A 72,089-nucleotide genomic window follows, 5' to 3' on the forward strand; every position below is an offset into this window, starting at 1 on the left:
ACCGGGAGAGTCTCCCACAGTCACCAAATCACCGGGAGAGTCTCCCACAGTCACCGAATCACCGGGAGAGTCTCCCACAGTCACCGAATCACCGGGAGAGTCTCCCACAGTCACGAAATACCGGGGGAATCTCCCACAGTCACCGAATCACCGGGAGAGTCTCACAATCACTGAATTACCGAGAGAGTCTCACAGTCACCGAATCACCGGGAGAGTCTCACCGTCACCGAATCACCGGGAGAGTCTCCCACAGTCACCGAATCACCGGGAGAGTCTCCCACAGTCACGAAATACCGGGGGAATCTCCCACAGTCACCGAATCACTGGGAGAGTCTCCCACAGTCACCGAATCACCGGGAGAGTCCCCCACAGTCACCAAATCACCGGGAGAGTCTCCCACAGCCACCGAATCACCGGGAGAGTCTCCCACAGTCACCGAATCACTGGGAGAGTCTCCCACAGTCACCAAATCACCGGGAGAGTCTCCCATGGTCACTGAATCACCAGGAGAGTCTCCCAGAGTCACCGAATCACTGGGAGAGTCTCCCAGAGTCACCAAATCACCGGGAGAGTGCCCCACAGTCACCGAATCACTGGGAGAGTCTCCCAGAGTCACCGAGTCACTAGGAGAGTCACTGAATCACCGGGAGAGTCTCCCACAGTCACGGAATCACCGGGAGAGTCTCCCACAGTCATCGAATCACCGGGAGATTCACCGAATCACCGGGATAGTCTCCCACAGTCACCGAATCGCCGCTAGAGTCTCCCAGAGTCACCGAGTCACCGAGAGAGTCTCCCACAGTCACCGAATCACCGGGAGAGTCTCACCGTCACCGAAACACCGGGAGAGTCTCCCATAGTCACCGAATCACCGGGAGAGTCTCACAATCACCAAATTACCGAGAGAGTCTCACAGTCACCGAATCACTGGGAGAGTCTCACAGTCGCCGAATCACCGGGAGAGTCTTCCACAGTCACCAAATCACTGGGAGAGTCTCCCAGAGTCATCAAATCACCGGGAGAGTGCCCCACAGTCACCGAATCACTGGGAGAGTCTCTCAGAGTCACCGAGTCACTGGGAGAGTCGCTGAATCACCGGGAGAGTCTCCCACAATCACGGAATCACCGAGAGAGTCTCACAGTTACCGAAACACCGAGAGAGTCTCACCGTCACCGAATCACCGGGAGAGTCTTCCACAGTCACCAAATCACTGGGAGAGTCTCCCAGAGTCATCAAATCACCGGGAGAGTGCCCCACAGTCACCGAATCACTGGGAGAGTCTCTCAGAGTCACCGAGTCACTGGGAGAGTCACTGAATCACCGGGAGAGTCTCCCACAGTCATCAAATCACCGGGAGAGTCACCGAATCACAGGGAGAGTCTCCCAGAGTCACCAAGTCACCGGGAGAGTCTCCCACAGTCACCAAATCACCGGGAGAGTCTCCCACAGTCACCGAATCACCGGGAGAGTCTCCCACAGTCACCGAATCACCGGGAGAGTCTCCCACAGTCACGAAATACCGGGGGAATCTCCCACAGTCATGGAATCACCAGGAGAGTCTCCCAGAGTCACCAAATCACCGAGTCTCCCACAGTCACGGAATCACCAGAAGAGTCTCCCACAGTCACCGAATCACCGGGAGAGTCTCCCACAGTCACGAATCACCGGGAGAGTCTCCCAGAGTAACCGGGAGAGTGCCCCACAGTCACCGAGTCACCGGGAGAGTCTCCCACAGTCACCAAATCACCAGGAGAGTCTCCCACAGTCACCGAATCACCGGGAGAGTCTCTCACAGTCACAGAATCACCGGGAGAGTCTCCCATAGTCACTGAATCACCAGGAGAGTCTTTCACCATCACCGAATCACCAGGAGAGTCTCCCACAGTCACCGAATCACCGGGAGACTCTCCCAGAGTCACAGAATCACCGGGAGAGTCTCCCACAGTCATTGAATCACCAGGAGAGTCTCCCACAGTCATTGAATCACCAGGAGAGTCTCTCACAGTCACTGAATCACCGGGAAAGTCTCCCACAGTCATTGAATCACCAGGAGAGTCTCTCACAGTCACTGAATCACCGGGAGAGTCTCTCACAGTCACTGAATCACCGGGAGAGTCTCCCACAGTCACTGAATCACCGGGAGAGTCTCCCACAGTCACTGAATCACCAGGAGAGTCTCTCACAGTCACTGAATCACCGGGAGAGTCTCCCACAGTCACCAAAGCACCAGGAGAGTCTCCCACAGTCACCTAATCACCGGGACAGTCTCCCACATTCACCGAATTTCCAGGTTTTGGAGCTGTTTCGGGGGTCGTGGGGCTGTTTCGGGGGGTTATTATGGGCTGTCGCTGGGATTGAAGTTTGATCTTTCCAGTTGGTTTCTGCCCATTAAAATAGCTACTGATTCCTTCCAGCTGTTCAACATTAAACCGGCTCCTGCCAATTATTTCCAACTATTTTTACAGTCTGACCTTAACTGTAAATAGTTTTGCTGCCAGTGAATCTCCATCGTGCACATGGTTTAAATTTAGTCAAAACCTGAGAACAAATAAGAGCCTGCAGCATTGCGAGTCTTCTAACGATCGTCCCGTCTCACTAACGAGGGGACGGCTCACTAACAGAATCAGATCTTCACAGCACAGAAGGAGGAAATCCATCCATCGTCTCGGAGCAGACTTTTTACTGGAACGAGCTGGTGGAACTGACCCCCCGACCCCAGGCTTGGTGAATTACACTGACTCCCCCCCGACCCCGCCCCACGGTGCTCACACTGGCCCCCGAACCCAGACCGGGCAATCACACCAACCTCGGTTTGGGGAAATCTTGCGTGGCAACATATATATATAATGCACGGGCACAGAGTAAAAGGGGGCAGCAACAATGACGAGGGTCCCATCTCACTAACGAGGTTCCAAGCTCACCAACGAGGTTCCAGTCTCACTAACAAGGGTCCCGTCTCACTAATGAGGTTCCAGTCTCACTAACGAGTGTCCAGTCTCACTAACGAGTGTCCAGTCTCACTAACGAGGGTCCCGTCTCACTAACGAGGGTCCCGTCTCACTAACGAGGGTCCAGTCTCACTAACAAGGGTCCCGTCTCACTAATGAGGTTCCAGTCTCACTAACGAGTGTCCAGTCTCACTAACGAGTGTCCAGTCTCACTAACGAGGGTCCCATCTCACTAACGAGGGTCCCATCTCACTAACGAGGTTCCAAGCTCACCAACGAGGTTCCAGTCTCACTAACAAGGGTCCCGTCTCACTAACGAGGTTCCAGTCTCACTAACAAGGGTCCCGTCTCACTAACGAGTGTCCAGTCTCACTAACGAGTGTCCAGTCTCACTAACGAGGGTCCCATCTCACTAACGAGGGTCCCATCTCACTAACGAGGGTCCCGTCTCACTAACGAGGGTCCCGTCTCACTAACGAGGGTCCCGTCTCACTAACGAGGGTCCAGTCTCGCTAATGATGACCCCCTGGCTCAGCGCCAACACTGAAAGGGTGAAAGGCTCCTGGTTAAGATCAGTATTGGAGTCGCAATGCGCTGGTTCAGTGAGCTCAGTCTCACAACATCTGCCATTAAAAACAAACCGCTCGTCACCAAAGGGTTAACTCCGTCCGCAGCTCCCCAATGGACGGATCAGGTGAGACCAGCAATTTTGGTTGCCAAAAGGTTAATCTTTTCCCGTTGCATATTCGCATAGTGGGACGAAGGTGTGTTTGAGGAGACGGGACTGCAACTCTTGTCTGGTGAGGGGTTAATGGGAGCCTCACCTCGGGCAGTGCGCAGAGTGACAAGGGGTTAACAGGCAGTGCGCGGAGTGACGCAGGGTTAACGGGAGTTGTACGGAGTGACACGAGGTTAACGGGCTGTGCGCAGAGTGACGCAGGGTTAACGGGCAGTGCGTGGAGTGACGCAGGGTTAACGGGAGTTGTACGGAGTGACACGAGGTTAACGGGCAGAGCGCGGAATGACGCGAGGTTAACGGGCAGAGCGCGGAATAACGCAGGGTTAACGGGAAGTGCGCAGAGTGACGCAGGGTTAACGGGAAGTGCGCGGAATGACGCGGGGTTAACGGGCAGAGCGCGGAGTGACGCGAGGTTAACGGGCAGAGCGCGGAATAACGCAGGGTTAACGGGAAGTGCGCAGAGTGACGCAGGGTTAACGGGAAGTGCGCGGAGTGACGCGAGGTTAACGGGCAGTGCGCGGAGTGACGCGAGGTTAACGGGCAGTGCGCGGAGTGACGCGAGGTTAACGGGCAGTGCGCGGAGTGACGCGAGGTTAACGGGCAGTGCGCGGAGTGACGCGAGGTTAACGGGCAGTGCGCGGAGTGACGCGGGGTTAACGGGCAGTGCGCGGAGTGACACGAGGTTAACGGGCAGTGCGCAGAGTGACTCGAGGTTAATGGGCTGTGCGCGGAGTGACGCGAGGTTAACGGGCAGTGCGCGGAGTGACTCGAGGTTAACGGGCAGTGCGCGGAGTGACGCGAGGTTAACGGGCAGTGCGCGGAGTGACGCGAGGTTAACGGGCAGTGCGCGGAGTGACGCGAGGTTAACGAGAAGTGCGCCAAGTGACGCGGGGTTAACGGGCAGTGACGGAGTGACGCGGGGTTAACGGGAGTTGTACGGAGTGACGTGGGGTTAATGGGCAGTGCGCAGAGTGACGCAAGGTTAACGGGCAGTGCGCGGAGTGACTCGAAGTTAACGGGCAGTGCGCGGAGTGACGCGGGGTTAACGGGCAGTGCGCGGAGTGACTCGAGGTTAACGGGCAGTGACGGAGTGACGCGGGGTTAACGGGCAGTGCGCGGAGTGACTCGAGGTTAACGGGCAGTGTGCGGAGTGACGCGGGGTTAACGGGCAGTGCGCGGAGTGACTCGAAGTTAACGGGCAGTGCGCGGAGTGACTCGAGGTTAACGGGCAGTGACGGAGTGACGCGGGGTTAACGGGCAGTGCGCGGAGTGACTCGAGGTTAACGGGCAGTGTGCGGAGTGACGCGGGGTTAACGGGAGTTGTACGGAGTGACGCGGGGTTAATGGGCAGTGCGCAGAGTGACGCGGGGTTAACGGGCAGTGCGCGGAGTGACTCGAAGTTAACGGGCAGTGCGCGGAGTGACTCGAAGTTAACGGGCAGTGCGCGGAGTGACTCGAAGTTAACGGGAGTTGTACGGAGTGACGCGGGGTTAATGGGCAGTGCGCAGAGTGACTCGGGGTTAACGGGCAGTGCGCGGAGTGACGCGGGGTTAACGGGCAGTGCGCAGAGTGACTCGAGGTTAACGGGCTGTGCGCGGAGTGACGCGAGGTTAACGGGCAGTGCGCAGAGTGACGCAGGGTTAACGGGCAGTGCGCGGAGTGACACGAGGTTAACGGGAAGTGCGCAGAGTGACGCAGGGTTAACGGGCAGTGCGCAGAGTGACTCGAGGTTAACGGGCAGTGCGCGGAGTGACACGAGGTTAACGGGCAGTGCGTGGAGTGACGCGGGGTTAACGGGCAGTGCGCAGAGTGACGCAGGGTTAACGGGCAGTGCGCAGAGTGACTCGAGGTCAACGGGCTGTGCGCGGAGTGACGCGAGGTTAACGGGCAATGCGCGGAGTGACGCGAGGTTAACGGGCAGTGCGCGGAGTGACGCGAGGTTAACGGGCTGTGCGCGGAGTGACGCGAGGTTAACGGGCTGTGCGCGGAGTGACGCAGGGTTAACGGGCAGTGCGCGGAGTGACGCGAGGTTAACGGGCAGTGCGCGGAGTGACGCGAGGTTAACGGGCAGAGCGCGGAATGACGCGGGGTTAACGAGAAGTGCGCAGAGTGACGCGAGGTTAACGGGCTGTGTGCGGAGTGACTCGAGGTTAACAGGCAGAGCGCGGAATGACGCGAGGTTAACAGGCAGTGCGCGGAGTGACGCGAGGTTAACGGGCAGTGCGCGGAGTGACGCGAGGTTAACGGGCAGTGCGCGGAGTGACGCGAGGTTAACGGGCAGTGCGCGGAGTGACGCGAGGTTAACGAGAAGTGCGCCAAGTGACGCGGGGTTAACGGGCTGTGTGCGGAGTGACGCAAGGTTAACGGGCAGTGACGGAGTGACGCGGGGTTAACGGGAGTTGTACGGAGTGACGTGGGGTTAACGGGCAGTGCGCGGAGTGACTCGAAGTTAACGGGCAGTGCGCGGAGTGACGCGGGGTTAACGGGAGTTGTACGGAGTGACGTGGGGTTAATGGGCAGTGCGCAGAGTGACTCGAAGTTAACGGGCAGTGCGCAGAGTGACGCAAGGTTAACGGGCAGTGCGCGGAGTGACTCGAAGTTAACGGGCAGTGCGCGGAGTGACGCGGGGTTAACGGGCAGTGCGCGGAGTGACTCGAGGTTAACGGGCAGTGACGGAGTGACGCGGGGTTAACGGGCAGTGCGCGGAGTGACTCGAGGTTAACGGGAGTTGTACGGAGTGACGCGGGGTTAACGGGCAGTGCGCGGAGTGACGCAGGGTTAACGGGAGTTGTACGGAGTGACGCGGGGTTAACGGGCAGTGCGCGGAGTGACTCGAGGTTAACGGGCAGTGCGCGGAGTGACTCGAAGTTAACGGGCAGTGCGCGGAGTGACTCGAAGTTAACGGGCAGTGCGCGGAGTGACGCGGGGTTAACGGGAGTTGTACGGAGTGACGCGGGGTTAATGGGCAGTGCGCAGAGTGACGCGGGGTTAACGGGCTGTGTGCGGAGTGACTCGAGGTTAACGGGCAGTGACGGAGTGACTCGAAGTTAACGGGCAGTGCGCGGAGTGACGCAGGGTTAACGGGAGTTGTACGGAGTGACGCGGGGTTAACGGGCTGTGTGCGGAGTGACTCGAGGTTAACGGGCAGTGACGGAGTGACTCGAAGTTAACGGGCAGTGCGCAGAGTGACGCGGGGTTAACGGGCAGTGCGCGGAGTGACGCGGGGTTAACGGGCAGTGCGCAGAGTGACGCGGGGTTAACGGGCAGTGCGCGGAGTGACGCAGGGTTAACGGGAGTTGTACGGAGTGACGCGGGGTTAACGGGCTGTGTGCGGAGTGACTCGAGGTTAACGGGCAGTGACGGAGTGACTCGAAGTTAACGGGCAGTGCGCAGAGTGACGCGGGGTTAACGGGCAGTGCGCGGAGTGACGCAGGGTTAATGGGCAGTGCGCGGAGTGACGCGGGGTTAACGGGCAGTGCGCGGAGTGACGCGGGGTTAACGGGCAGTGCGCGGAGTGACGCGGGGTTAACGGGCAGTGCGCGGAGTGACGCGGGGTTAACGGGAGTTGTACGGAGTGACGCGAGGTTAACGGGCAGTGCGCGGAGTGACGCGGGGTTAACGGGCAGTGCGCGGAGTGACGCGGGGTTAACGGGCAGTGCGCGGAGTGACGCGGGGTTAACGGGCAGTGCGCGGAGTGACGCGGGGTTAACGGGCAGTGCGCGGAGTGACGCGGGGTTAACGGGAGTTGTACGGAGTGACGCGGGGTTAACGGGAGTTGTACGGAGTGACTCGAAGTTAACGGGCAGTGCGCGGAGTGACGCGGGGTTAACGGGCTGTGTGCGGAGTGACACGGGGTTAATGGGCAATGCGCGGGGTTAACAGGAGCCTCGCCCCGGGCAGTGAGGGAGTGAGGCGGTGACGGAGATCGATAATACCCACCCACACAACACATTTGCTTCAACAGGTACTGGTTAATGTCGCGCTCCCGGCTGTAGCTGAACCAAACCGACTTCTCGACCACCTCTTCACCCCACATGGTCAAGGAGGCTGGTCTACCCGCCGGACCAGTGCCAACCCGGTCTCGGTCTCGGTCCCGGTCTCTGCCTCGGTCCGAAGCTCGGGGTGACTAAAGCAGCTCTCCTGTTTACAGTTCTTTCCTCTCCCAGTCCAGACTCAAGTTGCAGTTTTATTTCCTTTACCAGTTAATTTGCATCACTAAAACACGGGCCCCCTCACCACACCCAGATCCCGGCCACAACGACACACTGGCCGCAGGTACACTGGCCGCAGGGAACCCATTCCCACCCCAGTCCCCTCGTCAAACTCGACATCCGACACATTAAACTGCAGCAAGGTGGGCCCCACACTCATTGCCTCAGAGCTGCACTTCCTCACTTAAAAGGGCAATGTCACATCTTCAATGAAATTTGACAAAATCCCAACATTTCTTAACCCATTCAGCACTAAACACTTTCTCTGCAGAAAACAGTGACTGAGCGTGTTTGGGAACCGCGGCAACATGGGGCCTGGACACGAGGTCTGGACACGGGGCCTGGACACGGGGCCTGGACACGGGGCCTGGACACTGGGCCTGGACACGGGGCCTGGACACTGGGCCTGGACACGGGGCCTGGACACGGGGCCTGGACACGGGGCCTGGCACAGGGCCTGGACACGAGGCCTGGCACAGGGCCTGGACACTGGGCCTGGCACAGGGCCTGGACACTGGGCCTGGCACAGGGCCTGGACACTGGGCCTGACACGAGGCCTGACACGGGGCCTGACACGGGGCCTGGACACGGGGCCTGGACACGGGGCCTGACACGGGGCCTGGACACTGGGCCTGGACACTGGGCCTGGACACTGGGCCTGGACACTGGGCCTGGACACTGGGCCTGGACACTGGGCCTGGACACTGGGCCTGACACAGGGCCTGGACACTGGGCCTGGACACTGGGCCTGGACACTGGGCCTGACACGAGGCCTGGACACGAGGCCTGACACGGGGCCTGACACGAGGCCTGGACACGAGGCCTGACACGGGGCCTGGACACTGGGCCTGACACGAGGCCTGGACACGAGGCCTGACACTGGGCCTGGACACGGGGCTGGACACGAGGCCTGGACACGAGGCCTGGACACGGGGCCTGGACACGAGGCCTGGACACTGGGCCTGACACGAGGCCTGGACATGAGGCCTGACACGAGGCCTGGACACTGGGCCTGACACGGGGCTGGACACGGGGCCTGGACACGAGGCCTGGACACGGGGCCTGGACACGAGGCCTGGACACGAGGCCTGGACACGAGGCCTGGACACGGGCTCTGTCCTCTGCTGTTACGAAGCGGGATTCTATTTTACTCTGGAGGTCATCTCGTGACCCGGTGGCTCTGCCTCCATTTAAAGCAGGGAGGGAGGGAGGGAGAGGGGACAAAAGCCCAGTGATCATTGATGGCAGCAGAGGACACAATACTGGGCACAAGACCAGATATAAATTCATAGTAACAGTCTCCTCACCCCCACCAGTACCCCCTGCCCCCCGCCATTGCCCCTCCACCCCCAGCCACCCCACTAGCCCTCCCCCCCTCTCCCCCCTCGGCCTCCCCTTCCCCATCCCCCTTACCCCACTTCTGCTCTCCTCCCTAACGCTCCCCTCGCTAACGCTCCTCGCTAACGCTCCCCTCGCGGACGCTCCCCTCGCTGACGCTGTCCTCGCTGACGCTCTCCTCACTAACGCTCTCCTCGCAAACGCTCTCCTCACTAACGCTCTCCTCGCTAACGCTCCCCTCGCTAACGCTCCCCTCACTAACGCTCTCTCGCTAACGCTCCCTTCACTAACGCCCTCCTCACTAACGCTCTCCTCACTAACGCTCCCCTCGCTAACGGTGTCCTCACTAATGCTCTCTCGCTAACACTCCCCTCGCTAACGCTCTCCTCACAAACGCTCTCCTCAATAATGCTCTCCTCGCTAACGCTCCCCTCGCTAACGCTCCTCACTAACGTTCTCCTCACTAACGCTCCCTTCACTAACGCCCTTCTCACTAACGCTCCTCACTAACGCTCTCCTCACTAACGCTCTCCTCGCAAACGCTCTCCTCACTAACGCTCCTCACTAACGCTCCCCTCACTAACGCTCCCCTCACTAACGCCCTCCTCACTAACGCTCCCTTCACGAACGCTCCTCACTAACGCTCTCCTCACTAACGCTCTCCTCACTAACGCTCCCTTCACTAACGCTCCTCACTAACGCTCTCCTCACTAACGCTCTCCTCACTAACGCTCCCTTCACTAACGCTCCCCTCACTAACGCTCCCCTCACTAACGCTCTCCTCACTAATGCTCTCCTCACTAACGCTCCTCACTAACGCTCCTCACTAACGCTCCCCTCACTAACGCTCCCCTCACTAACGCTCCCCTCACTAACGCTCCTCACTAACGCTCCCCTCACTAACGCTCCCCTCACTAACGCTCTCCTCACTAACGCTCTCCTCACTAACGCTCCTCACTAACGCTCCCCTCACTAACGCTCTCCTCACTAACGCTCTCCTCACTAACGCTCCCCTCACTAACGCTCTCCTCCCTAACGCTCTCCTCACTAACGCTCCCCTCACTAACGCTCCCCTCACTAACGCTCTCCTCACTAACGCTCTCCTCACTAACGCTCCCCTCACTAACGCTCCCCTCACTAACGCTCCCCTCACTAACGCTCCCCTCACTAACGCTCCCCTCACTAACGCTCCTCACTAACGCTCTCCTCACTAACGCTCCCCTCACTAACGCTCCCCTCACTAACGCTCCCCTCACTAACGCTCCCCTCACTAACGCTCTCCTCACTAACGCTCCCCTCAATAACGCTCCCCTCACAAACGCAGCCCTCACTAACGCTCTCCTCACTAACGCTCCCCTCACTAAAGCTCTCCTCACTAACGCTCCCCTCACTAACACTCCCTTCACTAACGCTCTCCTCACTAACGCTCTCCTCACTAACGCTCCCCTCACTAACGCTCTCCTCACTAACGCTCTCCTCGCTAACGCTGCCCTCGCTAACGCTGCCCTCGCTCACGCTCTCCTCGCTCACGCTCTCCTCGCTAACGCTCCTCTCGCTAACGCCCTCCTCGCTAACGCTCCCCTCGCTAATGCCCTCCTCACGAACGCTCCCCTCACTAACGCTCCCCTCGCTAACGATCCCCTCGCTAACGCTCCTCACTAATGCTCCTCTCGCTAACGCTCCTCACTAACGCTCTCCTCACGAACGCCCTCCTCACTAACGCTCTCCTCACTAACGCTCCCTTCACTAACGCTCTCCTCACTAACGCCCTCCTCACTAACGCTCTCCTCACTAACGCTCCCTTCACTAACGCTCTCCTCACTAACGCTCCTCACTAACGCTCCCCTCACTAACGCCCTCCTCACTAACGCTCTCCTCACTAACGATCCCCTCGCTAACGCTCCTCTCGCTAACGCCCTCCTCACTAACGCTCCCCTCACTAACGCTCCTCTCGCTAACGCCCTCCTCGCTAACGCTCCCCTCGCTAACGATCCCCTCGCTAACGCTCCTCTCGCTAACGCTCCCCTCGCTAAAGCTCTCCTCGCTAACGCTCTCCTCGCTAACGCTCCCCTCGCTAACGCTCCTCTCGCTAACGCTCCCCTCGCTAACGCTCCCCTCGCTAACGCTCCTCACTAACGCTCCCCTCACTAACGCTCCCCTCACTAACGCTCTCCTCACTAACGCTCCCTTCACTAACGCTCTCCTCACTAACGCTCCTCACTAACGCTCCTCACTAACGCTCCCCTCACTAACGCTCTCCTCACTAACGCTCTCCTCCCTAACGCTCCTCACTAACGCTCTCCTCACTAACGCTCCTCACTAACGCTCCCTTCACTAACGCTCCTCACTAACGCTCTCCTCGCTAACGCTCCCCTCGCTAACGCTGCCCTCGCTAACGCTGCCCTCGCTAACGCTCCCCTCGCTAACGCTCGCCTCGCTAACGCTCCCCTCGCTAACGATCCCCTCGCTAACGCTCCTCTCGCTAACGCTCCCCTCGCTAACGCTCCTCTCGCTAACGCTCCCCTCGCTAACGCTCCCCTCGCTAACGCGCCTCACTAACGCTCCCCTCGCTAACGCTCCCCTCGCTAACGCTCCCCTCGCGAACGCTCCCCTCGCTAACGCCCCCCTCGCTAACGCTCCCCTCGCTAACGCTCCCCTCGCTAACGCTCCCCTCGCTAACGCTCTCCTCACTAACGCTCCCCTCACTAACGCTCTCCTCACTAAGGCTCCCCTCACTAACGCTCTCCTCACTAACGCTCCTCACTAACGCTCCCCTCATTAACGCTCCCCTCACTAACGCTCCTCACTAACGCTCTCCTCACTAACGCTCCCCTCACTAACGCTCTCCTCACTAACGCTCCCCTCACTAACGCTCCTCACTAACGATCCTCACTAACGCTCCCCTCGCTAACGCTCCCCTCACTAACGCTCCTCACTAACGCTCCTCACTAAGGCTCCTCACAAACGCTCCTCACTAACGCTCTCCTCACTAACGCTCCCCTCACTAACGCTCCCCTCACTAACGCTCCTCACAAACGCTCCTCACTAACGCTCCCCTCACTAACGCTCTCCTCACTAACGCTCTCCTCACTAACGCCCCTCACTAACGCTCTCCTCACTAACGCTCCCCTCACTAACGCTCCCCTCACTAACGCTCCTCACTAACGCTCCTCACTAACGCTCCCCTCGCTAACGCTCTCCTCGCTAACGCTCTCCTCGCTAACGCTCTCCTCGCTAACGCTCCCCTCGCTAACGCTCCCCTCGCTAACGCTCTCCTCGCTAACGCACCTCACTAACGCTCCCCTCACTAACGCTCTCCTCACTGACGCTCTCCTCACTGACGCTCTCCTCACTAACGCTCCCCTCACTAACGCTCTCCTCAGTAACGCTCTCCTCACTAACGCTCTCCTCACTAACGCTCCCCTCACTAACGCTCCCCTCACTAACGCTCTCCTCACTAACGCTCCTCACTAACGCTCTCCTCACTAACGCTCCTCACTAACGCACTCCTCACTAACGCTCTCCTCACTAACGCTCCTCTCACTAACGCTCCTCACTAACGCTCCACTCACTAACGCTCCTCACTAACGCTCCCCTCACTAACGCGCCCCTCACTAACGCTCTCCTCACTAACGCTCCCCTCACTAACGCTCCTCACTAACGCTCTCCTCACTAACGCTCCCCTCACTAACGCTCTCCTCTCTAACGCTCCCCTCATTAACGCTCTCCTCACTAACGCTCCCCTCACTAACGCTCCCCTCACGAACGCTCCTCACTAACGCTCCCCTCACTAACGCTCTCCTCACTAACGCTCCCCTCACTAACGCTCCTCACTAACGCTCCCCTCACGAACGCTCCCCTCACTAACGCTCCCCTCACTAACGCTCCCCTCACTAACGCTCCTCACTAACGCTCCCCTCACTAACGCTCTCCTCACTAACGCTCCCCTCACGAACGCTCTCCTCACAAACGCTCCCCTCACTAACGCTCTCCTCACTAACGCTCCCCTCACTAACGCTCTCCTCACAAACGCTCCCCTCACTAACGCTCCCCTCACTAACGCTCCCCTCACTAACGCTCCCCTCACTAACGCTCCCCTCACTAACGCTCCCCTCACTAACGCTCCCCTCACTAACGCTCCTCACTAAGGCTCCTCACTAACGCTCCCCCCACTAACGCTCCCCTCACTAACGCTCCCCTCACTAACGCTCCCCTCACTAACGCTCTCCTCACTAACGCTCCCCTCACTAACGCTCCCCTCACTAACGCTCCCCTCACTAACGCTCCTCACTAACGCTCCCCTCACGAACGCTCCCCTCACTAACGCTCCTCACTAACGCTCCCCTCACTAACGCTCCCCTCACTAACGCTCCCCTCACTAACGCTCCCCTCACTAACGCTCCCCTCACTAACGCTCCCCTCACTAACGCTCCCCTCACTAACGCTCCCCTCACTAACGCTCCTCACTAACGCTCCCCTCACTAACGCTCCCCTCACTAACGCTCTCCTCACTAACGCTCCCCTCACTAACGCTCCCCTCACTAACGCTCCTCACTAACGCTCTCCTCACTAACGCTCCCCTCACTAACGCTCTCCTCACTAACGCTCCCCTCACTAACGCTCTCCTCACAAACGCTCCCCTCACTAACGCTCCCCTCACTAACGCTCCCCTCACTAACGCTCCCCTCACTAACGCTCCCCTCACTAACGCTCCCCTCACTAACGCTCCCCTCACTAACGCTCTCCTCACTAACGCTCCCCTCACTAACGCTCCTCACTAACGCTCCTCACTAACGCTCCCCTCACTAACGCTCCCCTCACTAACGCTCCCCTCACAAACGCTCCCCTCACTAACGCTCCCCTCACTAACGCTCACCTCACTAACGCTCCCCTCACTAACGCTCCCCTCACTAACGCTCTCCTCACTAACGCTCTCCTCACTAACGCTCCTCACTAACGCTCCCCTCACTAACGCTCCCCTCACTAACGCTCCCCTCACTAACGCTCCTCTCACTAACGCTCTCCTCACTAACGCTCCTCTCACTAACGCTCCCCTCACTAACGCTCCACACTAACGCTCTCCTCACTAACGCTCCTCACTAACGCTCTCCTCACTAACGCTCCTCACTAACGCTCCTCTCACTAACGCTCCTCACTAACGCTCCTCTCACTAACGCTCCTCACTAACGCTCTCCTCACTAACGCTCCCCTCACTAACGCTCCTCACTAACGCTCCCCTCACTAACGCTCCCCTCACTAACGCTCCCCTCACTAACGCTCCTCACTAACGCTCCCCTCACTAACGCTCTCCTCGCTAACGCTCCCCTCGCTAACGCGCCCCTCGCTAACGCCCCCCTCGCTAAGGCCCACCTCGCTAACGCCCCCCTCGCTAACGCTCCCCTCGCTAACGCTCCCCTCGCTAACGCTCCTCACTAACGCTCCTCACTAACGCTCCCCTCACTAACGCTCCCCTCACTAACGCTCCTCACTAGCGCTCTCCTCACTAACGCTCTCCTCACTAACGCTCCCCTCACTAACGCTCCCCTCACTAACGCTCCCCTCACTAACGCTCCTCACTAACGCTCCTCACTAACGCTCCCCTCGCTAACGCTTCCCTCGCTAACGCTCCCCTCACTAACGCTCCTCACTAACGCTCTCCTCACTAACGCTCCCCTCACTAACGCTCCCCTCACTAACGCTCCTCACTAACGCTCCCCTCGCTAACGCTCCTCACTAACGCTCTCCTCACTAACGCTCTCCTCACTAACGCTCCCCTCACTAACGGTGTCCTCACTAACGCTCTCCTCACTAACGCTCCCCTCACTAACGCTCCCCTCACTAACGCTCCTCACTAACGCTCCACTCACTAACGCTCCCCTCACAAACGCTCCCCTCACTAACGCTCCTTACTAACGCTCTCCTCACTAACGCTCCCCTCACTAACGCTCCTCACAAACGCTCCTCACTAACGCTCCCCTCACTAACGCTCTCCTCACTAACGCTCTCCTCACTAACGCCCCTCACTAACGCTCTCCTCACTAACGCTCCCCTCACTAACGCTCCCCTCACTAACGCTCCTCACTAACGCTCCTCACTAACGCTCCCCTCGCTAACGCTCTCCTCGCTAACGCTCTCCTCGCTAACGCTCTCCTCGCTAACGCTCCCCTCGCTAACGCTCCCCTCGCTAACGCTCTCCTCGCTAACGCTCCTCACTAACGCTCCCCTCACTAACGCTCTCCTCACTGACGCTCTCCTCACTGACGCTCTCCTCACTAACGCTCCCCTCACTAACGCTCTCCTCAGTAACGCTCTCCTCACTAACGCTCTCCTCACTAACGCTCCCCTCACTAACGCTCCCCTCACTAACGCTCTCCTCACTAACGCTCCTCACTAACGCTCTCCTCACTAACGCTCCTCACTAACGCACTCCTCACTAACGCTCTCCTCACTAACGCTCCTCTCACTAACGCTCCTCACTAACGCTCCACTCACTAACGCTCCTCACTAACGCTCCCCTCACTAACGCGCCCCTCACTAACGCTCTCCTCACTAACGCTCCCCTCACTAACGCTCCTCACTAACGCTCTCCTCACTAACGCTCCCCTCACTAACGCTCTCCTCTCTAACGCTCCCCTCATTAACGCTCTCCTCACTAACGCTCCCCTCACTAACGCTCCCCTCACGAACGCTCCTCACTAACGCTCCCCTCACTAACGCTCTCCTCACTAACGCTCCCCTCACTAACGCTCCTCACTAACGCTCCCCTCACGAACGCTCCCCTCACTAACGCTCCCCTCACTAACGCTCCCCTCACTAACGCTCCTCACTAACGCTCCCCTCACTAACGCTCTCCTCACTAACGCTCCCCTCACGAACGCTCTCCTCACAAACGCTCCCCTCACTAACGCTCTCCTCACTAACGCTCCCCTCACTAACGCTCTCCTCACAAACGCTCCCCTCACTAACGCTCCCCTCACTAACGCTCCCCTCACTAACGCTCCCCTCACTAACGCTCCCCTCACTAACGCTCCCCTCACTAACGCTCCCCTCACTAACGCTCCTCACTAAGGCTCCTCACTAACGCCCCCCCACTAACGCTCCCCTCACTAACGCTCCCCTCACTAACGCTCCCCTCACTAACGCTCCCCTCACTAACGCTCTCCTCACTAACGCTCCCCTCACTAACGCTCCCCTCACTAACGCTCCCCTCACTAACGCTCCTCACTAACGCTCCCCTCACGAACGCTCCCCTCACTAACGCTCCTCACTAACGCTCCCCTCACTAACGCTCCCCTCACTAACGCTCCCCTCACTAACGCTCCCCTCACTAACGCTCCCCTCACTAACGCTCCCCTCACTAACGCTCCCCTCACTAACGCTCCCCTCACTAACGCTCCCCTCACTAACGCTCCCCTCACTAACGCTCCTCACTAACGCTCCCCTCACTAACGCTCCCCTCACTAACGCTCTCCTCACTAACGCTCCCCTCACTAACGCTCCCCTCACTAACGCTCCCTCACTAACGCTCTCCTCACTAACGCTCCCCTCACTAACGCTCTCCTCACTAACGCTCCCCTCACTAACGCTCTCCTCACAAACGCTCCCCTCACTAACGCTCCCCTCACTAACGCTCCCCTCACTAACGCTCCCCTCACTAACGCTCCCCTCACTAACGCTCCCCTCACTAACGCTCCCCTCACTAACGCTCTCCTCACTAACGCTCCCCTCACTAACGCTCCTCACTAACGCTCCTCACTAACGCTCCCCTCACTAACGCTCCCCTCACTAACGCTCCCCTCACAAACGCTCCCCTCACTAACGCTCCCCTCACTAACGCTCACCTCACTAACGCTCCCCTCACTAACGCTCCCCTCACTAACGCTCCCCTCACTAACGCTCTCCTCACTAACGCTCTCCTCACTAACGCTCCTCACTAACGCTCCCCTCACTAACGCTCCCCTCACTAACGCTCCCCTCACTAACGCTCCTCTCACTAACGCTCTCCTCACTAACGCTCCTCTCACTAACGCTCCCCTCACTAACGCTCCACACTAACGCTCTCCTCACTAACGCTCCTCACTAACGCTCTCCTCACTAACGCTCCTCACTAACGCTCCTCTCACTAACGCTCCTCACTAACGCTCCTCTCACTAACGCTCCTCACTAACGCTCTCCTCACTAACGCTCCCCTCACTAACGCTCCTCACTAACGCTCCCCTCACTAACGCTCCCCTCACTAACGCTCCCCTCACTAACGCTCCTCACTAACGCTCCCCTCACTAACGCTCTCCTCGCTAACGCTCCCCTCGCTAACGCGCCCCTCGCTAACGCCCCCCTCGCTAAGGCCCACCTCGCTAACGCCCCCCTCGCTAACGCTCCCCTCGCTAACGCTCCCCTCGCTAACGCTCCTCACTAACGCTCCTCACTAACGCTCCCCTCACTAACGCTCCCCTCACTAACGCTCCTCACTAGCGCTCTCCTCACTAACGCTCTCCTCACTAACGCTCCCCTCACTAACGCTCCCCTCACTAACGCTCCCCTCACTAACGCTCCTCACTAACGCTCCTCACTAACGCTCCCCTCGCTAACGCTTCCCTCGCTAACGCTCCCCTCACTAACGCTCCTCACTAACGCTCTCCTCACTAACGCTCCCCTCACTAACGCTCCCCTCACTAACGCTCCTCACTAACGCTCCCCTCGCTAACGCTCCTCACTAACGCTCTCCTCACTAACGCTCTCCTCACTAACGCTCCCCTCACTAACGGTGTCCTCACTAACGCTCTCCTCACTAACGCTCCCCTCACTAACGCTCCCCTCACTAACGCTCCTCACTAACGCTCCACTCACTAACGCTCCCCTCACAAACGCTCCCCTCACTAACGCTCCTTACTAACGCTCTCCTCACTAACGCTCCCCTCACTAACGCTCCCCTCACTAACGCTCCCCTCACTAACGCTCTCCTCACTAACGCTCCCCTCACTAACGCTCTCCTCACTAACGCTCCCCTCACTAACGCTCCCCTCACTAACGCTCTCCTCACTAACGCTCCCCTCACTAACGCTCCCCTCACTAACGCTCCCCTCACTAACGCTCTCCTCACTAACGCTCCTCACTAACGCTCCTCACGAACGGTGTCCTCACTAACGCTCCCCTCACTAACGCTCCCCTCACTAACGCTCTCCTCACTAATGCTCCCCTCACTAACGCTCCTCACTAACGGTGTCCTCACTAACGCTCCTCACTAACGCTCCCCTCACTAACGCTCCTCACTAACGCTCCTCACTAACGCTCTCCTCACTAACGCTCCCCTCACTAACGCTCCTCACTAACGGTGTCCTCACTAACGCTCCTCACTAACGCTCCCCTCACTAACGCTCCCCTCACTAACGCTCCTCACTAACGCTCCCCTCACTAACGGTGTCCTCACTAACGCTCCTCACTAACGCTCTCCTCACTAACGCTCCCCTCACTAACGCTCCTCAATAACGCTTCCCTCACTAACGCTCCTCACTAACGCTCTCCTCACTAACGCTCCTCACTAACGCTCCCCTCACTAACGCTCCCCTCATTAACGCTCCCCACTAACGCTCCCCTCACTAACGCTCCTCACTAACGCTCCCCTCACTAACGCTCCCCTCACTAACGCTCCCCTCACTAACGCTCTCCTCACTAACGCTCCCCTCACTAACGCTCCCCTCACTAACGCTCCCCTCACTAACGCTCTCCTCACTAACGCTCTCCTCACTAACGCTCCCCTCACTAACGCTCCTCACTAACGCTCCTCACTAACGCTCCCCTCACTAACGCTCCCCTCACTAACGCTTCCCTCACTGACGCTCTCCTCACTAACGCTCTCCTCACTAACGCTCTCCTCACTAACGCTCCCCTCACTAACGCTCTCCTCACTAACGCTCTCCTCACTAACGCTCCTCACTAACGCTCTCCTCACTAACGCTCTCCTCACTAACGCTCCCCTCACTAACGCTCCCCTCGCTAACGCTCTCCTCGCTAACGCTCCCCTCGCTAACGCTCCTCACTAACGCTCTCCTCACTAACGCTCCCCTCACAAACGCTCCCCTCGCTAACGCTCCCCTCGCTAACGCTCCTCACTAACGCTCCCCTCACTAACGCTCCTCACTAACGGTGTCCTCACTAACGCTCTCCTCACTAACGCTCCCCTCACTAACGCTCTCCTCACTAACGCTCCTCAATAACGCTCCCCTCACTAACGCTCCTCACTAACGCTCTCCTCACTAACGCTCCTCACTAACGCTCTCCTCACTAACGCTCCCCTCACTAACGCTCTCCTCACTCACGCTCTCCTCACTAACGCTCCCCTCACTAACGCTCCCCTCACTAACGCTCCCCTCACTAACGCTCCTCACTAACGCTCCCCTCATTAACGCTCCTCACTAACGCTCCTCACTAACGCTCCCCTCACTAACGCTCCTCACTAACGCTCCTCACTAACGCTCTCCTCACTAACGCTCCTCACTAACGCTCTCCTCACTAACGCTCCCCTCACTAACGCTCCCCTCACTAACGCTCTCCTCACGAACGCTCCTCACGAACGCTCCTCACTAACGCTCCTCACTAACGCTCCTCACTAACGCTCCTCACTAACGCTCCTCACTAACGCTCTCCTCACTAACGCTCTCCTCACTAACGCTCTCCTCACAAACGCTCTCCTCACTAACGCTCCCCTCACTAACGCTCCCCTCACTAACGCTCCCCTCACTAACGCTCCCCTCACTAACGCTCCCCTCACAAACGCTCTCCTCACTAACGCTCTCCTCACTAACGCTCTCCTCACTAACGCTCCCCTCACTAACGCTCCCCTCACTAACGCTCCCCTCACTAACGCTCCCCTCACAAACGCTCTCCTCACTAACGCTCTCCTCACTAACGCTCTCCTCACTAACGCTCCTCACTAACGCTCTCCTCACTAACGCTCTCCTCACTGACGCTCTCCTCACTGACGCTCCCCTCACTAACGCTCCCCTCACTAACGCTCCTCACTAACGCTCTCCTCACTAACGCTCCCCTCACTAACGCTCCTCACTAACGCTCTCCTCACTAACGCTCCCCTCGCTAACGCTCCTCACTAACGCTCCTCACTAACGCTCCCCTCACTAACGCTCCCCTCACTAACGCTCCTCACTAACGGTGTCCTCACTTACGCTCCTCACTAACGCTCCCCTCACTAACGCTCTCCTCACTAACGCTCCTCAATAACGCTCCCCTCACTAACGCTCCTCACTAACGCTCTCCTCACTAACGCTCCCCTCACTAACGCTCCCCTCACTAACGCTCCTCACTAACGCTCCCCTCGCTAACGCTCCCCTCGCTAACGCTCCCCTCGCTAACGCTCCCCTCGCTAACGCTCCTCACTAACGCTCCCCTCACTAACTCTCCTCACTAACGGTGTCCTCACTAACGCTCTCCTCACCAACGCTCCCCTCACTAACGCTCTCCTCACTAACGCTCCTCAATAACGCTCCCCTCACTAACGCTCCTCACTAACGCTCTCCTCACTAACGCTCCTCACTAACGCTCTCCTCACAAACGCTCCCCTCACTAACGCTCCCCTCACTAACGCTCCTCACTAACGCTCCCCTCACTAACGCTCCTCACTAACGCTCCCCTCACTAACGCTCCTCACTAACGCTCCCCTCACTAACGCTCCCCTCACTAACGCTCTCCTCACTAACGCTCCCCTCACTAACGCTCCCCTCACTAACGCTCCCCTCACTAACGCTCCCCTCACTAACGCTCTCCTCACTAACGCTCCCCTCACTAACGCTCCCCTCACTAACGCTCCCCTCACTAACGCTCTCCTCACTAACGCTCCTCACTAACGCTCCCCTTACTAACGCTCCCCTCACTAACGCTCCCCTCACTAACGCTCTCCTCACTAACGCTCTCCTCACTAACGGTCCCCTCACTAACGCTCCTCAATAACGCTCCCCTCACTAACGCTCCTCACTAACGCTCTCCTCACTAACGCTCTCCTCACTAACGCTCCCCTCACTAACGCTCCCCTCACTAACGCTCCCCTCACTAACGCTCCTCACTAACGCTCCCCTCACTAACGCTCCCCTCACTAACGCTCCCCTCACTAACGCTCATCACTAACGCTCTCCTCACTAACGCTCCCCTCGCTAACGCTCCCCTCGCTAACGCTCCTCACTAACGCTCCCCTCACTAACGCTCCCCTCACTAACGGTCCTCACTAACGGTGTCCTCACTAACGCTCCTCACTAACGCTCTCCTCACTAACGCTCCCCTCACTAACGCTCCTCAATAACGCTTCCCTCACTAACGCTCCTCACTAACGCTCTCCTCACTAACGCTCCCCTCACTAACGCTCTCCTCACTAACGCTCCCCTCACTAACGCTCCTCACTAACGCTCCCCTCACTAACGCTCTCCTCACTAACGCTCCCCTCACTAACGCTCCCCTCACTAACGCTCCTCACTAACGCTCCTCACTAACGCTCCCCTCACTAACGCTCCCCTCACTAACGCTCTCCTCACTAACGCTGCCCTCACTAACGCTCCCCTCACTAACGCTCTCCTCACTAACGCTCCCCTCACTAACGCTCCCCTCACTAACGCTCTCCTCACTAACGCTCTCCTCACTAACGCTCTCCTCACTAACGCTCCTCGCTAACGCTCTCCTCGCTAACGCTCCCCTCGCTAACGCTCCCCTCGCTAACGCTCCCCTCGCTAACGCTCCCCTCGCTAACGCTCCCCTCGCTAACGCTCCTCACTAACGCTCTCCTCGCTAACGCTCCCCTCGCTAACGCTCCCCTCGCTAACGCTCCCCTCGCTAACGCTCCTCACTAACGCTCCCCTCACTAACGCTCCCCTCACTAACGCTCCTCACTAACGGTGTCCTCACTAACGCTCTCCTCACTAACGCTCCCCTCACTAACGCTCTCCTCACTAACGCTCCTCAATAACGCTCCCCTCACTAACGCTCCTCACTAACGCTCTCCTCACTAACGCTCCTCACTAACGCTCTCCTCACTAACGCTCCCCTCACTAACGCTCTCCTCACTAACGCTCTCCTCACTAACGCTCCCCTCACTAACGCTCCCCTCACTAACGCTCCCCTCACTAACGCTCCCCTCACTAACGCTCCTCACTAACGCTCCTCACTAACGCTCCCCTCACTAACGCTCCTCACTAACGCTCCTCACTAACGCTCTCCTCACTAACGCTCCTCACTAACGCTCTCCTCACTAACGCTCCCCTCACTAACGCTCTCCTCACTAACGCTCTCCTCAGTAACGCTCCCCTCACTAACGCTCTCCTCACTAACGCTCCTCACAAACGCTCCTCACTAACGCTCCCCTCACTAACGCTCTCCTCACTAACGCTCCCCTCACTAACGCTCCTCACTAACGCTCCCCTCACTAACGCTCTCCTCACTAACGCTCCCCTCACTAACGCTCCCCTCACTAACGCTCCTCACTAACGCTCCTCACTAACGCTCTCCTCACTAACGCTCCTCACTAACGCTCCCCTCACTAACGCTCCCCTCACTAACGCTCCTCACTAACGCTCTCCTCACTAACGCTCCCCTCACTAACGCTCTCCTCACTAACGCTCCTCACTAACGGTGTCCTCACTAATGCTCCCCTCACTAACGCTCTCCTCACTAACGCTCGCCTCACTAACGCTCCTCACTAACGCTCTCCTCACTAACGCTCTCCTCACTAACGCTCCCCTCACTAACGCTCCCCTCACTAACGTTCTCCTCACTGACGCTCTCCTCACTGACGCTCCTCACTGACGCTCCTCACTAACGCTCCCCTCACTAACGCTCCCCTCACTAACGCTCCCCTCACTAACGCTCTCCTCACTAACGCTCCTCACTAACGGTGTCCTCACTAACGCTCCCCTCACTAACGCTCTCCTCACTAACGCTCTCCTCACTAACGCTCCTCACTAACGCTCTCCTCACTTACGCTCTCCTCACTAACGCTCCCCTCACTAACGCTCCCCTCACTAACGCTCCTCACTAACGCTCTCCTCACTAATGCTCCCCTCACTAACGCTCCTCACTAACGCTCTCCTCACTAACGCTCCCCTCACTAACGCTCCCCTCGCTAACGCTCCTCACTAACGCTCCCCTCACTAACGCTCCCCTCACTAACGCTCCTCACTAACGGTGTCCTCACTTACGCTCCTCACTAACGCTCCCCTCACTAACGCTCTCCTCACTAACGCTCCTCAATAACGCTCCCCTCACTAACGCTCCTCACTAACGCTCTCCTCACTAACGCTCCCCTCACTAACGCTCCCCTCACTAACGCTCCTCACTAACGCTCCCCTCGCTAACGCTCCCCTCGCTAACGCTCCCCTCGCTAACGCTCCCCTCGCTAACGCTCCTCACTAACGCTCCCCTCACTAACTCTCCTCACTAACGGTGTCCTCACTAACGCTCTCCTCACCAACGCTCCCCTCACTAACGCTCTCCTCACTAACGCTCCTCAATAACGCTCCCCTCACTAACGCTCCTCACTAACGCTCTCCTCACTAACGCTCCTCACTAACGCTCTCCTCACAAACGCTCCCCTCACTAACGCTCCCCTCACTAACGCTCCTCACTAACGCTCCCCTCACTAACGCTCCTCACTAACGCTCCCCTCACTAACGCTCCTCACTAACGCTCCCCTCACTAACGCTCCTCACTAACGCTCCCCTCACTAACGCTCTCCTCACTAACGCTCCCCTCACTAACGCTCCCCTCACTAACGCTCCCCTCACTAACGCTCCCCTCACTAACGCTCTCCTCACTAACGCTCCCCTCACTAACGCTCCCCTCACTAACGCTCCCCTCACTAACGCTCTCCTCACTAACGCTCCTCACTAACGCTCCCCTCACTAACGCTCCCCTCACTAACGCTCCCCTCACTAACGCTCTCCTCACTAACGCTCTCCTCACTAACGGTCCCCTCACTAACGCTCCTCAATAACGCTCCCCTCACTAACGCTCCTCACTAACGCTCTCCTCACTAACGCTCTCCTCACTAACGCTCCCCTCACTAACGCTCCCCTCACTAACGCTCCCCTCACTAACGCTCCTCACTAACGCTCCCCTCACTAACGCTCCCCTCACTAACGCTCCCCTCACTAACGCTCATCACTAACGCTCTCCTCACTAACGCTCCCCTCGCTAACGCTCCCCTCGCTAACGCTCCTCACTAACGCTCCCCTCACTAACGCTCCCCTCACTAACGGTCCTCACTAACGGTGTCCTCACTAACGCTCCTCACTAACGCTCTCCTCACTAACGCTCCCCTCACTAACGCTCCTCAATAACGCTTCCCTCACTAACGCTCCTCACTAACGCTCTCCTCACTAACGCTCCCCTCACTAACGCTCTCCTCACTAACGCTCCCCTCACTAACGCTCCTCACTAACGCTCCCCTCACTAACGCTCCCCTCACTAACGCTCTCCTCACTAACGCTCCCCTCACTAACGCTCCCCTCACTAACGCTCCTCACTAACGCTCCTCACTAACGCTCCCCTCACTAACGCTCCCCTCACTAACGCTCTCCTCACTAACGCTCCCCTCACTAACGCTCCCCTCACTAACGCTCTCCTCACTAACGCTCCCCTCACTAACGCTCCCCTCACTAACGCTCTCCTCACTAACGCTCTCCTCACTAACGCTCTCCTCACTAACGCTCCTCGCTAACGCTCTCCTCGCTAACGCTCCCCTCGCTAACGCTCCCCTCGCTAACGCTCTCCTCGCTAACGCTCCCCTCGCTAACGCTCCCCTCGCTAACGCTCCTCACTAACGCTCTCCTCGCTAACGCTCCCCTCGCTAACGCTCCCCTCGCTAACGCTCCCCTCGCTAACGCTCCTCACTAACGCTCCCCTCACTAACGCTCCCCTCACTAACGCTCCTCACTAACGGTGTCCTCACTAACGCTCTCCTCACTAACGCTCCCCTCACTAACGCTCTCCTCACTAACGCTCCTCAATAACGCTCCCCTCACTAACGCTCCTCACTAACGGTCTCCTCACTAACGCTCCTCACTAACGCTCTCCTCACTAACGCTCCCCTCACTAACGCTCTCCTCACTAACGCTCTCCTCACTAACGCTCCCCTCACTAACGCTCCCCTCACTAACGCTCCCCTCACTAACGCTCCCCTCACTAACGCTCCTCACTAACGCTCCTCACTAACGCTCCCCTCACTAACGCTCCTCACTAACGCTCCTCACTAACGCTCTCCTCACTAACGCTCCTCACTAACGCTCTCCTCACTAACGCTCCCCTCACTAACGCTCTCCTCACTAACGCTCTCCTCAGTAACGCTCCCCTCACTAACGCTCTCCTCACTAACGCTCCTCACAAACGCTCCTCACTAACGCTCCCCTCACTAACGCTCTCCTCACTAACGCTCCCCTCACTAACGCTCCTCACTAACGCTCCCCTCACTAACGCTCTCCTCACTAACGCTCCCCTCACTAACGCTCCCCTCACTAACGCTCCTCACTAACGCTCCTCACTAACGCTCTCCTCACTAACGCTCCTCACTAACGCTCCCCTCACTAACGCTCCCCTCACTAACGCTCCTCACTAACGCTCTCCTCACTAACGCTCCCCTCACTAACGCTCTCCTCACTAACGCTCCTCACTAACGGTGTCCTCACTAATGCTCCCCTCACTAACGCTCTCCTCACTAACGCTCGCCTCACTAACGCTCCTCACTAACGCTCTCCTCACTAACGCTCTCCTCACTAACGCTCCCCTCACTAACGCTCCCCTCACTAACGTTCTCCTCACTGACGCTCTCCTCACTGACGCTCCTCACTGACGCTCCTCACTAACGCTCCCCTCACTAACGCTCCCCTCACTAACGCTCCCCTCACTAACGCTCTCCTCACTAACGCTCCTCACTAACGGTGTCCTCACTAACGCTCCCCTCACTAACGCTCTCCTCACTAACGCTCTCCTCACTAACGCTCCTCACTAACGCTCTCCTCACTTACGCTCTCCTCACTAACGCTCCCCTCACTAACGCTCCCCTCACTAACGCTCCTCACTAACGCTCCCCTCACTAACGCTCCCCTCACTAACGCTCCCCTCACTAACGCTCCCCTCACTAACGCTCCCCTCACTAACGCTCCCCTCACTAACGCTCTCCTCACTAACGCTCCTCACTAACGCTCCTCACTAACGCTCCCCTCACTAACGCTCCCCACTAACGCTCCCCTCACTAATGCTCTCCTCACTAACGCTCCTCACTAACGCTCCCCTCACTAATGCTCTCCTCACTAACGCTCCTCACTAACGCTCCCCTCACTAACGCTCCTCACTAACGCTCCCCTCACTAACGCTCCCCTCACTAACGCTCTCCTCACTAACGGTGTCCTCACTAATGCTCCCCTCACTAACGCTCTCCTCACTAACGCTCTCCTCACTAACGCTCCTCACTAACGCTCTCCTCACTAACGCTCCCCTCACTAACGCTCTCCTCACTAACGCTCTCCTCACTAACGCTCCCCTCACTAACGCTCTCCTCACGAACGCTCCCCTCACTAACGCTCTCCTCACTGACGCTCCTCACTAACGCTCTCCTCACTAACGCTCCTCACTAACGCTCCCCTCACTAACGCTCCCCTCACTAACGCTCTCCTCACTAACGCTCCTCACTAACGCTCCCCTCACTAACGCTCTCCTCACTAACGCTCCCCTCACTAACGCCCTCCTCACTAACGCTCCCCTCACTAACGCCCTCCTCACTAACGCTCCCCTCACTAACGCTCCCCTCACTAACGCTCTCCTCACTAACGCTCTCCTCACTAACGCTCCTCACTAACGCTCCCCTCACTAACGCTCCTCACTAACGCTCCTCACTAACGCTCTGCTCACTAACGCTCCTCACTAACGCTCTCCTCACTAACGCTCCCCTCACTAACGCTCCCCTCACTAACGCTCCCCACTAACGCTCTCCTCACTAACGCTCCCCTCACTAACGCTCTCCTCACTAACGCTCTCCTCACTAACGCTCCTCACTAACGCTCCCCTCACTAACGCTCTCCTCGCTAACGCTCCCCTCGCTAACGCTCCTCACTAACGCTCCTCACTAACGCTCCCCTCGCTAACGCTCTCCTCGCTAACGCTCCCCTCGCTAACGCTCCCCACACTAACGCTCCTCACTAACGCTCTCCTCACTAACGCTCCTCACTAACGCTCCCCTCACTAACGCTCCCCTCACTAACGCTCCCCTCACTAACGCTCTCCTCACTAACGCTCTCCTCACTTACGCTCCCCTCACTAACGCTCTCCTCACTAACGCTCCTCACTAACGCTCTCCTCACTAACGCTCCCCTCACTAACGCTCTCCTCACTAACGCTCTCCTCACTAACGCTCCTCACTAACACTCCTCACTAACGCTCCCCTCACTAACGCTCCCCTCACTAACGCTCCCCTCACTAACGCTCCCCTCACTAACGCTCCCCTCACTAACGCTCTCCTCACTAACGCTCCTCACTAACGCTCCTCACTAACGCTCCCCTCACTAACACTCCTCACTAACGCTCCCCTCACTAACGCTCTCCTCACTAACGCTCCTCACTAACGCTCCCCTCACTAACGCTCTCCTCACTAACGCTCCCCTCACTAACGCTCTCCTCACTAACACTCCCCTCACTAACGCTCTCCTCACTAACGGTGTCCTCACTAACGCTCCCCTCACTAACGCTCTCCTCACTAACGCTCTCCTCACTAACGCTCCTCACTAACGCTCTCCTCACTAACGCTCTCCTCACTAACGCTCTCCTCACTAACGCTCCTCACTAACGCTCTCCTCACTAACGCTCCCCTCACTAACGCTCTCCTCACTAACGCTCCTCACTAACGCTCTCCTCACTAAAGCTCCCCTCACTAACGCTCCCCTCACTAACGCTCCCCTCACTAACGCTCTCCTCACTAACGCTCCCCTCACTAACACTCTCCTCACTAACGCTCCCCTCACTAACGCCCTCCTAACGCTCCCCTCACTAACGCTCCCCTCACTAACGCTCTCCTCACTAACGCTCCTCACTAACGCTCCTCACTAACGCTCCCCTCACTAACGCTCCTCACTAACGCTCCCCTCACTAACGCTCCCCTCACTAACGCTCCTCACTAACGATCCCCTCGCTAACGCTCCTCTCGCTAACGCTCCTCACTAACGCTCCCCTCACTAACGCTCCCCTCACTAACGCTCTCCTCACTAACGCTCCACTCACTAACGCTCCCCTCACTAACGCTCCCCTCACTAACGCTCCCCTCACTAACGCTCCCCTCACTAACGCTCCCCTCACTAACGCTCCCCTCACTAACGCTCCCCTCACTAACGCTCTCCTCACTAACGCTCCCCTCACTAACGCTCCTCACTAACGCTCCCCTCACTGACGCTCCTCACTAACGCTCCTCTCGCTAACGCTCCCCTCGCTAACGCTCCCCTCGCTAACGCTCCCCTCGCTAACGCTCCCCTCGCTAACGCTCTCCTCGCTAACGCTCCCCTCGCTAACGCTCCCCTCGCTAACGCTCTCCTCGCTAACGCTCCCCTCGCTAACGCTCCTCGCTAACGCTCTCCTCGCTAACGCTCCCCTCGCTAACGCTCCCCTCGCTAACGCTCCTCGCTAACGCTCCCCTCGCTAACGCTCCCCTCGCTAACGCTCCCCTCGCTAACCCTCTCCTCGCTAACGCTCCCCTCGCTAACGCTCCTCACTAACGCTCTCCTCACTAACGCTCCCCTCACTAACGCTCCCCTCACTAACGCTCCCCTCACTAACGCTCTCCTCACTAACGCTCCTCACTAACGCTCTCCTCACTAACGCTCCCCTCACTAACGCTCTCCTCACTAACGCTCTCCTCACTAACGCTCCTCACTAACGCTCCTCACTAACGCTCTCCTCACTAACGCTCTCCTCACTAACGCTCTCCTCACTAACGCTCCCCTCACTAACGCTCCTCACTAACGCTCCCCTCACTAACGCTCCCCTCACTAACGCTCCTCTCACTAACGCTCCCCTCACTAACGCTCCCCTCACTAACGCTCCTCGCTAACGCTCTCCTCACTAACGCTCTCCTCACTAACGCTCCTCACTAACGCTCCCCTCACTAACGCTCCTCACTAACGCTCCCCTCACTAACGCTCCCCTCACTAACGCTCCCCTCACTAACGCTCCCCTCACTAACGCTCCCCTCACTAACGCTCTCCTCACTAACGCTCCCCTCATTAACGCTCCTCACTAACGCTCCCCTCACTAACGCTCCCCTCACTAACGCTCTCCTCACTAACGCTCCCCTCACTAACGCTCTCCTCACTAACGCTCCTCACTAACGCTCCCCTCACTAACGCTCCTCACTAACGCTCTCCTCACTAACCCTCCTCACTAACGCTCTCCTCGCTAACGCTCTCCTCGCTAACGCTCCCCTCGCTAACGATCCCCTCGCTAACGCTCCCCTCGCTAACGCTCCTCACTAACGCTCTCCTCACTAACGCTCCCCTCACTAACGCTCTCCTCACTAACGCTCCCCTCACTAACGGTGTCCTCACTAACGGTGTCCTCACTAACGCTCCTCACTAACGCTCTCCTCACTAACGCTCTCCTCACTAACGCTCTCCTCACTAACGCTCCCCTCACTAACGCTCTCCTCACTAACGGTGTCCTCACTAACGGTGTCCTCACTAACGCTCTCCTCGCTAACGTTCCCCTCGCTAACGCTCCTCACTAACGCTCCCCTCACTAACGCTCCCCTCACTAATGCTCTCCTCACTAACGCTCCTCACTAACGCTCTCCTCACTAACGCTCTCCTCACTAACGCTCCCCTCACTAACACTCCTCACTAACGCTCCCCTCACTAACGCTCTCCTCACTAACGCTCCCCTCACTAACGCTCCCCTCACTAACGCTCCCCTCACTAACGCTCCCCTCACTAACGCTCTCCTCACTAACGCTCCCCTCACTAACGGTGTCCTCACTAACGGTGTCCTCACTAACGCTCTCCTCACCCTGAGAGGGCTCCTGATTTTGCAATTCTCTAATTGACAGTGTTCCAGAGGATGGCACTGCCCCTTTAAGAGAAAACTGCTTCTCCTGAAAGGCACAGACAGCAACTGCTCTGTGGCCAATCATTGCTTCCTGTGGAGCCAGTGAGTCAGAGTCGAGTCTCTGCCCAAAACTTATCAGCAAGTCCCAGAAACAAACCGCGACCCACCCCATAGAACCACCCACCCCATCATAGAATCACAGAAAGATACAGCACAGAAGGAGGTCATTCGGCCCATCCTGTCTATGCTGGCTCTTTGAACGAGCTCTCCAATTAGTTCCACTCCCTGCTCTTTCCCCGTAGCCCTGCAAATGGGTCCTGTTAAGTTTTTATCCAATTCTCTTTTGAAAGTTATTATTGAATCTGCTTCCACCGCCCTTTCAGGCAGCGCATTCCAGATCACAACAACTCGCTGCGTAAAATATGTTTCCTCATCTCCCCTCTGGTTCTTTTGCCAAACACCTTCACTCTGTGCCCTCTGGTTACCGACCCTCCTGCCACTGGAAACAGTTTCTCAATATTTTGACCTCTATTAAATCTCCCCTTAACCTTCTCTGCTCCAAGGAGAACAACCCCAGCTTCTCCAGTCTCTCCACGTAACTGAAGTCCCTCATCCCTGGTTCCATTCTGGTAAATCTCCTCCGCACCCTCTCCAAGGCCTTGACATCCTTCCTAAAGTGCGGGGCCCAGAATTGGACACAATACTCCAGTAGAGGCTGAACCAGTGTTTTATAAAGGTTCATCATATCTTCTTTGTTTTTGTCCTCTATGCCTCTATTTATGAAACCCAGGATCCCGTAAGCTTTTTTGAACCGCTTTCTCAACCTGCCCTGCCACCTTCAGCGATTTGTGCACACATACCCCCAGGTCTCTCTGTTCCTGCACATTTTTAAAAATTGTACCCTTTAGTTTCTATTGCTTCTCATTCTTTCTACCAAAATGTATCACTTCGCCCTTCTCTGTGTTAAATTTCATCTGCCCCATGTCCGCCCATTTCACCAGCCTGTCTATGTCCTTCTGAAGTTTATTACAGTACAATCCTCCTCCTCAAGTTTTTGACTTTTGTATCATCTGCAAACTTTGAAATGATGCCCTGTATACCCAAGTCCAGGTCAGTAATATATATCAAAAAGAGCAGTGGTCCCAACACCGACCCCTGGGGGACACCACTGTGTACCTCCCTCCTGTCTGAAACAACCATTCACCACTACTCTCTGCTTTCTGTCCCTTAGCCCATTTTGTATCCATGTGGCCACTGTCCCTTTAATCCCATGGGCTTTAATCTTGCTAACAAGTCTATTATGTGGCACTTTATCAAATGCCTTTTGAAAGTCCATATACACCACGTCAACCGCACTGCCCTCATCAATCCTCTCCTTTACTTCATCAAAGAACTCAATCAATTGAGTCAAACATGATTTGCCTTAAACAAACCCATGTTGAACTTCATTTATTAGCCCATACCTTTCCAAATGCCAATTAATTTTGACCCGGATTATCGTCTCTAAAAGTTTCCCCACCACTGACATTAGGCAGTCTGGCCTGTAGTTGCCAGGTTTATCCCTCAACCCCCTCTTTTAAACAGGAGTGTGACATAGAAACATATAGAAACATAGAAGATAGGAGCAGGAGTAGGCCATTCGGCCCCTCGAGCCTGCTCCGCCATTCAATGAGATCATGGCTGATCATCCAAATTCAGTGCCCAGTCCCTGCCTTCTCCCCATACCCCTTGATCCCTTTAGCCTTAAGAAATATATCTAACTCCTTCTTGAATATATCCAACTCCTTCTTGAAGGCCTCTACTGCCTTCTGTGGTAGAGGATTCCACAGGTTCACCACTCTCTGGGTGAAGAAATTCCTCCTCATTTCGGTCCTAAATGGCCTACCCCTTGTCCTTAGACTGTGACCCCTGGTTCTGGACTCCCCGACCATCAGGAACATCCTTCCTGCATCTAGTCTGTCCAGTCCTGGCAGAATTTTATGTTTCAATGAGATCCCCTTATATTCTTCTAAACTCCAGCGAGTACAAGCCCAATCGACCCAATCTCTCCTCATACGTCATTCCTGCCATCCCAGGTATCAGCCTGGTGAATCTTTGCTGCACTCCCTCCGGGGCAAGAACATCCTTCCTCAGATAAGGCGACCAAAACTGCACACAATACTCAAGATGTGGTCTCACCAAGGCCCTGTATAACTGCAGCAAGACATCCTTGTTCTTGTACTCGAACCCTCTCGCTACGAAGGCCAACATGCCATTTGCCTTCTTAACCGCCTGCTGCACCTGCATGCTTACCTTCAGCGACTGGTACACAAGGACACCCAGGTCTCGTTGCACTTCCCCTTCTCCCAATCTATTGCCATTCAGATAATAATCTGCCTTCTTGTTTTTGCCACCAAAGTGGATAACCTCACATTTATCCACATTATATTGCATCTGCCATGCTTCTGCCCAATCACCCAACCTGTCCAAATCGTACTGGAGTTTCACGACATCCTCCTCACAGCACACACGCCCACCCAGCTTTGTGTCGTCTGCAAACTTGGAGATATTACATCTAGTTCCCTTGTCTAGATCATTAATATATATTGTGAATAGCTGGGGTCCAAGGACCGATCCCTGTGGTACCCCACTAGTCACTGCCTGCCACTCGGAAAAAGAGCCGTTTATTCCAACTCTTTGCTTTCTGTCCGCCAACCAGTTCTCTATCCAAGTCAATACCTTGCCCCCAATCCCATGTGCCTTAACTTTACACGCTAATCTCTTATGCCGGACCTTATCGAAAGCCTTCTGAAAGTCCAAATACACCACATCCACTGGTTCTCCCTTATCTATTTTACCAGTTACATCCTCAAAAAATTCCAGTAGATTAGTCAAGCACAATTTACCTTTTGTAAATCCATGTGACATTTGCAATCCTCCAATCAATGTTCCCTCTGATTTGTTTTGCCTCCGTGCGGCCCCTTTGAGGGGCATCGCGTGCCATTTAAATACCGCGCCTGCGTGGGTTTTACATTGAAAAGCCAGCAAGCTGTCTGCGCGGGATCCCTGGAGCGCTGTGCGGCCGCTTAAAGGGAGCATTGCCTCCAATCCTCTGGCACCATTCCCATATCCAAGGAGGATTGGAAGATTGTGGCCAGAGCCTCTGCAATTTCCACCCTTACTTCCCTCAGTAAACGAGGATGCATCTCTTTGAGCGCTGCCAACCTTTTAGTTCCTCCTCGTTATCTATTTTTATCCTGTCCAATATCGTTACCACCTCCTCCCTTACTGCTACATTGGCAGCATCCTCTTCTCTAGTGACGACAGATGCAAAGTCCTCAGTTAGTGCCTCAGCCCTGCCCTCTGCCTCCTCAAGAAGATGTCCTTTTCGGTCCCTAATCGGCCCTACCCTTCCTTTGACTATTCCCGCCCTGATATTGGCATTTAGCAGCGACCAATCCCGCTGCACTCTGCATAAAAACGTCTCATACCCCAGTGAGTGAAACAAAGTCTCGCATTTCTACAGCGCTTGTCACAGCCTCAGGACATCCCAAAGCGCCTCACAGCCAATGAGGTACTTTTTGAAGTGTGGTCACTGTTGTAATGTAGGAAACGCGGCAGCCAATTTGTGCACAGCAAGCTCCTACAAACAGCAATGTGACCAAATAATCAGTTTTAGTGATGTTGGTTGAGGGATAAATATTGGCCTTCGGACAATATTTCCCAGAGTGGAAGAGTGTTGCCCACTGATCCACGGCTGACACCTCGAGGGGGAATCACATAACATAAGAACATAAGAAGTAGGAGCAGGAGTAGGCCATACGGCCCCTCGGGCCTGCTCCGCCATTCAATAGGATCATGGCTGATCCGAACCTAGACTCACGTCCACTTCCCTGCCCGCTCCCCGTAACCCCCAATTCCCTTGTCTGCTAGGAAACTGTATCTCCGTATTAAATTTATTTAATGTTGCAGCTTCCACAGCTCTCTGAGGTAGCAAATTCCACAGATTTACTACCCTCTGAGTGAAGAAGTTTCTCCTCATCTCAGTTTTGAAAGGGCAGCCCCTTATTCTAAGATTATGCCCCCTAGTTCTAGTCTCACCCATCAGTGGAAACATCCTCACCGCATCCACCCGATCAAGACCCCTCACAATCTTATATGTTTCGATAAGATCGCCTCTCATTCTTCTGAACTCCAATCAGTAGAAGCCCAACCTACTCAACCTTTCCTCATATGTCAACCCCTCATCTCCGGAATCAACCGAGTGAACCTTCTCTGAACCGCCTCGAGAGCAAGTATATCTTTTCTTAAATATGGAAACCAAAACTGCACGCAGTATTCCAGGTGGGGCCTCACCAATACCCTGAACAACTGCAGCAAGACTTCCCTGTTTTTATACTCCATCCCCCTTGCAATAAAAGCCAAGATTCCATTGGCCTTCCTGATCACCTGCTGCACCTGCATACTAACTTTTTGTGTTTCATGCACCAGGACCCCCAGATCCCTTTGTACTGTAGCACTTTGCAGTTTCTCTCCATTTAGATAATAACTTGCTCTTTGATTTTTTCTGCCAAAGTGCATAACCTCACACTTTCCAATATTATATTCCATCTGCCAAATCTCTGCCCACTCACTTAGCCTGTCTATGTCCTTTTGCAGGTTTTTGATGTCCTCCTCACTCACTGCTTTCCCTCCCATCTTTGTATCGTCGGCAAACTTGGATATGTTGCACTCGGTCCCTTCCTCCAAATCGTTAATATAGATTGTAAAGAGTTGGGGTCCCAGCACTGACCCCTGTGGAACACCACTAGTTACTGATTGCCATCCTGAGAATGAACCATTTATCCCAACTCTTTGTTTTCTGTTAGATAGCCAGTCTTCCACCCATGCCAGTATATGACCCCCAATCCCGTGATTTTTTATCTTGATCAGTAATCTTTTGTGTGGAACCTTGTCAAATGCCTTTTGGAAGTCCAAATACACTACATCCACTGGTTCCCCTTTATCCACCCTGTATGTTACATCCTCAAAGAATTCGAGCAAATTTGTCAAACATGACTTCCCCTTCTTAAAACCATGCTGACTCTGTCCTGTTAAATTATGTTTATCCAAATGCTCTGTTACTGTTTCCTTAATAATGGACTCCAACATTTTGCCAACCACAGATGTTAGGCTAACTGGTCCATAGTTTCCAGTTTTTTGTCTACTTCCCTTCTTAAATAAGGGAGTTACATTAGCAGTTTTCCAATCTGCCGGGACCTTTCCTGAGTCCAGGGAGTTTTGGAAAATAATCACCAATGCATCCACAATCCCTACCGCCACTTCTCTCAAGACCCTAGGATGAAGGCCATCAGGTCCGGGGGATTTATCCGCCTTAAGTCCCATTATTTTACCGAGTACCATCTCCTTAGTGATTTTAATCGTGTTTAGCTCCTCCCCACCCCCCCCCCCATTGCCCCCTGTTTGTCCAGTGTTGGGATATTTTTACTGTCCTCTACTGTAAAGACTGATACAAAATATTTGTTCAGCATCTTTGCCATCTCCATGTTCCCCACCACTAGTTTCCCGGTCCCATCCTCTAAGGGACCAACGTTCACCTTAGCCACCCTTTTTCTTTTTATATAACTGTAGAAACTCTTGCTATCTGTTTTTATATTTTTTGCTAGTTTACTTTCATAATCTATCTTCCCTTTCTTAATTAATCTTTTAGTTATTGTCTGCTGGCTTTTAAATGCTTCCCAATCTTCTATCCTCCCACTAGATTTGGCTAATTTATATGCCCTTGTTTTCAATCGGATACTATCCTTTATTACTTTACTAAGCCACAGATGGCTGTCTTTTCTTTTACTCCCCTTTTTCCTCAGTGGAATATATTTATCTTGAAAGATGTGAAATATCTCCTTGAATGTGGACCACTGCTCTTGTACCGTCTTACACTTTAATCTGTTTTCCCAGTCCACTTTAGTCAATTCTACACTCATACCTTCATAGTCTCCTTTATTTAAGCTCAATACGCTGGTTTGAGATCCAACTCTCTCACCCTCAAACTGAATTTGGAATTCAACCATATTATGGTCACTCATTCCAAGGGGATCCTTTACTAGGACATTTTTTATTAATCCTGTCTCATTACACAGGACCAGATCTAAGATTGCCTGCCCCCTGGTTGGTTCAGTACATACTGCTCAAGGAACCCGTCCCTAATACACTCTATGAACTCTTCCTCAAGGCTGCCATGCCCAATTTGATTAGTCCAGTCAATATGAAAGTTAAAATCCCCCATGATTATAGCTGTTCCCTTATTACAAGCCCCAACTATTTCCTGATTTATACTCCGACCAACAGAGTTGCAACTGTTAGGAGGCCTATAGACCAGGCCCACTAGTGACTTTTTCCCCTTATTATTCTTTATCTCCACCCAAACTGTTTCACGATCCTGATCCTTCGACCCAATATCATTTCTGACTATTGCAGTGATTCCATCCTTGACTAACATAGCAACCCCACCTCCCTTTCCTTCCTGTCTGTCCTTCCTAATTGTCAAACACCCTTGTATGTTTAGTTCCCAGTCATGATTATCTTGCAGCCATGTTTCCGAAATGGCCACCAGATCATACCCATGTGTAGTTATTTGTACCGTCAACTCGTCTATTTTGTTACGAATGCTGCGTGCATTCAGATAAAGAACTTTCAAATATGTTTTCTGACAATTTATTCCTGCTTTTACCCCTTTTACTACTTTACCTTTATCATTATACATTCTGTCCCTTCCTGACACGCTCTGGTTTTTAATTCCCCCACTGCTACCTTGCTCTATTGCCTTCTCCGCTGTCATTTTTATTTTTCGCTCTCTTGAAACCTCCCCCCCACTAATTAGTTTAAAGCCCTCTCTACAGCCCTAGTTATTCGATTCGCCAGGACTCTAGTCCCAGCACTGGCCAAGTGAAGTCCGTCCCAACGGAACAGCTCTCTCCTGTCCCAGTACTGATGCCAGTGTCCCAAGAAGCAAAACCCATTTCTCCCACACCAGTCTTTGAGCCACGCATTTAACTCTCTAATTTTATTTACCCCAGCCAAATTTGCACATGGCTCAGGTAGTAATCCAGAGATTATTACCCTTGTGGTTCTGCTTTTTAATTTGGCCCCTAGCTGCTCAAACTCCCTCAGCAGAACCTCTTTCCTTGTCCTATCTATGTCGTTGGTACCAACATGGACCACGACAACTGGATCCTCCCCCTCCCACTCCAAGTTTCTCTCCAGCCCAGAGGAGCAGGCTCGAAGGGCCGAATGGCCTACTGCTGCTCCTATCTTCTATGTTTAACCCTGGCACCGGGTAGGCAACACAGCCTTCGGGACTCTCGCTCTCGGCTGCAAAGAACCCTATCTATCCCCCTAACAATACTATCCCCTACCACTACAACATTTCTTTTAACTCCCCCCACTTGAATGGCCCCCCGCTCCACGGTGCTGTGGCCAGGTTGCTCATCCTCCCCGCAGTCCCCGTTCCCATCCTCACAGCACAGCGTCACAGTGAGACCAACATCTGGAGCAGGCACCTGGTGAAGGGGTGGTGCCTTTCACAGAGCAGGCACCTGGTGAAGGGGCAGTGCCTTTCACAGAGCAGGCACCTGGTGAAGGTGGCGGTGCCTTTCACGGAGCAGGCACCTGGTGTCAGACACCTGGTGAAGGGGCAGTGCCTTTCACAGAGCAGGCACCTGGTGAAGGTGGCGGTGCCTTTCACGGAGCAGGCACCTGGTGTCAGACACCTGGTGAAGGGGCGGTGCCTTTCACAGAGCAGGCACCTGGTGTCAGGCACCTGGTGAAGGGGCGGTGCCTTTCACAGAGCAGACACCTGGTGAAGGTGGCGGTGCCTTTCACGGAGCAGGCACCTGGTGTCAGGCACCTGGTGAAGGGGCAGTGCCTTTCACAGAGCAGGCACCTGGTGAAGGTGGCGGTGCCTTTCACGGAGCAGGCACCTGGTGTCAGACACCTGGTGAAGGGGCAGTGCCTTTCACAGAGCAGGCACCTGGTGAAGGTGGCGGTGCCTTTCACGGAGCAGGCACCTGGTGTCAGACACCTGGTGAAGGGGCGGTGCCTTTCACAGAGCAGGCACCTGGTGTCAGGCACCTGGTGAAGGGGCGGTGCCTTTCACAGAGCAGACACCTGGTGAAGGTGGCGGTGCCTTTCACGAGCAGGCACCTGGAACAGGCACCTGGTGAAGGGGGTGGTGCCTTTCACGGAACAGGCACCTGGTGTCAGACACCTGGTGAAGGGGCGGTACCTTTCACGGAGCAGGCACCTGGTGAAGGTGGCGGTGCCTTTCACGAGCAGGCACCTGGAACAGGCACCTGGTGAAGGGGGTGGTGCCTTTCACGGAGCAGGCACCTGGTGAAGGTGGCGGTACCTTTCACGGAGCAGGCATTATTAAGGAGACAGTAACAGGACATTTGGATAATCATAATTTAATAGGACAAAGTCAGCATGGTTTTATGAAGGGGAAGTCATGTTTGACAAATTTGCTGGAGTTCTTTGAGGAAGTAACATATAGGGTGGATAAAGGGGAACCAGTGGACGTAGTGTATTTAGACTTCCAAAAGGCATTTGACAAGGTGCCACACAAAAGATTATTGCTTAAGATAAAAAATCACAGGATTGGGGGTAATATTCTGGCATGGATAGAGGATTGGCTATCTAACAGAAGGCAGAGAGTTGGGATAAATGGTTCATTCTCAGACTGGCAATCAGTAACTAGTGGTGTTCCGCAGGGGTCAGTGCTGGGTCCCCAACTCTTTACAATCTATATTAACGATTTGGAGGAGGGGACCGAGTGTAACATATCAAAGTTTGCAGGTGATACTAAGATGGGAGGGAAAGTAGTGAGTGAGGAGGACATAAAAAACCTGCAAGGGGACATCGACAGGCTAAGTAAGTGGGCAGAGATTTGGCAGATAGAATACAATACTGGAAAGTGTGAGGTTATGCACTTTGGCAGGAAAAATCGTAGAGCAAGTTATTATCTTAATGGCAAGAAACTGGAAAGTACTGAAGTACAAAGGGATCTGGGGGTCCTGGTGCACGAAACTCAAAAGATTAGTATGCAGGTGCAGCAAGTGATTAAGGCGGCCATTGGAATGTTGGCTTTCATTGCTAGGGGGATAGAATATAAAAATAGGGAGGTATTGCTTCAGTTGTACAAGGTATTGGTGAGACCGCACCTGGAATACTGCGTACAGTTTTGGTGTCCATACTTAAGAAAAGACATACTTGCTCTCGAGTCAGTACAAAGAAGGTTCACTCGGTTAATCCCGGGGATGAGGGGATGGACGTATGAGGAGAGGTTGAGTAGATTGGGACTCTACTCATTGGAGTTCAGAAGAATGAGAGGCGATCTTATTGAAACATATAAGATTGTGAAGGGGTTGGATCGGGTGGATGCGGGGAGGATGTTCCCGATGATGGGTGAAACTAGAACTAGGGGGCATAATCTTAGAATAAAGGGCTGCTCTTTCAAAACTGAGATGAGGAGGAACTACTTCACTCAGAGGGTGGTAGGTCCATGGAATATGCTGCCCCAAAAAGCTTTAGAAGCTACATCATTACATAAATTTAAAACAGAAATAGACAGTTTCCAGAAGTAAAGGGAATTAAGGGTTACGGGGAGCGGGCAGGAATTTGGACATGAGTCTAGGTTTGGATCGGACATGGCCCTGTGGGTAGCGGAGCGGGCCCAGGGGCCGTGTAGCCTGATCCTGCTCCTATTTCGTGTGTCTAATTCTGTTAGATTCAGGAGATGGTTCTGTGATAGTAGAAATGCGGTTAGGATCAGATCTGCCATGATCTCATTGAATGGCGGAGCAGGCTCGAGGGGCCGATTGGCCTACTCCTGCTCCTACTCTTATGTTCTTATGTTCTTAGGCACCTGTTGAAGGGGGCGGTGCCTTTCATGGAGCAGGCACCTGGTGAAGGGGTGGTGCCTTTCACGGAGCAGGCACCTGGTGTCAGACACCTGCTGATCAAGCTCTGCCTTAGACAGCGCCTCCTCTCCAGGCCAGGGTTCCTGTTGTTGTCACAGTGGGAGTGTTTGGAAGAATGGGTTGAGCTCCTATTACTGAGTCACTGGGCCCTACGCCCAGATCCTGTTATTGATTCCCTACACGGATATCTGCAAAGTCACACAGAGAAAGGTCAGATAGATCCCAGTGTGGGACTGTGGAGAGTCAGGATCGGGGAGCTGTGTCGGGGGAGGGGGTTAAATCACACCCCAGTTCAGGGGGAGGGTATTTAAAGGTACAGAGAATATTCCAGACTCTCCCAGCTTCCTTGTATTGTTTTTACCAACAAAGGTACAGAACAGATTATTGGATAGACAAAATGAAGAGGAGGGAGAGCGAGTGCATCACAGCTCATCCCCAGCACAAATCACTGAGCACCATCAAACCAACACAAGCAGCATTTCTCTGCTGGACCCCACAGGTTTGTTTGAAACAGAGGTGAGCAAATCTGTAACCCGGCCAAAGTGGCATTAACAGGTCCAGGCAGCGGGCGGTCGAGGGGGTCGTCCGGCCCGATTGCCTGCCTCTCTTCCGTGGCCACGTTCGCGCCCGGGTGGCCCTGGAGACAGAGCACGCGGTGTCCGCTGGCACGCTCGAGGCATTCCGCGACCGGTGGGCGCCGCGGGGACTGGAGTGCTTCATCGCATCGGGAATAGAATTCTGATTTAATTTGTTAAGTTTGCTTTTAATTTTGGTTAAGTTACAGTTTTTATTGGATGTTCTCCTTACATGCTTAACTCTAGATTGGTGAAGGCAATTGCTATCCACCAGTGCAGTAAGAGTCAGCAAACCCATAACCTTGTCCCTTCGCTCCTCAGTGTATCTGAGCAACTCCCACTGCCACACTTCGAATAACAGAATAACACAGCACAGGGGGAGGCCATTCGGCCCATCGTGCCTGTGGCAGCTCTTTGAAAGAGATCTCCAATAAGTCCCACTCAATGTCCCCCGTAAGCTGCACTGCCTCCCCCAATGCACAGCCCATTCAGAATTTTGGAGCATGCGCGGTATCTAACATGTAAAAACCAGTGAGCAGCGTGCGGGACATGAAATCATCGAATCATAGAATGGTCAGAGCACAGAAGGGCCATTCGGCCCGTCGAGCCCGTGCCGGCTCTCTGCAAGAGCGCTTCAGCCAGTCCCACTCTCCCGCCCTTTCCCTGTAGCTCTGAACATTTTTTCCTTCAGGTATTTATCCAACTCCCTTTTGAAAGCTGTGATTGAATCTGCCTCCACCGCCCTTTCAGGAAGTGCATTCCAGATCCTAACCACTCGCTGCGTAAAAAAGGTTTTCCTCCTGTCGCCTTTGGTTCTTTTGCCAATCACCTTAAATCTGTGTCCTCTGGTTCTCGACCCTTCTGCCAATGGGAACAGTTTCTCCTTATTTACTCTATCAGAACAACTCATGATTTTGAACACCTCTATCAAATCTCCCCTTAACCTTCTCTGTTCTAAGGAGAACAACCCCAGCTTCTCCAATCTCTCTACACATAGCCCTTTTAAGCAGAACCCTGCAGAGTGTGCATAGCCCTTTTAAGGAGGACCCCACTGAGTGTGCATAGCCCTTTTAAGGCGGACCCCACAGGCAGGACGTTGGTGACGGAAGGCAGCGAGTTGTCATGGAGTTGATACACAAGCAGCTTTCATTTCCTTTGCTAAAAGTTACTGCAGAATTTTCCTTTAATCAGCTCGCGGTTTATCCGAGCTGGCAGTATGTGGGCAGTGGGCCCCACAGCCCCCCAGACCCAGAGCCAGGGCCCCCCTCTCTCCAACAGCAAGCCGGCCGTACGGTACTGTGCACCTTACCTGATCTTTGCCTCAGCCTCTTCCGCCAGTGCCAAACAACCAGCAGAGTCACAACATGTCCCACTATCACCAGGGTGGGCAAGAGTGGGCTCGTGGAACTGTGAGGCATGAGGAGGGGGAGGGTCTGCACTCCGCACCCACGGAGAACGCCAGTCACAACAATGCTCGGTCAGCGAGAGAGGGAGGAGGGAGGAGATCAGCTGCACTGAGATTCCTGCCCTGCCCTCTGCAGCCTCCTGCAATGCAGCGACTCGCTGTCCCCTGACTGCACCGACACACTCTCTCTCTCCCACACCCTCAATCTTCAACAGTCGTGCCCGCTCTCTCCGAGTGACCCTAACCCCTGCACCTTGCTAACTGTGACAGAGAAACAGAAGGAGAGACAGACCAAGGGAGAGGGAGAGGCTAGCTGACTTCAAATCCTAAAACAAATACCGCACAGCGTCAGCCTGAGCCGGTGACTGGGCCATCAATCTGACCGGCAGTAAACACAGACCCAGTTAAATCTCCTCCCTCCCTGTCTCTGCCTTTCTCGGTCTCTCTGTCTCTCTCTCTGTCTCTGTCTCTCTCACTCTGTGTGTCTCTCTCTCTCTGTGTCTTTGTCTCTCTCTCGGTCTCTCTCTCTGTCTGTGTCTCTCTCTCTCTGTGTTTCTCTCTCTGTCTGTGTCTCTCTCTCTGTCTCTCTGTCTCTCTCTCTGTCTTTGTCTCTCTCTCTCTGTCTCGCTCTCTCTGTGTGTCTCTGTCTCGCTCTCTCTGTCTCGCTCTCTCTGTGTGTCTCTGTCTCGCTCTCTCTGGCTCTCTGTCTCTGGCTCTCTGTCTCTCGCTCTCTGTCTCTCGCTCTCTGTCTCTGTCCAATTCCAATTCCAATTCCAATTAAAATGCTTTATTGGCATGAAAGTTTGTCTTGCTCTCTGTCTATCTCTCTCTCTCTGTCTCTCTCTCTCAGTCTTTCTCTCTCTCTTTCTGTCTGTGTGACTCTCTGTCTCTCTCTGTCAGTTTTCAGTTCAGTTCAGTTCAGTTCAAATGCTTTATTGGCATGAAAGTTTACAGAGAACCATATTGCCAAAGCTTACATAGCAAAAAGGTACAGTTTTCCAACATTCTCTCTCTCTCTCTCTGTCTCGCTCTCTCTCTGTCTCGCTCTCTCTCTCTGTCTCTCTCTCTCTCTCTGTCTCTCTCTCTCTGTCTCTTTCTCACTCTGTGTCTCTCTCTCACTCTGTGTCTGTCTCTCACTCTCTTTCTGTCTCTCCCTCTCTCTCTCTCTGTTTCTCTTGCTCTGTCTGTCTTTCTCTCTCTGTTTTGCTCTCTATCCCTCTCTCTGTCTCGCTCTCTCGCTCTGTCTGTCTTTCTCTCTCTCTGTCTGTCTTTCTCTCTCTCTGTCTCGCTTTCTCTCTCTGTCTCTGTCTCGCTCTCTCTCTCTGTCTCGCTCTCTCTCTCTGTCTCTGTCTCACTCTCTCTCTCTGTCTCTCTCTCTCTGTCTCGCTCTCTCTCTCTCTGTCTCGCTCTCTCTCTCTCTGTCTCTCTCTCTCTCTCTGTCTCGCTTTCTCTCTCTCTCTCTGTCTCGCTCTCGCTCTCTCTGTCTCTCTCTCTGTCTCTGTGTGTGTGTCTCTCTCTCTGTCTCGCTCTCTCTCTCTGTCTCGCTCTCTCTCTCTCTGTCTCGCTCTCTCTCTCTGTCTCGCTCTCTCAGTTCAGTTCAGTTCAGTTCAAATGCTTTATTGGCATGAAAGTTTACAGAGAACCATATTGCCAAAGCTTACATAGCAAAAAGGTACAGTTTTCCAACATTCTGTAGGTGTCAATCGATTTGACATTTGTTGGGTATATACAATATTACTTTTAAACAATATTAATTTTAAACAGTCTTTCTACTTCATTTGGTACGTTCAATATTAATTTTAAACAGTCTTACTTTTAAACAGTCCTCAGGTTGTGACATGTTGTTACATATTTAGCCCCAAGGTATGGTCTGTCTCCTTCTCCTAGGACTAATCTCAATTTTGACAGATCTTGACATACTTCTCTCTCTCTGTCTCGCTCTCTCTCTCTCTGTCTCGCTTTCTCTCTCTCTCTGTCTCGCTCTCTCTCTCTCTCTATTTTTCCTACTACTGCTCTGATTTTCTCTGGTTTTTATTTCTTGCCCTCTGTCTCGCACACACAGGGTTACACAGGAGATATTTGCTCCTGTGACAGGTGTCACCTTTTCCTAGCACGGAATCTATTCTTTCCACCCAGCATACACGTAAATAGTTGCCTGGCCAGAGGCCAAGTTCCACCAAATTCTGACTGCGGGAGGAGGGGAGAGCGAGTATTTTAAGAGTAGTTAGAGTTTAGTTTGTGCCACTAAATTCACAGCATAATTCAAAGCAGATGGCAACTTGACTCCGTTTTAAAAGTGGAAAATATAGCACCAGTGTCAAGGTCATTGACATGCAGCGATCACCTACCTGGTAACAGCTTCATCCAAACCAACCACAGCTAGTCGAAAAACTGGATAGGTGAGAGAGGGAGAGGGACAGCAAGACACACAGAGACAGAGAGAGACGGAGACAGAGAGACCTCAGCCCCCAGCTCCTGTTTCAGTAAAGCAGAAAGCATCAGTGCACCAGACTCCCTCCTTGTCCCCAGTGTGGGCCACAGGTTAAAAATACCCACTGATTAAAGCCCACATGTATGAGAACAAAATCCAGGAACTTGGCAGTGAATCGACACAAACCCCTGTGCAGAAGCCCAAAGATGGGAGTGTACAGTACTCACACTCACACACACCCAGCCCTGGCCCTACACCAGCTCACACTCACACTCACCCAGCCCTGGCCCCAACACCAGCTCACACTCACACACACCCAAGCCCTGGCCATCACACCAGCTCACACTCACACACACACACACACACACACAGCCCTGGCCCCAATACCAGCTCACACTCACACTCACACACACCCAGCCCTGACCATCACACCTGCTCACACTCACACACACACACACACCCAGCCCTGGCCCCAACACCAGCTCACACTCACACAAACACACACCCAGCCCTGGCCCCCACACCAGCTCACACTCACACACACCCAGCCCTGGCCATCACACCAGCTCACACTCACACTCACCCAGCCCTGGCCCCAACACCAGCTCACACTCACACACACCCAGCCCTGGGCCCCACACCAGCTCACGCTCACACAAACCCAGCCCTGGCCATCACACCAACTCACACTCACACACACCCAGCCCTGGCCATCACACCAGCTCACACTCACACACACACACACACACCCAGCCCTGGCCCCAACACCAACTCACACTCACACACACCCAGCCCTGGCCATCACACCAGCTCACACTCACACACACACACACACCCAGCCCTGGCCCCAACACCAGCTCACACTCACACACACACACACACCCAGCCCTGGCCATCACACCAGCTCACACTCACACACACCCAGCCCTGGCCATCACACCAGCTCACACTCACACACACACACACACACACCCAGCCCTGGCCCCAACACCAACTCACACTCACACACACCCAGCCCTGGCCATCACACCAGCTCACACTCACACACACACACCCAGCCCTGGCCCCAACACCAGCTCACACTCACACACACACACACACACACCCAGCCCTGGCCATCACACCAGCTCACACTCACACACACACACACCCAGCCCTGGCCCCAACACCAGTTCACACTCATACTCACACACACCCAGCCCTGGCCATCACACCAGCTCACACTCACCCAGCCCTGGCCCCACACCAGCTCACACTCACACTCACCTAGCCCTGGCCCCACACCAGCTCACACTCACAAGCTGCACACCATTCTCCAAATAACTCCCAGATAAGGGCAGGATGTGTCTCTCACCCTAAAACACACACACCTACCGCGCACAACTCACTGTCACACACACACACACACACACGCGCAGAGTTAGTTGGAGCCCAGGGTTAGCACGGTGTCAGACAGCAGTGAGGCAATCTTTGACCAGACCGAGTTCTGACAGTCAGACCCCATCCCCCACTCAGATCAGTAACAGGTCGGGGAGTTAACAGCTGCCCTACCTTGTCCCTGTAGAATTAAATCTTCCATGAACGACCTCCCATTATCCAGCTCCATATTGCCTGCCTGCAGTCTGCTCTGTTCAGTGCTGTGACTGATGTCGCTTCACTCAATCACTGCAACAGGTACCATCAATCCTACCTAAAATTACATGCACGTCAAAAGCCCGACCCCTCCTCAGACAGCCCACTGGCCTGGCTCTCAAACTGACACAAAACCTCCTGACTCAGCCTCGCCCGCCCGCCCGCATGATTCCCCTGGACAGCCTGCAGCACTTTCAACAATCTGCCTCTGGCTGGCACGTCAGTGGGCTGCACCCTGACAGCACTTGGCTCAGCTCAGGGCTGGAATCAGAGAGCTGGGGGAGCACACAGCACTCCAGCCCCAAACCCAGCCCCAGGCATGAATCTCAGGCCCAGGCCCAGCCCCAGACCCAGGCACGAACCTCAACCCCAGCCCCAGGCATGAACCTCAGGCCCAGCCCCAGCACGTACCTCAGGCCCAGCCCTAGGCCCAGCCCGAGCCCCAGGCACGAACCTCAACCCCAGCCCCAGGCACGAACCTCAGGCCCAGGCCCAGGCACGAACCTCAGGCCCAGCCCCAGCATGAACCTCAGGCCCAGGCCCAGCACGAACCTCAGGCCCAGGCCCAGCCCCAGGCACGAACCTCAACCCCAGCCCCAGGCACGAACCTCAGGCCCAGCCCCAGCACAAACCTCAGACCCAGCCCTAGGCCCAGCCCGAGCCCCAGGCCCAGTCCCAGGCCCAGTCCCAGTCCCAGCCCCAGGCATGAGGCCCAGGCCCAGGCCCAGTCCCAGTCCCAGTCCCAGGCCCCAGTCACCAAACAGAGGGATAAAGCAGACAGCTAGAAGCTGCCCAGCTCCCTCAGGCTTCAGCATCTGACACCTCCCAATTCTCTCCTGACTCCTGCCAACAAAGCGGAATCGTCAAGATGGCGCCTGAGACGGTCCGGCGCTAGCCCGCTCTCCCTGCTTCGGGCGGCCCGCTCTCGCCGCAACCGGAGCGAGGTGTTCGGCGAGTCGGGCGGAGGCAGCGCAGCGCATCGGGATGCAGCAGCCACGTCGACCCGCTAGGGCACGTCGGCCGGCTGCTCCTCAGCGGGAAGGCATTCCTGGGAGGAGGGGAGCTGAGCATGGCGGCCAGAGGCCGGACCGGAAGCGGGAGAAGCAGGCCCGGGCCGTCGGACCGTGGAGCCGGTGACGTGGAGGCCGCGGCGACTGGAGGATGTGTTCGGCGAGTCGGGCGGAGGCAGCGCAACGCATCGGGATGCAGCAGCAACCACGACGACTCGCAGTCCGACTGGGAGGAGGGGAGCCGGGAATGGTGGCCAGAGGGTGAGCGGGAGAAGCAGGCCACCACACATGGAGCCGAGCCGGCAACAGTGAGGAGGAGGCCGTGGTGAGGAGGAGGACGGAGCGGCTGAGGGACATCGTGCTCCCACTGCCACTGGATGCCAAAGAATTGACTTTCTGAACACGGCGCTGTAAGAATAGCTGACGTGTCCCCACGGGGAGTAAGCATTCCATTGTACTTGTACTTGTACTGGTTACATATGGCAAATAAAATTGAATTGAATTGAAAAGTCTTCCTAATAAATACATTCTCTAATTTCTTACATGCCTCAGGCCTCAGCTCCACTGCCCAACTGGGGCTCAATCTAATCCTCTTTGTCTCACTCCTGCCCCCTGCCCAACCCCCGCTCTTCAATTACAGTGAGGCTCCCATTATCATTTTCATAGGAACAGGAGGAGGCTACTCAGCCCCTAGAGCCTGTTCCGTCCTTCAATGAATTCATGGCTAATTTGTACTTCTGTTTCTTTCAGTCACTGTACAGGACTACCCAGAGACAGTTCCAACCCTTCACGTACAACACACGTCCCCTCCATTCACTGCCTATTGCACCCTGCTAGGCCACAATTAAACGAGATAAAGGCACTCACTTCGAATGTGCGGACAGACACGAGGAACAGAAAGTACAAGGAACAGGAGGAGGCCATTCGGCTCCTCGAGCTTGTTTCACCATTCAATTAGATTATGGTTGATCTGTATTTTAACTCCATTTACCCTCCTTTGCTCCGTTTCCCGCGATACCCTCACCCAACAAAAATCTGTCGATCTCGGTCTTGAAAGCTCCAATTGACCCCTGGCATCCACAGCCTTTTGGGGGGGAGAGAGTTCCAGATTTCCACCACCCTTTGTGTGAAGAAGTGCTTCCTGACATCGCCCCTGAACGGCCTGGCTCTAATTTTAAGGTTGTGCCCCCTTGTTTTGGACTCCCCCCACCAGAGGAAATAGTTTCTCTCTCTCGACCCGATCAAATCCTTTAATCACCTAGGGAATGATAATTTTAGGTGACGGTAGCATAGTGGTAATGATACTGGGCTAGCAATCCAAGCCTGGACTAATGATCTCGAAACGTGAGTCCAAATCCCACCACGCCAGCTGGGGAATTTAAATTCAGTTAATTAAATAAATCTGGAATAAAAAGCTAGTGTCAGTAATGGTGACCATGAAATTACCAAATTGTTGTAAAAACCCATGAATGTCCTTTAGGGAAGGAAATCTGCCGTCCTTACCCGGTCTGGCCTATTTGTGACTCGACACCCACAGCAATGTGGTTGACTCTTAACCGCCATCTGAAATGGCCGAGCGAGTCACTCAGTCGTATCAAACTGCTACAACACACCACACGGACTGCAACAGTTCAAGAAGGCAGCTCACCACCACGTTCTGAAGGGCAACTAGGGATGGGCAATAAATGCCGGCCTTGCCAGCAACGCCCACATCCCGAGAATGAATAAAACCTTAAACACCTCAACAAAAACTTGGAATTAGATAGCGCCTTAAACGTAGTAAAATGTCCCAAGGCACTTTACAGGAGTATTATACGACAAAAATTTGACTCCGAGCCACATAAGGAGATATTCGGGCGGGCGACAAAGAGCTTGGTCAGAGAGGCAGTTTTAAGCAGCGTCTTGGGCCTCAGCTATTCACAATCTACATCAATGATTTGGATGAGGGGACCAAATGTAACATTTCCAAGTTTGCTGATGATACAAAGCTGGGTGGGAATGTAAGTTGTGAGGAGAATGCAAGGAGGCTTCAAGGGGATATAGACAAGCTAAGTCTGTGGGCAAGAACATGGCAGATGGAATATAATGTGGATAAATGTGAAGTTATCCACTTCGGTAGAAAAAACAGAAAGGCAGAGTATTTCCTAAATGGTGAAAGATTGGGGAATGCAGATGCTCAAAGGGACCTGGGTGTCCTTGTACATGAGTCACTGAAAGTGAATGTGCAGGTGCAGCAAGCAATTAGGAAGGCAAATGGTATGCTGGCCTTCATTACAAGAGGATTTGAGTACAGGAGTAAAGAAGTCTTACTCCAATTACACAGAGCCTTGGTGAGACCACACCTGGAGTACTGTGTACAATTTTGGTCTCCTTACCCAAGGAAGGATATACTTGCCATAGAGGGAGTGCAACGAAGGTTCACCAGATTGATTCCTGGGATGGCGGAACTGTCATATAAGAAGAGATTGAGTAAACTAGGCCTGTATTCTCTTGAATTCAGAAGAATGAGAGGGGATCTCATTGAAGCATTCAAAATTATTACAGGGCTTGATAGGGTGGATGCTGGGAGAATGTTTCCCTTGGCTGGGGGGTCCAGAACCAAGGGTTACAGCCTCAGGATAAAGGGTTGCGCCATTCAGGACTGAGATGAGAAGAAATTGCTTCACACAGAGGGTGGTGAATTTTTGGAATTCTCTACCCAGAGGGCTGTGGAGGCTCAGTCATTGGGTATATTCAAAACAGAAGTCGATAGAATTCTGACTAGTAAGGGCATCAAGGGATATGGCGATAGGGCCGGTGAATGGAGTTGAGGCAGAAGATCAGACATGATCTCATTGCATGGCGGAGCAGGCTCGAAGGGCCGAATGGCCTACTCCTGCTCCTATTTCTTATGTTCAGTACTCTAAGTGTGGTCTAACCAAGGTTCGATACAGGTTCAGCATAATTTCCCTACTTTTCAATTCTATCCCTCTAGAAATAAACCCTAGTGCTTGGTTTGCTATTTTTATGGTCTTGTTAACCTGTGTCGCAACTTTTAGTGATTTGTGTATTTGTACTCCGAGATCCCTTTGTTCCTCTACCCCACCCAGACTCGCGCCCTCCAAGTGATAAGTGACCTCCCTATTCTTCCTACCAGAATGTAATACCTCACATTTATCTGTGTTGAACTTCATTTGCCAATTATATGCCCATTCTGCAAGTTTATTAATGTCCTCCTGTAATTTGTTGCAGTCCTCCTCAGTATTGACTATTCCCACAATTTGGTGTCATCCGCAAATTTAGAAATTGTGTTTTTGATTCCAAAGTCTAAATCATTAATGTAAATTGTGGACAGCAGTGGTCCCAGCACTGATCCTTGTGGAACACCACTACCCACCTTCTGCCACTGTGAATAGCTACCCTTTACTCCCACTCTCTGCTTTCTGCCCTGAAGCCAGCCAGCAATCCATTCTGCTACTTGTCCCCTGACTCCGAATTCTCTGACCTTATTCATCAGTCTATTATGGGATACCTTATCGAAGGCCTTTTGAAAATCTAGATAAATTACATCTACTGCATTACCCTTGTCTACTCTCTCTGTTTCCTCTTCAAAAATATCAATGAGGTTGGTCAAGCAAGACTTTCCCTTTTGAAATCCATGCTGACTATTCATTATTATATTTTTGGTTTCTAGATGTTCTTCTATTTTCTCCATTAGTAGGGATTCCATTATTTTTCCTATCACCGATGATAAGCTGACTGGTGTATAATTCCCTGGACATGTTCTATCTCCCTTCTTAAATATAGGTATTACGTTATCTATCCACCAGTCCTCTGGCACTACACCTTTTTCTAACAAATTATTAAATATGTGTAGTAATGCCTCTGCTATCTCTTCCCTAGATTCTTTTAAAATGTGTGGATGCAATCCATCCGGACCAGGGGTTTTATCCTCTTTGACTTTGATTATTTTATTTACAGGAAACTTTGATATCTGGCACCGACGGGACCGAGCTGTTGCCGTCCCATCAAAACTGCCGGACAAACCAGCGGTAATGTTGAAACATACGGAGATTTTGAGCTCTGTATCTGGCAACAAACCCTGTTGCTTAGCAACAGCTTCTAAACAGTCGGCCGTACCTTGCAAGCGTCTCTGTAGCTTAGCAACAGCTTCAGCGAGACCTTGCAGAGCCTGACTAGTGAAAAAAAAGCAACGAAAAGAAAAAAAACCTAACGAAACGGCTCCTGATTTTTGCCAGTGGCTCGAGCATTCCGGACAGTTAACCTCCGGATAAACCAAAGTTTCCTGTAATATATCCCCTTTTTTTTATTTTAAATGCCCTTATCTCATTACTAATCTCATCATCCAATGTCATGTCCACCTGTTCTATCTCCCTGGTAAATACTGAAGCAAAATAATTATTTAATATTTCTGCCCTCTATCGTTACCTGTGGTATTATCCTGTCTATCCCTTAATGGCCCTATTCCCATCCCAACCTTTCTTTTTTTATTGATGTGCCTATAAAATATTTTACTGTTCTGTTTTATGTTCCTTCCTAATTTAATTTCTTAGTTCCTCTTTGCCACCCTAATTGTTTTTTTGACTTCTCTCCTAATCTTTTCCTTTCTCTCTTATCATGCACCCCCTGCTGTCCATGTACTTAATGAATGCCTCTTTCCTTACCCTCAATTGTTCCCTTATGGCTTCATTCATCCATGGAGTCTCATTAGTGTTTAGTTTGTTCTTGCCTTTTAGCGGAATATATTGTTCCTGCACTCTGTTAAACACTGTTTTAAATGATTCCCATTGCTGTTCTACATCATTGTTTGACAATACTGTTGCCCTTTTTTTTTCACAAGTTCTAATCTCAGCCCCTCAAAATCAGCTTTTCTCCAATCTATTAACCTGGTTTTCATCATACTTATGACCTTCTCAATTATCATCTTAAAGTGTATTATATTATGGTCACTATTGCCTATATGTTCCCCTACCTTTACTTCTCTTATCTGCTCTGGTTCATTCCCCATTACTAGATCCAAGGGCGAATCCTCCCTTGTTGGGCTTTTTACATATCGGCCCCACCCCTCCTCTTACTGCCCATTTACTATTTATATGCCTATAGAAGACTTTTGGATTCCCTTTTATGTTGGCTGCAAATCTATTCTCATATTCTCTCTTTGCCCATCTTATTTTCTTTTTCACTTCTCCTCTGAAATTTCTGTATTCAGCCCGATTCGCACTTGTATTCTCAAAGTGACATCTGTCATACGTGCTCTTTTTCTGCTTCATCTTACTCGCTATCTCTTTCTTCATCCAGGGAGCGCTGGCTTTAGTTGCCCAACCTTTCCCTCTCGTGGGAAAATACCTCGACTGTACCCGAGCCATCTCCTCTTTAAAGGCAGACCATTGTTCGATTACGGGTTTCATAGAATCATAGAATCATGGAATGGTTGCAGCACAGAAGGCCATTCGGCCCGTTGAGCCCGTGCCGACTCTCTGCAAGAGGACTTCAGCCAGTCCCACCGCCCCCCGTAACCCTGCAAATATCCTTCCTTCAGACACTTATCCAACTCCCTTTTGAAAGCCATGATTGAGTCTGCCTCCGCCACCCTTTCAGGCAGTGCATTCCAGATAACCACTCACTGCGTAAAAAAGATTTTTCTTACGTCGCCTTTGGTTCTTCTGCCAATCACCTTAAATCTGTGTCCTCTGGTTCTCGACCCTTCTGCCAATGGGAACAGTTTCTCTCTATCTACTCTGTCCAGACCTCTCATGATTTTGAACACCTCGATCAAATCTCCTCTCAGCCTTCTCTGCTCCAAGGAGAACAACCCCAGCTTCTCCAGTCTATCAATGTAACTGAAGTCCCTCATCACTGGAACCATTCTTGTAAATCTCCTCTGCACCCTCTCTAAGGCCTTCACATCCTTCCTAAATTGTGGTACCCAGAATTGGACACAATACTCCAGTTGGGGCCGAACCAGTGTTTTATACAGGTTCATCATAATTTCCACACTTTTGCACTCTATACCTCTATTCATGAAGCCCAGGATCCCGTAAGCCTTTTTAACCGCTTTCTCAACCTGCCCTGTCACCTATGGCGCCGATGAAGATGGCTGCTGTCCTTGCGGGCTCCGTGCGTACCAGGCAGCTAAGTGTCCTTTGCTTCTTGGTGCGCTCGGCTCGTTAAGAAAAAAGCATTTCACTGACTGGATTTCACTTGTTATTCAGGAAACTTTGGTTTATCCGGAGGTTAATTATCCGGAATGCTCGAGCCACTGGCAAAAATCAGGAGCCGTTTCGTTAGTTTTTTTTTCTTTTTGTTGCTTTTTTTTCACCAGTCAGGCTCTGCAAGGTCTCGCTGAAGCTGTTGCTAAGCTACAGAGACGCTTGCAAGGTACGGCTGACTGTTTAGGAGCTGTTGCAACAGGGTTTGTTGCCCGATACGGAGCTCAAAATCTCCGTATGTTTCAACATTAGCGCTGGTTTGTCCGGCAGTTTTGATGGGACGGCAACAGCTCGGTCCCGTCGGTGCCGGATAGCACAAAGTTTCCTGTATTTGGTTATGTGACAAATAAAATTGAAATTGAAATTGAATTGAAATGAATGATTTGTGCATATACCCCCAGGTCTCTCTGTCCCTGCACCCCCTTTAGGATTGGACCCTTTAGTTTATATTGCCTCTCCTCAGTACTTCTACCAAAATGTAGCACTTCACACTTTTCTGCGTTAAATTTCATCTACCACGTGTCCGCCCATTCCACCAGCCTGTCTATGTCTTCCTGAAGTCAATCTCACTTTGAAATTGTGCCCTGTGCACCCACGTCCAAGTCATCATTAATATATATCAAGAAAAGCAGTGGTCCTAGGACCGACCCCTGGGGAACACCACTGTATACCTTCCTCCAGTCCGAAAAACAACCGTTCACCACTACTCTCTGTTTCCTGTCACTGAGCCAATTTCGTATCCATGCTGCCACTGTCCCTTTTATTCCATGGGCTTCAACTTTGCTGGCAAGCCTATTATGTGGCACTTTGTCGAACACCTTTTGGAAATCCATGCACACTACATCAACCGTGTTATCCTCATCAACCCTCTCTGTGTTCTTTGATGAGGTAACAATCAAGTTAGTTAAACACGATTTGCCTTTAACAAATCCGTGCTGGCTTTCCGTAATTAATCCTCACTTGTCCAAGTGACTGTTAGTTTTGTCCCCGATTACTGTTTCTAAGGGGGGAAAATTCAGCTTGCGCCTCCCGTTAGCGCCTTAAGAGGGCGCCAATTGGGGCGCAAAGCAACTAGCGCCCAGGTGCGGCGATGTTTGTGCCACTCGCGAAATTAACTCGACATTTTGCGGTGGCGCTAAACACTACCGCCACGATCTCCTGCGCCGGCAGATTGTGACGTCAGTCGAGTGTGCAACGCCTCGTTAGCGCCCCGGACCGGATATTGAGTGGCGCCCCCTGCCTTACCGCCTGCCGCTAGCACCGACAGGTTGAGGGGAGTGTTTTGCTGTCAGGAAGGGACTGGGGGAGCGCTATTTAAAGGCGACCGCTTCCTGCCTTTTATTGTCGGTGACATTTTTGCACCACACATTCTGAGAGAGAGAGAGAGAGAGACTTCTGGAGAGATTCAACGCTGTGTGAAGGAGTTTTGGGTACTGAGCAGCACTTTGCAGTTTCATTTTGATTTGCCCTTCCTTGCTTCGCCAGCGCTCTGAGGTAGCGCCTCGCTCCTCGGCATTTGCACCTTAAGACAGGTGTGAAGCACCTGATTTAGCGCTCCAATCACCTCCAGGGGCGATAAAAGCCAAGTATGCTGTCGGAGGCGATAATTAGCGCCAGGCGCTGAACTTTGCGCACGGCCGATAATGGCGTCCCAAACGGGGTGATACTGAATTTTTCCCCTAAAAGTTTCCTCACTATCGAGGTCAAACTGACTGGCCTGTAAGAACATCAGAGCATCAGAGCATTAGAAATAGGAGCAGGAGTAGGCCATTTGGCCCTTCGAGCATGCTCCGCCATTTACTTTCGCAAATCTTTTCCTTTTTACATACCTATAGAAGCTTTTACATTCCCTTTCTTTATCAATTTCTTGGTCCTCCTTTGCTGAATTCTAAAATCCTCCCAATCCTCAGGCTTACTGCTCTTTTTGGCAACATTATACGCCTCTGCCTTTGACCTAATACTATCTTTAACTTCTCTTGTTAGCCACAAGAAAAGTTGTAGTTGCTGGGTTTATCTTTACACCCTTTTTTGAACAATGATATAACATTTGCAATTCTCCAGTCCTCTGGCACCACCCCCATATCTAAGGAGGATTGGAATATTATGGCCAGTACCGCCGCGATTGCCTCCCTCAATTTCCTCAGCATCCTAGCATGCATCCCATCCACTCCTGGTGATTTATCTACTTTAAGTTGAGCCAGCCTTTCTAATACCTCCTCTTTATCAATTTTTATCCTATCAAGTGTCTCCACTACTGCCTCCTTCACTATGTCTATGGCAGCATCCTCTTCCTTGGTGAAGATAGATGCAAAGTACTCATTTTGTACTTCAGCCATACCCTCTGCCTCCATGCGTAGGCCTCCTTTTTTGTCCCTAATCGGCCCCACCCCTCCTCTTACTAACCTTTTACTATTTATATGCCTATAGAAGACTTTTGGATTACCTTTTATGTTAGCTGCCATTCTACTCTTATACCCTCTCTTTGCCCCTCTTATTTCCTTTTTTACTTCTCCTCTGACCTTTCTATATATAACCTGATTCTCAGACGTATTTGCAACCTGACATCTGCCTTTCCCCCAAGTGGGAATATATCTCAACTTTACCTGAACTATTTCCTCTTTAAAGGCAGCCCAGTGTTCGGTTACAGTTTTGCCTGCCAATCTTTGATACCAGTTTACCCGGGCCAGCTCTGTTCTCATCCCACTGAAATTGGCTTTTCCCCAGTTAAACATTTTTACTCCAGATTTCACCCTGTCCTTTTCTATAGCTAATCTAAACCTTATGATACTATGATCACTGTTCCCTAAATGTTCAAATACTGACACTTGCCCCGCTTGACCTGCCTCATTCCCCAGAACCAGATCCAGGTAGTTAACAGGCAGAAAACAGGATTATCCCCATTTTTCCTTCCGAAGTGCAGGCTTCCCGACCTCGGGGAACCCCGCCAGGGTGTAGGAGAGGAATAGGAGGTCTGCGGGGGTCGGAAGGGTCTGAAAGTGAGATGTAGAGGTGAGTGATGGGTGCATGTGTGGAGTGGTAGGTATGTAAGGTGAGTGTAAAGTCTTAGAAAATGTTAATTTACCTTTGTTTCTGCCTACAGCCTTCAGCCACTGTGGGGCCGGAGTCCTGGCATCTCCATTGTCGATTTCACAGACTGGCTGTTGGATCCTCCGAACCAACAGCCAGGTGATTTCTGCAAAGTAGAAAGGTTTGATGAGTCCTGAACACAAGGACTCATTAAACTACACAGAATGTCAGTGTTTGACAGCTTCACACAGCTGTCAAACGATGACATTTCTTCTTTCAATAGATCTTGACAGATGGGACGTCAGACGTTGACGTGCTCTGTCACGGACTTCCCCCTAATTGGCCTGCTGAGCCCGCCGGGCGGGCTTAACAAGGTCAATCAGGGGAAAATCCCGCTGGTTGGCCAGAAGCTGATGGAGGCGGGGCTGAAACCGGCAAGCAGGAGTCCCGCCTCCAAAAGCTTCCCATTGAGAAAATCCGGCCGATACTCTCTGGAGTTTAGAAAAATGAGAGGTGATCTCATCGAAACATACAAGATTCTGAGAGGGATTGACAGGGTCGATGCTGAGAGGTTGTTTCCTCTGGCTGAAGAGTCTAGAACTAGGGGGTCACAGTCTCAGAATAAGGGGTCGACCATTTAGGACTGAGATGAGGAGAAATTTCTTCACTCAAAGGGCGGTGAATCTTTGGAATTCTCTGCCCCAGAGGGCTGTGGAGGCTCAGTCGTTGAGTATATTCAAGACAGAGATCGATAGAATTTTGGACTCTAGGGGAATCAAGGGAAAAGGGGATCGAGCGGGAAAGTGGAGTTGAGGTCGATGATCAGCCCTGATCTTATTGAATGGTGGAGCAGGCTCGTGGGGCCGTATGGCGGAGCGGGCTCGAGGGGCCGTGTGGCGGAGCGGGCTCGAGGGGCCGTGTGGTGGAGCGGGCTCGTGGGGCCGTGTGGTGGAGCAGGCTCGTGGGGCCGTGTGGCGGAGCGGGCTCGAGGGGCCGTGTGGCGGAGCGGGCTCGAGGGGCCGTGTGGTGGAGCGGGCTCGTGGGGCCGTGTGGTGGAGCAGGCTCGTGGGGCCGTGTGGCGGAGCGGGCTCGAGGGGCCGTGTGGCGGAGCGGGCTCGAGGGGCCGTGTGGTGGAGCGGGCTCGTGGGGCCGTGTGGCGGAGCGGGCTCGTGGGGCCGTGTGGCGGAGCGGGCTCGAGGGGCCGTGTGGCGGAGCGGGCTCGAGGGGCCGTGTGGCGGAGCGGGCTCGAGGGGCCGTGTGGCGGAGGGGGCTCGAGGGGCCGTGTGGCGGAGCGGGCTCGAGGGGCCGTGTGGCGGAGCGGGCTCGAGGGGCCGTGTGGCGGAGCGGGCTCGAGGGGCCGTGTGGCGGAGCGGGCTCGAGGGGCCGTGTGGCGGAGCGGGCTCGAGGGGCCGTGTGGCGGAGCGGGCTCGAGGGGCCGTGTGGTGGAGCGGGCTCGAGGGGCCGTGTGGAGGAGCGGGCTCGAGGGGCCGTGTGGCGGAGCAGGCTCGAGGGGCCGTGTGGCGGAGCGGGCTCGAGGGGCCGTGTGGCGGAGCGGGCTCGAGGGGCCGTGTGGCGGAGCGGGCTCGAGGGGCCGTGTGGCGGAGCGGGCTCGAGGGGCCGTGTGGTGGAGCGGGCTCGAGGGGCCGTGTGGTGGAGCGGGCTCGAGGGGCCGTGTGGCGGAGCGGGCTCGAGGGGCCGTGTGGCGGAGCAGGCTCGAGGGGCCGTGTGGCGGAGCGGGCTCGAGGGGCCGTGTGGCGGAGCGGGCTCGAGGGGCCGTGTGGTGGAGCGGGCTCGAGGGGCCGTGTGGTGGAGCGGGCTCGAGGGGCCGTGTGGTGGAGCGGGCTCGAGGGGCCGTGTGGTGGAGCGGGCTCGAGGGGCCGTGTGGTGGAGCGGGCTCGAGGGGCCGTGTGGTGGAGCAGGCTCGTGGGGCCGTGTGGCGGAGCGGGCTCGAGGGGCCGTGTGGCGGAGCGGGCTCGAGGGGCCGTGTGGCGGAGCGGGCTCGAGGGGCCGTGTGGTGGAGCAGGCTCGTGGGGCCGAATGGCCGACTCCTGCTCCTAATTCTTACGTTTTACATAAGAAATAAGAGCAGGAATCGGCCATTCGGCCCCTCGAGCCCGCTCCGCCATTCAATAAGATCAGGGCTGATCATCGACCTCAACTCCACTCTCCTGCCCGCTCCCCATAACCCTTGACCCCCCGTAGTTCAAAAATCTGTCTATCTCCGCCGTGAATATATTCAATGACTCCGCCTCCACAGCTCTCCGGGGAAGAGAATTCCAAAGATTCACGACCCTCTGAGAAGAAATTCCTCCTCATCTGTCTTAAATGGGCGACCCCTTATCCTGAAACTATGCCCCCTAGTTCTAGATTCCCCCACAAGGGGAAACATCTTCCCTGCATCTACCCGGTCAAGCCCCCTCAGAATCTTACATGTTTCAATAAGATCACCTTTCATTCTTCTAAACTCCAATGAGTATAGGCCCAGCCTGCTCAACCTTTCCTCATAAGACAACCCCTTCATCTCCGGAATCAACCTCGTGAACCTTCTCTGAACTGCCTCCAATGCAAGTATATCCTTCCTTAAATAAGGAGACCAAAACTGTACGCAGTACTCCAGGTGTGGTCTCACCAGCGCCCTGTACATAGAAACATATAAACATAGAAGATAGGAGCAGGAGTAGGCCATTTGGCCCTTCGAGCCTGCTCCGCCATTCAATGAGATCATGGCTGATCATCCAAATTCAGTACCCTGTCCCTGCCTTCTCCCCATATCCCTTGATCCCTTTAGCCTTCAGAAATATATCCAATTCTTTCTTGAATATATTTAATGAACTGGCCTCCACCGCCCTCTGTGGCAGAGAATTCCACAGGTTCACCACTCTCTGGGTGAAGAAATTCCTCCTCATTTCAGTCCTAAATGGCTTACCCCTTATCCTTAGACTATGACCCCTGGTTCTGGACTCCCCAGCCATCAGAAACATCCTTCCTGCATCTAGTCTGTCCAGGCCTGACAGAATTATATAGGTTTCGATGAAATCCCCTCTCAATCTTCTAAACTCCAGTGAGTATAAGCCCAATCGACACAATCTCTCCTCATACGTCATTCCTGCCATCCCAGGTATCAGCCTGGTGAATCTTCGCTGCACTCCTTCCATGGCAATGACGTCCTTTCCTCAGGTAAGGCGACCAAAACTGCACACAATACTCAAGGTGCGGTCTCACCAAGGCCCTGTACAACTGTAGCAAGACATCCTTGTTCCTGTACTCGAACCCTCTTGCTACAAAGGCCAACATACCATTTGCCTTCTTAACCGCCTGCTGCACCTGCATGCTTACCTTCAGCGACTGGTGCACAAGAACACCCAGGTCTCTTTTCACTTCCCCTTCTCCCAATCTATTGCCATTCAAATAATAATCTGCCTTCCTGTTTTTGCCACTAAAGTGGATAACCTCACATTTATCCACATTATATAGTGCATTTGCCATGTTTCTGCCCAATCACCCAATCTGTCCAAATCATACTGGAGTTTCACGACATCCTCCTCACAGCATACCCTCCCGCCCAGCTTTGTGTCGTCTGCAAATTTGGAGATATTATATCCAATTCCCTCGTCCAGATCATTAATATATATTGTGAACAGCTGGGGTCCTAGGACCGATCCTTGCGGTGCCCCACTAGTCACTGCCTGCCACTCGGAAAACAACCCGTTTATTCCAACTCTTTGCTTTCTGTCCGCCAACCAGTTCTCTATCCAAGTCAATACCTTGCCCCCAATCCCATGTGCCTAAATTTTGCACGCTAATCTCTTATGTGGGACCTTATCGAAAGCCTTCTGAAAGTCCAAATACACCACATCCACTGGTTCTCCCTTATCTATTTTAACAGTTACATCCTCAAAAAATTCCAGTAGATTAGTCAAGCATGATTTACCTTTTGTAAATCCATGTTGACTTTGTCCGATCCTGTCACTGCTTTCCAAGTGCTCTGCTATTACATCTTTTATAATGGACTCTAGCATTTTCCCCACTACCGATGTCAGACTTACCGGTCTATCATTCCCCGCTTTTTCTCTACCACCTTTTTTGAATAGTGGGGTAACATTAGCGACCCTCCAATCCATGGGTACTGTTCCAGAGTCTATCGAGTTCTGAAAGATGACCAGCAATGCATCTACTATTTCTAGGGCCACTTCCTTAAGTACCCTGGGATGTAGATTATCAGGCCCTGGGGATTTATCGGCCTTCAGTCCCATCAATTTTCCTAACACCATTTCCCTACAAATACTGATTTCTTTCAGTTCCACCCTTTCATCAGACCCTATGTTCCCCGGCATCTCTGGGAGGTTATTTGTGTCCTCCTTTGTGAAGACAGAACCAAAATATGTATTTAGTTGGTCTGCCATTTCTTTGTTCCCCATTATAAACTCCCCCGATTCTGATTGCAAGGGACCTACGCTGGACTTCACCAATCTTTTTCTCTTCACATATCTATAAAAGCTTTTACAGTCAGTTTTTATGTTCCGTGCAAGCTTACTCTCATATTCTATTTTCCCTTTCTTAATTAATCCCTTTGTCCTCCTTTGTTGAATCCTAAACTGCTCCCAATCCTCAGAATTATTGCTTTTTCTGGCCAATATATTCAAGAGTTGGATATATTTCTTAAGGCTAAAGGGATCAAGGGATATGGGGAGAAGGCAGGGACAGGGTACTGAATTTGGATGATCAGCCATGATCTCATTGAATGGCAGAGCAGGCTCGAAGGGCCGAATGGCCTACTCCTGCTCCTATCTTCTATGTTTCTATGTCCTCTCCTTGGATCTTATGCTATCCCTAATTTCCCCTGTTAGCCACGGTTGAGTCACCTTTTTTGTTTTATTTTTATGCCAAACTGGGATGAACAAATTCTGTAGCTCATCCATTCGGTCTTTGAATGTTTGCCATTGCCCATCCGCCGTCAACCCTTTGAGTGCCATTCCCCAATCAATCCTACCCAACTCGCTCCTCAGACCATCGTAGTTTCCTTTATTTAAATTGAGGACCCTAGTCTCTGAGTCAACTACTTCATTCTCCATCTTAATGAAGAATTCGATCATATTATGATCGCTCCGACCCAAGGGGCCTCGTACAACAAGATTGCTAATTAATCCTTTCTCATTACATAATACCCAGTCTAAGATGGCCTGATCTCTGGTTGGTTCCTCGACATATTGGTTCAGGAAACCATCCCGTAAACGCTCCAGGAATTCCTCCTCCACAGTATTGTTACTAATTTGGTTGGCCCAATCTATATGTAGATTAAAGTCACCCATGATGACTGCTGTGCCCTTATTGCACGCTTCTTTAATTTCCCTTTTAATGCCATCCCCAACCTCCGCCTTACTGTTTGGAGGTCTATATACCACTCCCACTAACGTTTTTTTCCCCTTAGTATTTCTCAATTCTACCCATACAGATTCCACATCATCAGAGCTAATATCCTTCATTACAATTGTGTTAATCCCTTCTTTAACCAGTAATGCTACCCCATCTCCCTTTCCTTTTTGCCTATCTTTCCTGAATATCGAATACCCCTGGATGTTGAGTTCCCAGTCTTGGCCATCCTTGAGCCACGTTTCCGTAATCCCAACCAAATCGTATTCGGTTACCTCTATTTGCGCAGCCAATTCATCCACCTTATTACAAATGCTCCTCGCATTAAGACACAAAGCCTTCAGGCTTGTTTTTTTAACGCTCTTAGACCTATTAGAATTATTATTTACTGTGGCCATGTTTGATTTAAACCGTTGATTTCTCTGACTGCCACTTTTGTTTTTCTCCTTCCTATCTTTTGCTTTTATCCTTGTTTCCCTTTCCTCTGTCTCCCTGCTCAGGTTCCCAACCCCCTGCCATTTTAGTTTAAACCCTCCCCCACAGCACTAGCAAACACTCCCCCTAGGACATCGGTTCCAGCCCTGCCCAGGTGCAAACCGTCCAGTTTGAACTGGTCCCACCTCCCCCAGAACCGCTTCCAATGTCTCAGGAACTTGAATCCCTCCCCCTGGCACCATTCCTCTAGCCACGTATTCATCTGAAGTATCCTTCTATTTAGAACATAAGAAATAGGAGCAGGAGTAGGCCAATCGGCCCCTCGAGCCTGCTCCACCATTCAATAAGATCATGGCTGATCTGATCCTAACCTCAAATCTTCTATCACTCTGCATCCACCCGAACCCATGTGATCTCCCGGGAGACCCGAAAAACCAGATAAAGACCCAATGGCCAATTTGGGAGAAAAAAATCTGGGAAATTCCTCTCCGACCCATCTAGGCGATCGAAATTCTTCCAGGAGATCACTCTGTCCCTATATTTTCTACAGTACTTACCTTCTGTAAAGGCGATCTCCACCCCAGCCAGGAACAGGAATAAAACCATCTCCTGAAATCTAACAGAATTAGAACACAGTAGGAGCAGAACAAGGCTACACGGCCCCTGGGCCCGCTCCACTACCCACAGGGCCATGACCATTCCGAACCCAGACTCATGTCCAATTTCCTGCCCGCTCCCCGTCACCCTTTATTCCCTTTACTTCTAGGAAACTATCTATTTCTGTTTTAAATTTATTTAATGATGTAGCTTCCACAGCTTTCTGGGGCAGCAAATTCCACAAACCTACCACCCTCTGAGTGAAGAAGTTTCTCCTCATCTCAGTTTTGAATGAGCAGCCCCTTATTTTAAGATTATGCCCCCTAGTTCTAGTTTCACCCATCATTGGGAACATCCTCACCGCATCCACCCGATCAAGCCCCTCTGACTAGCACGTGGCACTGGTAGCAATCCTGAGATTACTACCTTTGAGGTCCTGTTTTTTAATTTATCTCCTAACTCCCTATATTCCGCTTTTAGGACCTCATCCCGCTTTTTACCTATATCGTTGGTGTCTATATGCACCATGACAACTGGCTGTTCACCCTCCCCTTCCAAGATGTTCTGCAGCCACTCAGAGACATCCTTGACCCTTGCACCAGGGAGGCAACACAGTTGTAGCAAGACTTCCCTACTTTTATAGAAACATAGAAGATAGGTCCCTTGCAGTCAGAATCGGGGGAATTTATAATGGGGAACAAAGAAATGGCAGACCAACTAAATACATATTTTGGTTCTGTCTTCACAAAGGAGGACACAAATAACCTCCCAGAAATACCAGGGAACATAGGGTCTGATGAAAGGGTGGAACTGAAAGAAATCAGTATTTGCAGGGAAATGGTGTTAGGAAAATTGATGGGACTGAAGGCCGATAAATCCCCAGGGCCTGATATTCTACATCCCAGGGTACTTAAGGAAGTGGCCCTAGAAATAGTAGATGCATTGCTGGCCATCTTCCAGAACTCAATAGACTCTGGAACAGTACCCATGGATTGGAGGGCAGATAATGTTACCCAACTATTCAAAAAAGGTAGCAGAGAAAAAGTGGGGAATTATAGACCGGTAAGCCTGACATCGGTAGTGGGGAAAATGCTAGACTCCATTATAAAAGATGCAATAGCAGAGCACTTGGAAAGCAGTGACAGGATCGGACAAAGTCAACATGGATTTACAAAAGGTAAATCATGCTTGACTAATCTACTGGAATTTTTTGAGGATGTAACTGGTAAAATAGATAAGGGAGAACCAGTGGATGTGCTGCATTTGGACTTTCAGAAGGCTTTCGATAAGGTCCCGCATAAGAGATTAGCGTGCAAAATTAAGGCACATGGGATTGGGGGCAAGGTATTGACTTGGATAGAGAATTGGTTGGCGGACAGAAAGCAAAGAGTTGGAATAAACGGGTCGTTTTCCGAGTGGCAGGCAGTGACTAGTGGGGTACCGCAAGGGTCGGTCCTAGGACACCAGCTGTTCACAATGATCTGGACGAGGGAATTGGATGTAATATCTCCAAATTTGCAGACGACACAAAGCTGGGTGGGAGGGTATGCTGTGGGGAGGATGTCATGAAACTCCAGTACGATTTGGATAGGTTAGGTGATTGGGCAGAAACATGGCAAATGCACTATAATGTGGATAAATGTGAGGTTATCTGTGGTGTATGTAACCTGTTCCACCTTAAGATAACTTAAGCCTGTTCCACCTTAAGAGATGTACTACTTTCTCTGGCTGCTGTATATGTAATACCGGTGGTGACACCCGGTATATAAGTACTGTGTAGTGATATTGTATTTAGTATAGTCCTGACCTCCAACTAGTAAAGACCTGTTGAACTTTATTCTTGTAGTCTGTGTCAGTAATTAATCTTAATACAACTGGAACACACAGACTTAACAGTGGCGACGAGTCCGATTCTTACCCTGCGGCAGTTTAAATCCACGGCGGCTTCGTCCACAGAACGGGCGTCGAAGAGAGGCATCCACCCTCATCACCCTGCTGGAAGACACGTCGCACGGCAGGCATCGAGAACCCGGAGTGCAGAAGACATCCTGAACTCGAAGCCTCCATCAGCGGCAGTCAGCTATCTTCTTTCTACCTCGGTAGTGGGTAAGCCGGTCAGCGACGCGAGCAGAAAGTCGGCCGCGTTGGCTGTACAGACGGGGGGAGGAAGACGGAGGAATAAGGGCGGTGAGATCGATCGCGACCGGAGATAAGGGCCGGGCCGCATTCGGGCCGAAAGGCGCAGCGCGGGGACATCGATCGCGGCTGGTGATAAGGGCCGGGCCGCTTTCGGGCCAAAAAGGCGCAGCGTCTGGGGCGACTGAAGGCGCGAGAGCCGCGGTGAAGGCGAACGCAGCCGGTGCTAATAACCGGGCTGCAAGAAGGGCTGTGAGGCGCGACATCAGGGAAGCGTGAATGCCCGAGGGAGCCGCGGTGAAGCGGAGACAGCGTCGGGGGAGTTACTAACCGCTGGGAAAGGGGAGCAGCAGCGGCACGCCAAACGCCATTGCAGCCAGTGGGTGAAGACCGCCAAGCGCGGGAAAACCGCCATTTTGTAGGCGGAGGATGAAGACAAGAGCGGGAAGCCGCCATCTTGGGATAAAATAAATTGCAACGATGCCTAACCATGGGAACATTGATACCTTTGATGGCGACATCGAAGATTGGGCCATGTATGTAGAACGCATACAAAATTATTGTAAAGCAATTAAAATCCCAGATGCAGAGAAAGCACTTACTTTATTGAACTTAATGGGTGCGAAGACATACGGGCAATTGAAACACCTTTTATCACCAGATGAACCGGCGGATAAGATGTTCGAGGAGATTGTTACTGTCCTGAAAAATCATCTAAACCCCACGCCGCTGATGCTAGCGGAACGATTTAAATTTTACAGCAGAAGGCAGCTGAAGGATGAAAGCAATGCTGAATATTTAATGGAATTGCGTAAGCTGGCAAAGTACTGTCAGTTTGGAACGGGACTGACAGACGCGCTAAGGGATAGATTTGTGTGTGGATTATTAAAAGAAGATACACAAAAGCGACTGCTCGAGGAGAATGAGCTGACTCTTGAGAAAGCGGTCATTATGGCAGCAGCGCACGAGGCCGCAGCGAGAGGCACGGCAGTAATGCAGCTACGGTCACCGGAACTCAGTACAAATAAATTGGGTTTGAGTACTGTAAAATGTTATCGTTGTGGAAAGACAACACACGATCAGAACCAGTGTTGGTTTAAAAACCAAGAATGCAGAACGTGTGGCAGGCTTGGCCACATAGCTAAAGTATGCCGGTCAGGAAAGAAGACCAGCAACAAAAAGTCACCGCAAGGAAAATACATAAAGGTGCACAAGGTGACAAAGACCAGTTCAAACGAACAGAAGTCAGATTCAGACGCTAGCAGTAATGAACTGGGTAGCTTAAGAGTACACAACGTTGGTAAGGATGCAGATCTCCAGACAATTTGGGTCACTCTTCAGATAGCAGGAGTCCAAGTAAAGATGGAATTGGACACTGGATCGGCATTGACGGTCATGAATAAGAAAGATTACAAAAGGCTATTCCAACATATTCCCCTACGGGATACTGAGATTATATTGAAAACATACACGGGGCAAAGAGTGTACCCCATCGGAAAGATAGAGGTAAAAGTGGTCCACAAGGGTGAAGAAAGCCAAGTAATGGACTTATATGTGCTACCTGAAGGAGGTCCACCACTACTGGGACGGGAGTGGATTAGGAAAATGAATATGGACTGGCACTCCTTAAAAGCACTAACGGTAGATTCCGGGGAAACAGATGTCAAACCTAAACGATTGTCCAAAATATTGGATGATGCTAAAGAGGTGTTCCAGCAAGGACTGGGAACACTGAAAGGAATTACGGCAAACATCAAGATTGATGAACATGCACAACCAAAATTTTTCAAAGCCAGACCGGTACCCTATGCAATACGACCTACTGTAGAAGCGGAACTGGAAGCGCTAGAACGTTCAGGTGTACTGTCTAAGGTAGATTGGAGTGAGTGGGCTACGCCCATTGTTCCCGTTATGAAACGTCCTTCGAGCAACAAGCCAGGAGAACCAGGGAAGGTTCGCATCTGTGGAGATTTCAAGATCACCGTTAATCCGGTGCTTCACACGGTGCAGTATCCGCTTCCGCGGATTGAGGATATTTTTGCTTCGTTGTCTGGCGGGAAACACTTCACCAAGATAGACCTGGCGCAGGCATACTTGCAGATGGAGGTTGAAGAAGAGTCACGCCAGTACCTCACGATCAACACGCATAGAGGTTTGTACCGGTATAATAGGCTGGTTTTTGGAGTGGCATCGGCTCTGGCAATTTGGCAGAGGGCCATGGAGCAGGTATTACAGGGAATTCCAGGCACGCAATGTTACCTGGACGATATTCTGATTACAGGTGATGGTGATGAAGAGCACCTCGCAAACTTGGAACTGGTGCTCAACAGACTGAAAGAGTATGGACTTAGAGTTAATCGGCAGAAATGTGAGTTCTTTCAGAAGCGGATCTCGTACTGTGGTCATGTCATTGACCGGGAGGGGCTTCATAAGTCTCCTGACAAGATAGAGGCAGTTGTAAAGGCTCCCGCTCCGGATAATGTCTCTCAGTTGAGGTCGTTTCTGGGATTGATTAACTATTACCATAAGTTTCTACCGAATCTATCCACGGTACTGCACCCGCTGAACGCTCTTTTACAGAAGGGGGTACCATGGGAATGGAGCGAAAACTGTAAGAAGGCATTTCGCAAAAGCAAAGAATTGATCACCTCAGAGGAAGTGTTGGCTCACTTCAACCCGACACTGCCTATTCGGTTGGCTTGTGATGCTTCTCCATATGGTATTGGGGCAGTACTCTCACACAAGTTGCCAAATGGCACGGAAAGGCCAGTCGCGTTTGCATCCAGATCATTGACCTCCGCTGAGCGCAACTATGCGCAGATCGATAGGGAGGCTCTCAGCCTTGTATGGGGAGTGAAGAAGTTTAATCATTACCTGCAGGGCCAAAAATTCACACTTCTGACAGACCATCAGCTGTTGGTATCCATTTTTAACCCTAAGAAGGGTGTTTCGGTGATGACAGCACAGCGACTCCAGAGATGGTCCCTTTTCCTAGGGGCACATCAATACCAAATAGAATTCAAAGGTACAAAGCAGCATGGCAATGCTGATGGGCTGTCGCGCCTGCCACTACCTGAAGCAGAAGAAACGACGAAAGTTGACCCTGTTGAGTTATTTCATTCGACCATCATCGAGTGTTTACCAGTCACCAATGCAAGTATTGAAAGAGAAACCAGGAACGACCCGACACTGTCCCGAGTCTACGAGGTGACAGTGAAAGGATGGCCAACACATGGTGATCCTCTGTTACCGGCATTCTCGGCAAGGCGAGACCAGCTGTCCGTCTGCCATGGTACTTTGATGTACGGGACAAGAGTGATTATTCCTCCCAAGTTACGGGAAAGAGTTCTAAAGGAACTGCATGAAGGTCATCTGGGGGGAGTTAAGATGAAAAGTCTTGCTAGGGCTTATGTATGGTGGCCGGGCATTGACCAACAGATAGAGGAGTTGACAAAAAGCTGCGCTGGGTGCCAAAAAAGTGCAAAATGCACCTCCGATCGCACCGCTACACCCATGGGAATGGCCTTCAGCCCCATGGCAACGCGTACATATTGACTTTGCTGGTCCATTCATGGACTCCATGTTCCTAATTGCGGTGGACGCACATTCCAAATGGCCAGAAGTGATCAAGATGAATACCACTACTTCAGAAAAGACAATTGCGGTGTTAAGAACAATATTCGCAAGGAACGGATTGCCAGAACAGATATGTTCGGACAACGGACCACAGTTCGTGTCGGAAGAATTCCAAAAATTCTTAAAGAAGAATGGGGTGAAACATTATACCTCTGCCCCATATCATCCGGCGACAAACGGGTTGGCCGAGAGATTTGTCCAAACATTCAAAAAGGCAATAAAGGCCATGAACGATGATCAGATTCCGTTGCAACACAAGGTGGACAATTTCCTAATGGCATATCGAAACGCCGCTCATGCAGTGACTAACCAAAGTCCTGCCATGATGTTTTATAACAGGAGGTTGCGGTCCAGGTTGGACTTGTTAAAACCAAATGTGCGGAGGGAAGTGGAAAACAAACAGTTCCGGCATATTAATAACAAGTCCACTCGAAGTTTCGACGTAGGACAACCAGTGTTGGCAAGGGGCTATGGAAACGAAAAATGGCAGTTCGGGCCAGACAAGGACCTCTGATGTACACAGTAGATATTGGTAACAATGTGATAAGGCGTCATGCGGATCAACTGGTAGAATCAAGAGCAAGGGTCGAACCCATGGTTGCGACAGAGACAACTGTGGAAGACGTTAATGAACCTGAAGCATCTACCTCGGCAGGGACTGTACCTGATGATGACGTCCAATACATAGGAAACCAACAAGAAGAGTCACCTCAGCAACAAGAATCAGAGACCATTGAAAGGCGTTATCCAAATCGAATCAGAAGGCCTCCTGAGAGACTGAACCTTTGAACTGTTTATACCTGAAGTTATATATGTATATATGTTATGATGTTATGTTAAATGGGGATATGACTGTTAAGCTAAAAAGGGAGGATTGTGGTGTATGTAACCTGTTCCACCTTAAGAGAACGTAAGCCTGTTCCACCTTAAGAGATGTACTACATTCTCTGGCTGCTGTATACGTAATACCGGTGGTGACCACCGGTATATAAGTACTGTGTAGTGATATTGTATTTAGTATAGTCCTGACCTCCAACTAGTAAAGACCTGTTGAACTTTATTCTTGTAGTCTGTGTCAGTAATTAATCTTAATACAACTGGAACACACAGACTTAACATTATCCACTTTGGTGGCAAAAACAGGAAGGCAGATTATTATTTGAATGGCAATAGATTGGGAGAAGGGGAAGTGCAAAGAGACCTGGGTGTTCCTGTGCACCAGTCGCTGAAGGTAAGCATGCAGGTGCAGCAGGCGGTTAAGAAGGCAAATGGTATGTTGGCCTTCGTAGCAAGAGGGTTCGAGTACAGGAACAAGGATGTCTTGCTACAGTTGTACAGGGCCTTGGTGAGACCGCACCTTGAGTATTGTGTGCAGTTTTGGTCGCCTTATCTGAGGAAGGACGTTCTTGCCATGGAGGGAGTGCAGCGGAGATTCACCAGGCTGATACCTGGGATGGCAGGAATGACGTATGAGGAGAGATTGTGTCGATTGGGCTTATACTCACTGGAGTTTAGAATATTGAGAGGGGATCTCATCGAAACCTATAAAATTCTGACAGGACTGGACAAACTAGATGCAGGAAGGATGTTCCCGATGGTCGGGGAGTCCAGAACCAGGGGACACAGTCTAAGGGTAAAGGGTAGGCCATTTAGGACAGAAATTAGGAGGAATTTCTTCACCCAGAGAGTGGTGAACCTGTGGAATTCTCTGCCACAGAGGGCGGTGGAGGCCAGTTCATTAAATATATTCAAGAAAGTGTTGCATATATTTCTTAAGGCTAAAGGGATCAAGGGATATGGGGAGAAGGCAGGGACAGGGTACTGAATTTGGATGATCAGCCATGATCTCATTGAATGGCGGAGCAGGCTCGAAGGGCCGAATGGCCTACTCCTGCTCCTATCTTCTATGTTTCTCTGTTTCTATGAGTAGGCCATTCAGCCCCTCGAGCCTGCTCCGCCATTCAATGCGATCATGGCTGATCATCCAAATTCAGTAGCCGGTCCCTGCTTTGTCCCCATGCCCCTTGATCCCTTTAGCCTTAAGAAATATATCCAACTCCTTCTTGAATATATTTAATGAACTGGCCTCCACCCCGTTCTGTGGTATAGAGTTCCACAGGTTCACCACTCTCTGGGTGAAGAAATTCCTCCTAATTTCTGTCCTAAATGGCCTACCCTTTACCCTTAGACTGTGTCCCCTGGTTCTGGACTCCCTGACCATCAGGAACATCCTTCCAGCATCTAGTTTGTCCAGTCCTGTCAGAATTTTATAAGTTTCAATGAGATCACCTCTCATTCTTCTAAACTCCAGTGAGTATAAGCCCAATCGACACAATCTCTCCTCATACGTCATTCCTGCCATCCCAGGTATCAGCCAGGTGAATCTTCGCTGAACTCCTTCCATGGCAAGAACATCCTTCCTCAGATAAGGCGACCAAAACTGCACACAATACTCAAGATGTGGTCTCACCAAGGCCCTGTACAACTGCAGCAAGACATCCTTGTTCCTGTACTCAAACCCTCTCGCTACGAAGGCCAACATACCATTTGCCTTGTTAACCGCCTGCTGCACCTGCATGCTTACCTTCAGCGACTGGTGCACAGGACACCCAGGTCTCGTTGCACTTCCCCTTCTACCAATCTATTGCCATTTAGATAATAACCTGCCTTCCTGTTTTTGCCACCAAAGTGGACAACCTCACATTTATCCACGTTATATTGCATCTGCCATGTTTCTGCCCAATCACCCAACCTGTCCAAATCATCCTGGAGTTTCTCGACATCCTCCTCACAGCACACACGCCCACCCAGCTTTGTGTCGTCTGCAAATTTGGAGATATTACATCTAGTTCCCTCGTCCAGATCATTAATATATATTGTGAATAGCTGGGGTCCAACGACCGATCCCTGCGGTACCCCACTAGTCACTGCCTGCCAGTCGGAAAAAGACCCGTTTATTCCAACTCTTTGCTTTCTGTCTGCCAACCAGTTCTCTATCCAAGTCAATACCTTGCCCCCAATCCCATGTGCCTTAGCTTTACACGTTAATCTCTTATGCTCCATTCCCTTTGCAATAAAGGCCAACATTCCATTTGCCTTCCTAATTACTTGCTGTACCTGCATGCTAACTTTTTGTGTTTCATGTACGAGGACCCCCAGATCCCTCTGTACCTCAGTTGTTCTGTAATCTCTCTCCATTTAAATGATAATTTGCTTTTCTATTCTTCCTACCAAAGTGGATAACCTCACATTTTTCCACATTAAACTCCATCTGCCAGATTTTTGCCCACTCACTGAGCCTGTCTATATCCCTTTGGAGATTCTTTGCGTCCTCCGCACAATTTGCTTTCCCACCTATCTTTGT

The sequence above is a fragment of the Somniosus microcephalus genome, chromosome 5 (genome assembly GCF_052327205.1).
Source record: "Somniosus microcephalus isolate GS21.2 chromosome 5, FLI_Smic_1.0, whole genome shotgun sequence".
Taxonomy (NCBI): domain Eukaryota; kingdom Metazoa; phylum Chordata; class Chondrichthyes; order Squaliformes; family Somniosidae; genus Somniosus; species Somniosus microcephalus.